General features: G+C 49.8%; 1 protein-coding gene across 1 annotated transcript; it reads left to right on the top strand.

The window, feature by feature from the left end:
• The first annotated feature begins 13,797 nt into the window (after window positions 1–13,797).
• Window positions 13,798–51,392, top strand: SYT3 (synaptotagmin 3). Its single transcript, XM_015414676.1, has 9 exons — window positions 13,798–14,243; window positions 15,997–16,137; window positions 17,581–17,962; window positions 21,931–22,483; window positions 44,187–44,307; window positions 45,128–45,299; window positions 47,198–47,327; window positions 48,458–48,579; window positions 51,258–51,392. The coding sequence occupies exons 2-8, from the start codon at window positions 16,002–16,004 to the stop codon at window positions 48,542–48,544; spliced, it is 1,581 nt and encodes a 526-aa protein (XP_015270162.1). The 5' UTR covers window positions 13,798–14,243; window positions 15,997–16,001; the 3' UTR covers window positions 48,545–48,579; window positions 51,258–51,392.
• The last annotated feature ends 19,286 nt before the right edge of the window (window positions 51,393–70,678 follow it).

Here is a 70,678-nt window from a genome sequence, read left to right as displayed (position 1 = left end):
TTTCGAGCCTTCGGGGAGGGCGGGATATAAATCCAAATAAATAAATAAAATATCTATACCTCAACTTTCTCCCCAGTGGAGACCCCAAAGTGGTTTACATCATTCTGCTCTCCCACATTTTATCCTCACAACAACCCTATGAGGTAGGTCAGACCGCGAGTGTGTGAGTGGCCCACACACTCTTGGGTCACCCAGAGTGAGAATCTGAACCTGGGTCTCCCAGATCCTGGCCCGACATTTCATTCACTACAGCATGCACAGGGTTCTGTCCAGGAGTTTAGTCTGAAGGGTTGCTACCCAGCCATCTGTGGGGGTAGTGATAGAGCTGGGGAAAAGGGGAGGGGGGAATCACCAGATATAAAATCAGATTCAAGGTTATGGTATTAACTTTTAAGGCCCTGTGTTGTCTGCAGGACTGTCTCTCCCAGTATGTCCCCTGAAGAGCCTTATGCTTGTAAGAACAACATCTTCTGGTATTCCCGGGCCCAAAAGACATCTGCTTAGAGCCTTTTCAGCTCCACCTCTGGCCTGTTGGAACACTCTCCCAAGTGAGATCGGGGCTGTGCAGGAGGTACTACCATTCCACAGGGCCTGCAAAACAGAGTTGTTCCCCAGGCCTTTGGCTGAGGCTGCGGATATCCAATTTCTTCAGCCTCCCCTGCTCCAATCCACCCCTGTGTTATGCAATATATCAACCTGTGCCACCCATGGTGGCTTCCACCCACTTGGCTCAATACTCTGGTCCTTTTTTGGGTACACACAGAGCGATCACCTGGGAGCTTTGTTAAACTACCTGTTCGTCATCGAGTGCTGTCTTAATTGGGTTCCATAGCTTTTTAACTGTAAGTATGTGGAATTGTTTTTAACTGTTTTTATTTGTCTGTTGTAACTTGCTCTAAGCCTGCTTGCGGGGGGGGGGGAGGGTGGGATAGAAATGTAATAAATACATAAAACAAGACTTGAGGCTCTTGTGCCTGGGAAATTTGGGGTGGAAGACGGGGACTTTGGCGGGTGCTGCTGTGGTCACCCCTGGCATGGAGAGTCACCCTTGGCCCAAATTCCATCTGTTGCTCAGGCATCTGTCCTTTGCAAGTGGCCTTCCCAGAGAGAGAAGGAGAAAGGTATTTGGAAATGCATTAGGGTCGGGGCTCCCATATTGCATGCATATTGGGGAGGGGCTGTGGCTCAGGGGTGGAGCACCTGCGTGGCATGCAGTAGGTCCCAGGTTCAGTCCCCGGCATCTCCAGTTTAAAAAAGGAACACGCAGTATTCATTCATTCATTTATTTATTTTTGGATTTATATCCCGCCCTCCCCGAAGGCTCAGGGCGGCTAACGACGAGGCACGAGTGCCGGAATTAAAACAGATAAAACAGTCTAAAACCATAAAACGATACAGTACAACAACAAAGTGTCAGTGCAAGATGGGGTAGAACTTCCTCAAATGGTATTGGTCCCACAACTTGTCAGCACCCTCTCCTTCCATGGTCACCTCGCACCCAGTAGGCGATAAGAACCTGAGACACTGGAGAGCGGCTGCCTGCTTGAGTAGGCAATACTAACTTTGATGGACCGGTGGTCTGATTCAGTATAAGGCAGCTTCACGTCTTCATATGTCCATGTGATGTTAAAGATGGGCCCTGGAGTCTGCTGCCCAATGGGTCGTGTTCTAGTGAGTCAGAAGAAGCTAGAATTCCTCGATGGGGAGAAAGGTGAGGCTGGAGTGAAGGAGCGAGGAAGAACCCATAGATTTTTTTTTTGGGGGGGTGCAACCTCCCCATCTTGCCTGCATGCCTGCCGTAACCCCTTTTGCCTGAGCAGATGGTAGGGCAGGTCCCACCAGCTGTGCACCCCTGCCTGTTGTTCTTTATTGGCCCTGTGGTTTTTTTGATACCACGAAGGTGTCTCCTTTAATCCTCTCCTCCCCCCCCCCACAGGAAGAGGCCTAGGGGGAGTCCCTTGTCTAGCCTCAATGAGTCATCATACCTTCTTTGTGCTGAGCATGGGCTGTGGGCTTGCCAGGGAGGAGGTGCCTTTCCAGTCGATTGTGCCTGAATTGCAAGGCCTCTGGGGCAGAGATTCCAGCCGTTTTATGTTCCCTGCCACTGGCGCAGGCTCGGCAGTTGATCTATGGCGTCGGCTCCTTCCCTCCCTATCCTTTCTCCCCTCCTTTGCTGCGCTGGGGGAAAAACTGTTCTTACATTTTCATGGATTCAAATGAAAGCGATTGCGATTGATTTCAGCTTCCACCGGTCCCCCTCTTCCCTTCCTCCCCCAACCTTGGAGAGCCCTGGGAGGGGGGGGGTGTCTTTCTCTTTTGTGTTTTGCTTTCCTCACAGCATGGAGGTGGCCCTCAAAGGATAGATCCACCTTCCTGGAGGTTCCCTTGAAAATCCCCCCCCCTTCCCCCCCTTGTTCCTCCTCCTCCTCTCCCTCACTGCGCAGTGACTCATTGTGTGCGGGGGTGGGGAATGGCAAGTGATTGAAGTGGTGTGTTGGCTTGATGCGGGGAGCCAAGGAGCTGAAATTCTGGTGTCTTCCCCCATGCGTGTATGCACACACCCCCTCTCCGCTCGGTTTTCTTCCTTCTGTCTCCTGTCCAACTGGCGAGCTGGGCAAGAAGCTGGGAAGAAGGTACGGGCATGAGGAGCATGCCACAGGTGTGGGTCCAGAGCATGCCCGTCTTGAGCATCTGCAACTTGGCACGTTGGATTAGCGTGTGAAATCTTTGCAGCGACCGGCCTTTTGGTGTATGTGAGCAAGCTGCCCTTGTGGAGTGTTATGTGCAACGGGTGTGCAGGCTGACAAAGAGAGGCTGATACCGAAGGTATAGGTGTGAAGCGCTGGTGGCAGGTTGTCTGTGCATGTGCACAGGTTTGGGGGGGGGTGACTGCACAAAGAATGCTGTGAAATGCTGGGAGGTGGGACTGGATGATGGGCATGTGTCTCCCAGTTTGTTGGACACTGAACTGTAAAGGCGCCTGTGTGTTTCAAGGATGTGTCCACCTGGGATGCGATGTGTAACAGGTTGGCAAATGTACGAGGTGAACAGCTTCAGTGTACCGAATGCTTAGGGGCACGCAGCAGGGGTTTGGCCGATGCCTTCATGCTCTGCTTGTGGCTTTGCAGAGGCAATTGCCCAGCTGCTGTTGAAAGCATAATATTTCGCTACGTGGATCTTGCTGTGATCTGACACAATGATTATTACATTTGGGGGGGAGGGGTGCAGAATATACACCTAGAAGATGGGTACTGGAACTCAGTAGGTGTTTGTATGCTGTCGTGCATGCGTGCACCCAGAGAAACATTACCTTGCACATTAATGGTGTGCTTCTATGTCTGCGGTGGCTCAAGTGGTTAAGACGCTGAATTGCAGGCTGTGGAAGGTCAGTAGTTCAGCGGTTCAAGACCCGGGTGCCGCAAGACAGGGTGAGCTCCCGTCTCTAGTTCCAGCTCCTGCCAACCTAGCAGTTCGAAACCAAGGAATTGCAAGTAGATAAATAGGTACCACTTCGGTGGGAAGGTAGCAGCGTTCCGTGCGCCTTGGTGTTTAGTCATGCTGGTCACATGACCACGGAAACGTCTTCGGACAGCGCTGGCTCTTTGGCTTTGAAACGGAGATGAGCACTGCAACCCTAGAGTCGGAGTCGACTGGCTTTCGAGCAAGGGAACCTTTACCTTTCTTTTCTATGTCTTTAATTAAGCCCCATGGGAAATTTCTAAATTTCTACATGGAGTATGGCCGTGTATTCAGTAGCACATGGGCAGGGTTTTGGAATACAGAGTTTAAGGGAATAGGAATGTAGAGTTTAAGGAACAGACATGCATTGTTCCTTAAGTATCTGTGTTTATACCTCTTAGTGATTCTGCAAATAGATGTTGGAGCTCTGTGACAAAGCAGTCAAAAGATATGTGTGATACTGTGTGTATGTCGTGGTAATAGCTTCTCCAGAGTTTGGAGTGTGCTCATATATGTGTTTGTAATGTGGCACAAAGGCCCCATGTCTGCCATCAGGTTGATAAATAGCTTTGTTTGTGGAATAAGTACTGTAGACAGGTGTGCAGAGGGGTCCCCAGGTCTCTGCAGCATGTATGTGTTTTGGTGAGTGGTTGAAACAGTCCCAGGGCAGTGTTTGGAGAAACCCACATGTTTTATGGGATATGGATGGGTTTCCCTAACAGACCTCCTTGGGATTCTTTTGGGCTGGGAAAAAGGTGCAGGCAGAAGGCTGAAAACCCTTCTATATGTATAGCATGGTCCTGATCCACAGCACGTGCAGGAATTGAGGCGAACCCGCACCATATGTGAGTGTGTTATGTACGACACAAGGTGGGGACCCCAGACCTGGCCTATGTAGTTGATAATGTGTGAAGAGGCAACTGTACAAATCAGTCAGGCTAAAATTCTGGGTTGCTTTGGGCAAGAGACATCATTCCAGCCTCCGTTCTTTCTCTCTGAAATCAGAACATTGGTGACCTTTGTCGGGGGTTATTGCGTGACTGCGTGAGACAGATAACCTTTTGCATGCTCAATGTGCTTTCTGAATTAATAATTATAATTAGGGCTGTTATCTGATTAAAGGCCTCCTTAGTCAATTCATTGTATTCGTTTGAGTTGAGCGATTAAATTTGCATACATCTGCATATGCATGCAGTTGTTCTAAACCAAAGAGCATACATGTTCCTTGATAGGGTTTCCATGCATCGAAGCAGGGATTGTCTAAAGATATAATTTCCTTTATCATTAATAGATTATCATTAACCTTAGTTTTTGTCTATTCTTTAAAGAAAGAATCTATCCCAAATTTTGTTATTCTGTAATATTCAAGTTTTATGTTTGCTTTTATGTTGGAAATATGTAGTACATTTAGTAATATATCTGATTTTACTTGTTGAATCTATATTTCTCCTCTACCCATTTTTTTCCTTTTGTATCCCACCCTTTTAAGGGAAAATAATAAAAATTCATTTATGAAGCAGGGATTGTCATGGAAGAGGCGTTCCCTCTTTTCTTGCATGCCTGATGGAACGGCATGCCTCCCCTCCAAGAAATGAAAGAACCTGCCTCGCTACCTGCGGTTCTTATAATTCGCATTCAAAAAGAGCACCGTTTTAAAAGCTCTGCAGTCTAATTAATTGGAGGCACGTTTGGAGGAGGCCACGTGCCCCTAAATGATTAATACAGCCAATTAAACCGTGCAGTTCTCCGAACTGTAAAAAGAAAAGAAATCCAAATACCACAATTTAAAAAATGGGGAAATTAGCCAGTGCACAGATAGTACCCATTGTTCTCTCTGCTGCCGTTGGAATAGTACCCAAATCTCTGAAGAATATTTCCACAGAAGTATGGGGGGGGGAGAAGCCATGTGAGGCTGCTGCAGCAAAAACAGCCGAGAGATTTGTGGCCTGTCTGAGGTTAATAAAATAACTGGGGCAGAAATTTTCATGGGCCCATCAGATGAACCTTGCATGGAAGGCCTGACATACCCCAGTCACTGTGTTCATCTTTAAGGGGTCACAGGTCTTAATCTTGGCTCCGATACGAAGAAGAAGGGCAGCAACCTTTCTCCTGCCTTATTAGGAAATTTCCTGAAAACCTGGAGTGGCCAGAAACATTAATTTGGCTTGAGAAATGTATCTCTGCCCTATCTGATCAATGTCTAGCTAATCCTGAGAAAAGGGGATGATTACGGCGATCGCATCTTCACGATAGCCAACTCTCAACAGCACAAAGTGCTTTGCGGCAGGGCAAAGCACCCTCCCATCCAGACCAGTTTCGGATTTGGGTGACCGTTGGCAAGGTGCCCTCTGCTGGCTCAGCCACACACCCCCAGTAGAGTTCCTGGGTTATCTGCCTGTGTGAATGAGTAGCCACTTCTGCTAGGAACAGCTGCTGTTTATTGCTCCCCTCAGGGCTTTTTTTGTAGAAAAAGCCCAGCAGGAACTCGTTAGCATAATAGGCCACACCCAACAACAGAAACTCATTAGCATATCCAGCCACACCCATGAGAGCATAGCTCATTAGCATATTAGGCTGCACCTCCATGTTACCAGAAGTGTCGACATCCAGCCACACCCACCTTTTGCTTCTTATTCTGTTTACCTTGTTTGTTGTCAAAACCTAGGGCTTTTTTTGTAGCAGGAACTCCTTTGCATGTTAGGCCACACCCCTAATGTAGCCAATCCTAATGAGTCTGCTGTTGGGTGTGGCCTATTATGCTAATGAGTTCCTGCTGGGCGTGGCCAACTTGGGAGCCAGCTGGAATTCCATTCCTGTGCGTTCCTGCCCAAAAATAGCCCTGGCTCCCCTGTCTTTCCTTTCCCCTGGATTGGCAGCCACTTGCATTATTTGTCTGAGCAAACAGCCATATTGGCTAAGTCAGGGTTCCCCGACGTGGTGCCCATGAGGACTGTGGTGCCCGGCCCGCCAGCACCTTTCCTGGTGCCCACTAAGTGTTATTAGGAAGTGGGTGGGTCCAGGTAGGGCTTTTACAGGGCTTCTGATGGGCTGCCGGAGATCTATTTGGCTGGGCAGATTAAAATTTCGTCGTGCCAGTCGTAGCCACCACCACAGTGCCGGTTTTATTCTTTCCCACTCCTCTTTCCCAGTGTATTTTTTAAAAAAATATTCCCGGTTCTCCCCTGTGATTCAGCTTCCTCTGTGTGTGTGACCCCGCCTCCTGCAGCAGCCGTTTTGGGGTTTTGCCCACCACCCTGTGTCAGAATTCCAAAGATGCCTGCAGGATCAAAAAATTAGGGAATCCCTGAGCTAAGTGGACAGTGTCTGGGTGCCCTCTGACTATCTGGCAGAGGAGGAACCAGGGTTGCCACCTCTGAGGGTGGTGTGCATGCCGAAGGAGAGGAAGTGAGCAGGCCCAAGCCGTCCAGGCAGAGGGAGGAGTCAGGCTGCGGTCATTGCTGTTGAACAGTGGCAGGCCAGTTTGGTGTAGTGGTTAAGAATATAGACTCTAATCTGGGAGAACTGGGTTTGATTCCCCACTTCTCCACATGCAGCTGCTGCTGTGACCTTGGGTCAGTCACAAGTTCTCTCAGAGTTGTTCTCTCAAGAGCTCTCTCATCCCCTCCTACCTCACAGGGTGTCTGTTGTGGGGAGGGGAAGGGAAAGGAGATTGTAAGCCGTGAAGGGTGGGGTATAAATCCAATCTCTTCTTCTTCTATACCCAGGTCTTGGGGAACAATGCCTTTATGCCCTACCTTCTCCCCAGTGGGGACCCAAAGTGGCTTATATTGTTTTCCTTGCCTGCGTTTTATCCTCACAACAATCTTGTGAGGTAGACTACATTGAGAGTGTGTGACTGTCCCACGATTACCCAGCAGTCCTCCATGAGAAAGTGGGTCATGGCTACTAGCCATGGAGATTAAAGGGAACCTCCACATTCAGAGCCAGTAAACCTCTGAATCCCCGTGCCAGGAGACAACATCAGGGGGACGTTGTTGGCTGTCCAGAGTAACTGGCTGGCAACTGTGAGGCAGGATGCTGGACTAGATGGACCACTTGCCTTATCCTGCAGGGCTCTTCTTAAGTTCTTTTGGGGCTTTGAACAGGCCTGTAGCTACCGTGGGGCTTTTGGGGACTCCGCCCCCTTTCTTAGAGGCACAGCCCCACAAGATTTTCTCCTGTAAATGCTCTTTTCAATCATTTTAAAACATTTTTAAAAGGTGTGTGCTCCTTTAAGCAGAGAGGGGTGCTGTAGTTGACCAATTCCCACACTGAGCAAGGGGGTTGGAGTAGGTGACCTCTAGGATCCTTTTTAGCTCTGTGTCAAGAAACTGGTCTCCTTTAAGAAAGTTTTTCTGCCTAAGTGTTAGCTTTCTTGACTGTAGAAGCCATCACTTCCATCTGCCCGCTTGTTATCAGAATTATTGCTTAGGCTGGTAGAAGTGATTAACTTGCAGCAGCTGAGAACTGTCATCTAAAGTGGTTGACAGCTTGCAGTTTAGAGATCTATCATGGTAACAGCTTTCTGTTGGCTAAATGGCTTTTCCTTCTGCACTGAGAACTTCAGCCCCACCAGAAAAAACATTTGCCCCACAAGCCACAAAATCCTGACTACGGGCCCAGCTTTGAACCTGGGTGTCCCAGCTCCTCAGCCGACACTTGAAACACTACCCCGTGCACCCCGTGCTGGTGGTGTTACAGTGGTGTTCGGGGCTCTTGCAAGACCTTACGATCTCCATTTGGCAGCCAGCCAGATTTTCAGAAGATGTTGAGCCCTGTTAGAAAGAGGCCAGAAAGGTCAGAGTAATCTTGATAAGAGAAGCATCAGACAACAGCAACAAGGCAAGAATGGCTGTACTTATTGAGCTCCATCCCAAACCCCCATAACTAAACCTGAGCCTGGTGGGGTTTTTGGTTACAGACTGGGGCCTATGCAAACGTACAAAGCCACTGTAGAGGTCAGGGCCGGCTCAAGGTGTTTCTGCACCCTAGGCGAGGCTGCCTTGTGGCGCAGATGCCAACCTCCCGGTGGGGCGTGGAGACCTCTGGAGCCAGCCACCCTTTTGCTACCGCCGCCACCGCCTCCCCCCCCCCGCAGCTGTCAGACCCAGTGAGCACGCCCCACGTGTTCCTGCAGGGCCCTCCAAAATGTTAGAGAGATTTCTCTCGTGCTCCGCTTCCGAAGGCAGTTTGGGAGGGAGGTGGGGAGAGCCTGTCTCCAGGCGGGGGATGCTCACTGGATGCCTCTCCCCAATTAGCGAAGTGCTGACACTTGGAGAGCTGCTTGTGGGCTTTTGGCGGGGGGGGGGGAGGCACAGCTCGGTGCCCCATCCAGGGCCCAGCACTCTAGGCGAATGCCTAGTTCGCCTAGTGGGTGAGCCGGCCCTGGTAAAGGTAGTCGGGCCACTGGTCCGGCCAGCTCAGTCTGCAGTCTCTCCTTCGATCAGCCGCAGCTCTCCAGGATCTCATGTATGTAGAGAAAGGACTTTCTTCATGAAATCCTTTCACTGGAAATGTTAGGGGCTGAACCTCTGAAGCCTGGGCGCTGCTCCCTAGCATCGTCCCCTGTCACATGAGAAACAAATTGAGCTTGCCGTGGGTCTCTGCTGGGGGTGGGGCAGGAAAGAGAAGACTTGTGGGTTGGATCTTTGACCCTCGTGCTGGGTTTCAGGGAACACCCCACTGAATAGAACTGTGATTGGAATTGCTTGTATGCATTCAAGAGCAGCGTTTATTCTGAAGACACATGGGCAAGATGGAAGCACATTCAATGAAGCCCACTGAATAATGGTTAGCGTTTTGCAGGGCTGCCAGCTCCAGGTTGGGAAATACTTGGAGATTTTGGGGGTGCAGCCTGAGGAAGGCAGGTCTTCAATGGGGTATGATGCTATCTAGTCTCGCCCCCAAAGCAGCCATTTTCTCCAGGAGAACTGATCTCTGTTGCCTGGGGATCAGTTGCAGTCCCAGGAGATCTCCAGCCACCACCTGGGAATTGGCAATCCGATTTATATGACATGTTTAGAACATTCAAAGAACTTTGTTTGCATTATTGATAATCTTCATAATCGCCCTGTAAGGTAGGCGAGTATGATCAACCTCTAGGGTTGCCATCTGGAGATCTCCCGCTATTACAGTTATCTCCAGACGACCAAGATCAGTTTCCCTGGAGAAAATGGCTGCTTTGGAGGGTGGAGTCTGTGGTATTATAACCCGATGAGGTCCCTCCTCTGCCTAAACCCTGCCCTCCTCAGACTCTGCCCCCCAAATCTCCAGGTATTTCCTGACACAGAGCTGGTAACCCTACCAACCTTGCATTGTAGGTGGGGGAAACTGAGTCCGGCTTGACTGAGGCCACATTCTGAGTTTCTGACTGAGGAGAGATTTTAATTATATTTATGTTTTCAGTCAATAAATATATAAACAGTGTTTGAGGAAGTGCGCTCCTCAGGTCACTCTGTTAGCCTTTGACGATAACGTGGCTTTGCTACTTCCACAATGGAACATTACAGGACCAGGCGGCAGTGTTTTTCTTGAGCTAGGCCTCATTCTAGCCAGGCCATATGAATTACTTTAAATGTCACTGGCTGGCTCTAGAAAATGTGTCACTCACATAGGGATTGTTGTCACCACATTGGCAGGCTGGCGGGAGGAGGGGGGGGGACACCCTGCTTCTGATTCTATCCAGAGTACCATTGCCACAACCTGCCATCATGTGTGTGGACATCTGAGACAGGGAACATCGTGAGCAGAGAAAATTGACCTTGTGCCCTCTGTTTCCAAAATTAAGCCTTTCTGCCTGTGTAGGCATGTTGACGTTCATTTCTGTCTATGTAGATGGTGTTGTGCAAATGAGGTGACACAAGCGTCCTTTGGTGTTCTCCCAGCTCGCAGCTGGCTTGGGTGACAACCCAATCAAGCATCTCTGGTCATGCGCTTTTGCACTCCAGTGCTTAGGAGTCAGTGGACACTCTATTGGCAAGGGGGGGGGTATGTGTTTTCGCTAGACATTCCGGACAGGCGAGCATGTCCATTAGCGCACATGTTTGGAACATAAGCGTGCATGTTTTGCATCAAATTTTTGTTTGCACCATCTGTGCATGTATGGGTGCCTGCTCTGGAAGTGTGTGTGTGTGTATTTGTCAGTTGTGTGTGTTTGTGGGTTGTAGTGTATCTCTGCTAGCTTTGGAGACAGCTGGCATGCTAGCACACATTTTTTGCGCAGGGCTCCATAACACAATGTGGCAGCGAGCATCTGGATGCCTGGCACTGACATGCCAGTTTGACCCAGGCCATGCGGGAGAGGATTTTCCAGAGCGGTAACCAGGCCAGGCTGCGAGTTACTTCAGAGACCCCTTCAGCTTCCTACATCTCCCTCATTTACAGCACTGCTGGAGGTTTCAAGGAGGCCTCTGGGTGAGGCGGCCTGTGAAGAGCTCGGCATTGTGGGATATTGTATACAGAAGAGATATCCTGGCCCACAGACTTGCCTTTCATTCCAGAGGCTTGTGGGATATTCTCTCAGGTCTCCTTCTCCCGATAGCTGAGCACAGCCATTCCCTATGAGTCTGCTGATGAGTGACATGCGAAAAGGGAGTGTACACTGTGGACATTCACCGGGGATGGTTGAGGGTAGAAAGAAAAAGGTGGTTTTATTATTATGAAAACCTTTAAAAAGCTAGGTGTTGTACAAAAGATTAGCTGCGGCCAAGGGGGAACGTTCTAGCTAGAGGAAGGGGAAGTTGTGTATGGGGAGGGGGAAGGATAGGGTTGCCAAATCTAGGTTGGGAAATACCTGGAGATTTGGGGGATGGAGCCTGAGGAGGGCGGGGTTGGGAAAGGGAGGGACTTCAGTGGGGTGCAGTGCCACAGAGTCCCATCTTCCAAAGCGGCCATTTTCTCCAGGTGAACTGATCTGTGTTGCCTGGAGATCAGTTGTAATCCCAGGAGGTCTCCAGCCACCACCTGGAGCATGGCAACCCTAGGGGAAGAAACAGCAGAATGGGGAGGTTGATATTTGAAGGGATGATAGTAAGGGGGGGACACTAGCAAGTGTAATCTAGTCATTAGAGTGTTGAATTAGGATCCGGGAGACTTTGGGGAATATCTCTCTCTCTCTCTCTCTCTCTCTCTCTCTCTCTCTCTCTCTTCTCTCTCTCTCTCTCTCTCTCTCTCTCTCTCTCTCTCTCTCTCTCTCACACACACACACACACACACACACACACACACACTATCTAGCCCTACTTTACAGGATTTTTGAGAGGATTAAAACCCTACTTCACAGGGCTGTTGCATGGATGAAATGGGGAAGGGAAAACACTGTACAGCGCCCTGAGTTCCTAGGAAAGAGGGCAAGAATAAATATTTACCACAGAGAGAGAGAACCTAGTAATTCAATGCAACCCTTGAAAGCTCATTTCTGGAAAGGGGTGTGTGTGTGTGAACTTGACAAAAACACGGGCAGGTGTGGGCGGACTTTTCCTTTCCCTCCTTTCAAAATGCTGTCATAGTTCCCTGCCTAATCGAAAATACCCTCGTTCGTTGGGGTAGAGGCAGAAAGAGGCCGTGTTGGGTTTGGAAGAGGAGAGTTTCTGCCTCTGAGACTGGCAAGGATGGTTTTTGCCCAGAGAAAGAGATGATTTGGGGGGGGGCGGGGGAGAAGGCAGTGTGCTACCATCTAGCCCTGGTACTTGTTATTCTGGGCAGGAACTAACGCTGGCGACTCCAGCAGGGATGCAGCGATGGCAGCAGCAGAGGCTGCAGAAGCTTTTGGGGGCGAGGCTGGGAGAATCAGCCTCCTCTCCCCACTGCCTCTGCGGCTTGTTCCTCTCTTGGGGAGCAGAACAGGCTCGCTCTCCCCTGACAGCTCCTTTCTCACAAAAAGGGGAGAGCCGGAGAAAGGGGGGGGGGAATCGTGGGTTTGCCTCTCTTACAAAGCCCACGCTTCCAGGCCTTTACCTTGCACTTCCTACTTGCCCAGCCTAAGAGCTTTGGCAAGAAGGGACTTTCCGTGATGGCTGTTTGGCCCTAGAGAGACCACCACATAATGGGCAAGCACAGGCGGTTAACCTCATGACCTCTGGATCGACAAGGGCTGGGTCATGGCTCAGTGGTAGGTCGTCTGCTTGGCATGCAGAAGGACCCGGGTTCCAGTCCTGGCATCTCCGGTGGAAAGGATCAGGTAGCAAACGATGAGAAAGATCTCCGCTTGAGACCCTGGAGGGCCGCTGCCGATCAGAGTAAACGGTACTGAACTCGGTAGACCTGGGGTCTGACTCGGTAGAAAGCAGCTTCGTTATCCGAGGCCCCGGAAAGGCTTCAAGTCACAAACCGTGATTTGCCTTATTCCCTATTCAAAGAAGTCAAAAATGTCCTCACTTCTCTGTTCCAGCCCAAAATATCGCTTACCTCTGGGAGCCAATGTGGTATAGCGGCCGGCTATGGCTGAGAGACTCAGCTTCAAATCCCACCCTGCCCCAAAGCTCACTGGCTGTCCTTGGGTCAGTCATACGGACTCAACTGAGCCTACCCCACAGGGTTATGTGATGATAGAAGATAGAGAGGAAGCCATGTGTGCTGCCCAGAGCTCCTTGAATCTAATTTTAAAATCTAATAAATAACATAAAATAAATCGCACACCTGTCTGAAAGAACGCAGGGTTCATGGCTCTTAGCAGGTGCTCTCATTTCACTATTCTGCATCTCTAAATAATATTTCTCTCCCAAGAATCTAAATTCTATGTTCATTTTCCCCCTACAGAGAATCCAGGGTTTCTGCCGCTCCCTCCCAGCCCCACAACACCCCTTCCAGTTTGGTATAGTGGTTAGGAGCACGGACTCTAGTCTGGGAGAACCGGGTTTGATTCCCCACTCCTCCACATGCAGCTGCTGGTGCGACCTTGGGTCAGTTACAAGTTCTTTCAGAGCTGTTCTCGAAAGAGCTCTCTCAGCCCTACCTGTGTGTCTGTTGTTGGGAAGGGGTAAGCCGCTCCGAGACTCCTTTGGGTTGTGAAGGACAGAGTATAAATCCAATCTCCTCCTTCCTCTTCCCCCCTTTCCCAAGGAACCCAGATGTCCTGGAGCCCATGACTTCCCTTGGCAGTCCTCAAGGGTGATGAATTTTAGGGAGGATAAGCACCTGATTACTTTTTAAAAGGCAAGATATAACAGTCTTTAAGTACCCCCTCCCTAGGCTCTTTAGTGTTCTTTTAGATCAGGGATGACCACTGTGTGTGCGTGGTGTGCTCTATTCCCTCAGGTAATGATGAAAGCCCATAGAAAGCAAGTATGGGCCCAGATCTCACGGGCTTTTCTCTCCACTGCAGCCGTCCACGTAACTCTGGAGGGTAGCAGGAGGAGGATCCTCTGGCCAGCAGTTTCCTTGAAGATTTTGCAGACTACTTCCTGCTGCCATGAAGGAGCCCCCCAAGGTCAGCCGTGGCTCTGGCCTCCCCCCACGGTCTCACAAAGCCACCCAGAGCCACTGATTCCGCTTTGACGGCCCCACCTGCAGGTCAATCCCTCAAGCATCCCTGGCAGAGGGTGCTGTCAACCCCACCCTGCACTCCCCACTTTGCAACACATGGACCCAGCAGTGCCCCGGATGGCAGATTGCGTGTCCTGCTCCCAGCCGGCTGCTGCTCACCCGCGGACTCGGATCACCGGGGCTTTGGCGTTGGCTTTCCGCTACCCTCCTGCTCTTTGGCACTGACTTGGACCAGTTGGCATCCTGGATTCAGCAATACAGAAGCAACCTGACAGCCATACCCTGAACCAGTTGCTAACCAGGTGAGAGGGCTTTGGAGGGGGCTCTGTTGCTCTGGAATAGAGGAAAGTTACCCAGCTCCTCACCTGGAGAGTGTACTTGTATCAGCCGCTGTGTTCCTTATTCTCCTTTCCTTCCTGGTGATGGGACTGGTTCTCTTGAGCATCTGCTGGGCCTACAGTCCTTTATCCCTTTCAATTCCACGGTTGCCAGTTTGGTGTACTGGTTAAATGTATGGACTCTAATCTGGGAGAACCGGGTTTGATTCCCTACTCCTCCTCATGCAGCTGCTGGTGTGACCTTCAGTCAGTCACAAGTTCTCTCAGAGCTGTTCTCTCAAAAGCAGTCCTCGAAAGAGCTCTCTCAGCCCCACCCACCTCACAGGGTGTCTGTTGCGGGGAGGGGAAGGGAAAGGAGTTTGTAAGCCGCTCTGAGACTCCAGGTGAAGGGTGGGGTATAAATCCAATCCTTCTTCTTCTCATCCAGAGACAGTGACGCTACCTTGGTGCGCCAAGGCTCTGAGCCAGGAAACAGCTGCTGTTGCCCCTTGTCCAGTTTCCTTCACTAACCCTTTCCCTTTCTTTTCTCCCACAACCCTTGTGGCCAATGGGGTTCTAATCCCTCCCCCCCATTGCTGTGAGGATGAAAGAAATAAGGAGGGTGGGGATCAGTTTTCCCTCTAAGCTGAGTTAGTGTGAGCTGGCTCACAGTTTTTTAGCCTCTAGCTCACACATTTTTGTCTTAGCTCAGGAAGGATGGTTCCAGAGCAAACTAATTTATGCAGTAGCCAAGTCGCTTGCTCACAACTTTAATGCTGGTAGCTCACAAAGTAGAATTTTCGCTCACAAGACTCCAAAGCTTAGAGGGAACATTGGTGGAGATCTATGTTTCTCCTGGAGGCAAATACTGACGATTGGAGAAACCAGTCATTTCCAGAGGCAACCCAGTTGCCCCCCCCCCAGCAATGCATCTCCCGTGTAGCTCAGTTTAAATGCTGTTTTAATTATTTATTATCGATTATTTTTAAGAAGTGTGTTAATTCTCACTGTGAAATGTTTTGACTTTTGTTGTCATCTGCTCTGAGCCCATTAGTGGGGAGGGCGGAATATAAGACGAAATATACAAAAGAACCTCCTCAGGAAAGCTCCTCCATTAGCATGTTCACAGCCCGGGGAACTCCTACAAGATAATGACTCAGCCCTACCCCACCTTCCTGAGTAGATATAAATTACCTGCCTACCGTTTTTCGTCTCACCTTGGCACAGAGAGTACTCCCATCTTTCTGTGTTATACCTCTGAGGATGCCAGTCACAGCTACTGGTGAAACGTCAGGTCCTAGAATTCCAAGACCATGGCCATACAACCCGGGAAATCTACAGCAGCTAAATAAGTAAATAAATAAAATAGATTAGGATGCTCTTCCAGTCCAATGAGCTGCCAGCCAACCACAGACAAGCCATTGAAGACAATAAGAATGTCGTGGCCCACCAAAGACATAAGGACTGTGGCTCAGCGGTACAGCCTCTGCTTCACATGCAGAAGGTTCCAGGTTCAATCCCTGGCATAGCCATTTAAAAGGACGATGCAGTAGATGATGGGAAAGACCTCTATCTGAGACCCCGGAGAGCTGCTGACAGTCTGAGTAGACAATACTGACCTTGATGGACCGAGGATCCGATTCAGTGTAAGGCATGTGTTCAAGAGCAGCAGATTAAACTTCAGTGCAGGTGTAACCTTGGCCTTTCTGGTGTCCCTTTATTCTGCCTTCCCTTGTAGGCATCATGTCGGGAGATTACGACGAAGAGAGGCACCGCAAGGCGATGGAGCTTCTTCAGGTGCTGTGCTCCAACACATGTGCTGCCCAGGAACGGGAGAAGTGTCAGGAACTGACGGGCCATGTGGGTCCCATCAACTCAGGTGAGGAGCCTGGAGGTAGTTAATGGTAGGATGTGGCCCATATTTAGAAGGAGGATCTCAGGCAGAAGAGAACAGAAGATCGTAAGAGAAGCTATGTTGGATCAGGCCAGTGGCCCATCCAGTCCAACACTCTGGGTCACACAGTAGACAAAACCCAGGTGCCATCAGGAGGTCCACCAGCGGGGCCAGACTCCAGAAGCCCTCCCACTGTTGCCTCCCAAGCACTAAGAATACAGTCCATCACTGCCCCAGACATAATGCCCCATCTATATCTTACAGCTAATAGCCACTGATGGACCTCTGAGGAACGATGTCTTGCTCCCGGGCGTTGGTAACGTACTGGCTCAGCAGTTAAGCCATTTGCTTTGCATGCAGAAGGCCCCAGGTTCAATCCCTGGCCTCTCTGTAAGGATTGGGGAGCAGGCGATGGGGAAGTCTAAAGACCCTGGAGAGCTTCAGAGTCGACAGTGCTGACCTGAATAGACCAGTGGTTTGACTCAGTATAAAGCTGCTTCGTGTGTTGAGATTGAACCTTGGCTCAGTGGTGGAGCACCAGCTTTGCGTGCAGAAGGTCCCAGGTTCAATCCCCGGCCTCTCCAGTTAAAAGGATCAGGTAGCAGGTGATGTGAAAGACCTCCGCTTGAGACCTTGGAGAGCAGCTGCCTGTCTGAGTAGACAATCCTTACTTTAATGGACCAATGATCTGATTCAGTAGGAGGCCTCGTGTGTGTTAATGTGAGTCCCTCAAGGCAAGAAAAACTGAAATCCTGTACTATCCCAAATCTATGCTGGTCTGCAGGGAAGGAGTGCATGAATGGCATCATGGCTCCAGTTGCCCCATAAACTATGGGAAAAGGTCTTATCCTACAGGATCCTGCCAGTCTGAATTTTTATGGTATTCTAGCAAGGGAGAAGTTTCTAGTCAACACCAGTGTTCCCTCTAAGCTGAGTTATTGTGAGGTAGCTCATAGTTTTTTAGCCTCCGGCTCACACATTTTTGCCTTAGCTCAGGAAGGATGGCGCCAGAGCAAACTAATTTATGCAGTGCCAAACTGCTCGCTCACAACTTTTTTGCCAGTGGCTCACAAAGTAAAATCTTTGCTCACAAGACTCCACAGCTTAGAGGGAACACTGGTCAACACCGTTGGGGGGGGACTAAATGCCTGGGGGGGGGGACGACTAAATGCCTGGGTATCTTTGGTAAACGTTTTGAATCTACAACTAAAATATATATACCAGTGCTTGCATTCAAGGTGGTCAAAGTCCGACCATAATTCTGAAAAAGGAGAATTTACAAGGTACCAGCTTTTTGCTTGACATGAACGCATGTCTGTGGGGCTCAGCAGGATTCAGAAGGAGTGGGAGGGGAGATCCGCCATGTCTCAGCCATGAAGGCTGGATACCGGAGTCACGGGTGCCTGCCTTTCTGCTTGTCCCATCTAGAAATCTTGGTCAGTCTCCTGTCGGTGATCGTGACCTTCTGTGGGATCGTACTGCTGGGTGTCTCCCTCTTTGTCTCGTGGAAGCTCTGCTGGATCCCTTGGCGGGATAAAGGCTCCTCTTCGCAGACACAGCGCAAGGAGCACCCCCTGCACGCTCACCTCCACCACTCACCTTTTGGGGACCTCCTGGCGGAGCGGGTGGAGCTGGGGCCGGAGATGCCCGAGAGGTCCTACCTCGATATGGATTCCTACCCCGAGGCCAACCTCAAAGTCAGCCAGACCTCCCCCGACCTCCCTGTGGAAGGCCAGACTACCACCAAGGAGGGCAATATGCCCAATGCCCATTCCCACCAGCAGGTTGCAAGCTTGGCACCCACACCCAGGTGAGTGAGATGATGGGGAAAGATTGGCGGGTCTAGATAGGAAGGCTCAGTTGTATGTGAAAAGCAGGAGGCTGTTGTGTGGTGGTCCTAACCTGGATGGCCTAGGCTAGGCCAGTCTTTCTAGATCTTGGAAGCTAAGCAGGGTCAACGCTGGGTAGCATTTGGATGGGAGACCACCAAGGAAGTCCAGGGTCGCTATGCAGAGGCAGGCAAATGGCAAAGCACCTCTGTTAGTCTCTTGCCTCGAAACCCCTATGGGGTCACAGCTGTGACTGAATGGTATTTTCCACCACCACATTGTGCTGGGACAAACAGACTGGAGAGAGAAAGAGATTTCAGTATGGAGGGTTATGTGTGGAATGGTGGAAGACGTGGAGATCCTTACAGTTGGACAGTTGCATTATCAAAACTTTTTTTTAACTCAGTGGCAGGGGGCTTTTTTTGGTAGAAAAAGCCCAGCAGGAACTCATTAGCATAATAGGCCACACCCAAAAGCAAAAACCCATTAGCATATTAGGCCACACCCCTGACAGTGCAGCTCAATGGCATATTAGGCCACGCACCCCGTGTTACCAGAAGTGTGCTCATCCAGCCACACCCACCTTTTGCTTCTTATTCTGTTTACCTTGTTTGTTGTCCAAACCCAGGGCTTTTTTGTAGCAGGAACTCCTTTGCATGTTAGGCCACACACCCCTAATTGTAGCCAGTCCTAATGAGTTTCTGCTGTTGGGTGTGGCCTATTATGCTAATACGTTCCTGCTGGGTGTGGCCAACTTGGGAGCCAGCCGGAACTCCGTTCCTGTGCGTTCCTGCCCAAAAATAGCCCTGCTCAGTGGAGATGCACAGAAAGAAATAATAATAATAATAATTGTATGGCATTGTGTGTAGAATAGCTAGGAGATCCTAAGATTGTATGGCAGCTGGAGGTTCTAGCTCTTTAGCGTTATGCACCACTAGGCGGCGAGCTAGTCTTGTTTTGAAGGCAGGAGACGTTTCAGAGGTGGTTTGCCATTGCCTGCCTCTGCATCAGGACCTTGATATTCCTTGGAGGTCGCCCTTCCAAATACTAGCCAAGGCCGAGCCTGCTTAGCTTTCGAGATCCGACAAAATCAGGCTAGCCTGGGCTATCCAGGTCAGGCAGAAAGTAAGGTATGGGGATGCAGAGTGGAGGAATGACTCTGTGATCTGTTGGACAGAGTAGGACTTAAAGCTTGCAGGGCATCAGTTCAGGTCCTACCCCTGCAGCAGACTCACTGGCAAGTCGCTAGCCTTTAGCAACCTATCTCTAACCAGGGAAATAACTGGGACAACTCGGGGCTGTTGTGTGAGAATGAAAATGAATAGGGTTGCTGGTTGCTGGAGATTAACAGCTCCAGTGCAACAAGACAGTACGTAGCATCTCCCTCCCCTCTCTCTCCTGTCTTTCCCTGCCTGCTGTGGGGTAACAGCGAGGTCCCGCTTGCAGATATATCGGCAGAAGTGCCGGCTGAGGATCAGTGCAGGAGATCCAGTTGCAGCACCCTCCCCTGCTGATTTACAGCTTATAAATGGCAGGTGTGATCTCTGGGTCAGCATCCGGCAAGCCAGGGAAAAATTAATATGATTATTTATATATATATTTGTTTATTTTTTATTTATACCCCGCCTTTCTGCCCATTGGGGATCATTCTCCTCTCCTCCATTTGGTCTTCACAACAACCCTGTGAGGTAGGTAAGGCTGAGAGTGTGTGACTGGCCCCAGGTCACCCAGCAAGCTTCCTGGCATAGTGGGAATTCGAACCTGGGTCTCCCAGAACCTACTCTGACACTCTGCCCAGCATGGCTCTTGTAGCATATCAAAAGTGCAGTGTTTTGACATGCGACTCTAGCTTTGTTTGTTTGGGGGGATTTCTACCCTGCCTTTTAATAAATGGCACTGAACGTGGTTTACAAATGATAGACGAATCATCACAAACGGAATGCAAATAGTTAAAATGGCATTAAGGTGACCTTTTTAGAAGTATGTGCAACTGAGCACAGTCAAAACCTGTCTCCTGGAAAGCGCTTCACCAAGAAAACTCAGATTCCGTTTCAGAATATATTAATGGCTTGTTTTACCGGGTACACTTCCTTCTGCTTCCCAGGTTTTGGTTTTTGCAAAGGATTATGGGGCTTCAGGAAAGTGGGAGTGGAATGGCAGGAGTGGTGGAGCGATGGGCGTTGTCTGGCAAAAATAGATGCCAAGAGGGAAGGCTAGAAATTCTGGAAGGTACAAACTCCCTGACCATTGGAAGCCTGACCTTCCTCTGGTTTGTGCATCTACATATGCTAAATCTCTCAGTTCTCGCTTATACCCAGAATTGAACTTTGTTGGTCTTGAAGGTGCCCCTGAACTCAAACTTCATTCTCACATCTGTTTGCTAATTCTTGCATTTGCATCCTCATTTACTGCCATTCACGGATCTTAACAACCCCCTTAACCTTAATCCAATCTCAGCTATAATCACCCAGTTACTTATGCTTGATTCTCACTAGCCCTTCCTGGCAACTAATCCCCCCTTCCTATATGTAATGGCTGAGGAAATTCTGTTCCACTGTATCTGAGGAAGTGTGCTTGCACACAAAAGCTTCTGCCTTGAATAAAACTTTGTTGGTCTTAAAGGTGCCCCTGGACTCAAACTTTGTTCTTCCCCTGGTTTGTGAGCCTTAGCAGCAGTTGACCGCCAAAGCTTCTATCCATGGCCATAAGAGCGGAAAAGGAAAGCTCATGACTCATGCGCCAGGGGGGTGTAGCGGCTATAGCGTTGGACTCAGACCAGGGAGATCTGGGTTCAGTGAAAGGACTTTCAGTCAATAGTGTTTTGTGACTCCCTCTGGGTACTCAGTTCCTAGGCAGATGAGGTTGTAATTTGGATAAGGACCAATGTTCCCTCTAAGCTGTGGAGTCTTCTGAGCGAAAATTCTACTTCGTGAGCTACTGGCAATAAAGTTGTGAGCGGGCGATTTGGCTACTGCATGAATTAGTTTGCTCTGGAGCTGTCCTTTCTGAGCGAAGGCAAAAATGTGTGAGCCGGAGGCTAACAAACTGTGAGCTAGCTCACACTAACTCAGCCTAGAGGGAACACTGATCAGGACTGTGGCACACAGGGAAAGGATCCTTATGCCTCTCGGATCCTTATACCTCTCACTCCCGTGCCATTTTCCTGACCTGAAAAGACCCCAGGGGAATCTGTTTGCCCCACTGGGGAAAACTGCATGGACCCCATCAGGGCATGTGGAGCCCCTAGTGGGCCATTTGAGGTCACGAAAACAGTACACGGGTGAGAAAGTCTGAGCCCACTGTCCTCATGCACTGGGGGCCCTGCTCTAAGGAGGAGGAGGAGGAGGAGGAGATTGGATTTATACCCTGCCCTTCACTACCCAAAGGAGTCTCAGAGCGGCTTACAATCCCTTTTCCTTCCCCTCCCCGTCACAGACACCCTGTGAGGTAGGTGGGGCTGAGAGAGCTCTCCCGAGAACTGTCCTTGAGAGAACAGCTCTGAAAGAACTTATGACTGACTCAAGTTCACACCAGTAGCTGCATGTGGAGGAGTGGGGAATCAAACCTGGTTCTCCCAGATTAGAGTCCACGTTTTAACCATTACGCCAAACTGGCTCTCATGAACTGGCCCATGCACCTGGGAAGCATGGAACTTCCAGAACATGCCTATCAGCCTGAATCTTGGACGTCCCTGGGAAAAGGATATCCTGCAGTTAGATCCTTAGCCATAAAGCTCAGGCCGCTGATCATCTCTTGGCCGCACAGATTTGCAGCGATGGTAAAAGGGGAGCCCCACATACGCTGCCTGGACCTCGTAAGAGGGAGGGCCGGATTAAAAGCAAATAAATAAAGCCCCGTTTCGATCTGGATGCAGGATTCCTCACCTGCGTGGCTAGATAGAGGGAGATGATTGCGCAAGAGACTGGTTTGATTTCTGTCCTCTCCGCAGGTACAACACACTGCCACGCCCCTTGACCCAGCAGTTGAGCAGCCCGGACACCGGAGTCCACGGAGGGGAGGAGAAGGTGGAGCAAGTGACCAGCATCGGGCAGATCAAGCCGGAGTTATACAAGCAGCGTTCTGGGGAGTCGGACTCCAAGAAAGGGGAGGCCGCGAGCTGCGGGCGGCTGAGTTTTGCCCTGCGCTATGCTTACGGCACGGAGCAGCTGGTGGTGAGGATTCTCCGGGGTGTGGACCTGCCCGCCAAAGACGCCAATGGCTTCTCAGACCCCTATGTGAAAATGTACCTGCTGCCCGACCGCAAGAAGAAATTCCAGACTAAGGTGCACCGCAAGACGCTCAACCCCATCTTCAACGAGACTTTTAATTTCAACGTCCCCTTTGCCGAACTGCCCTCTCGGAAGCTGCACTTCAGTGTCTACGATTTTGACCGCTTCTCCCGTCACGACCTCATTGGCCAAGTGGTGCTGGACAACCTGCTGGAACTGGCCGAGCGGGACAGTGATTCACCCCTCTGGCGGGACATCATGGAAGCCAGTTCGGTGAGTGGGGGTTATACCGGGGGGGGGGGGAACGGGTCCGTCTCTGGAGCAGTCACATCAAAGGCCCAGCGTCGTGGCCGTCCAACCCCATCGGTCAGCCAAGCAATTAAACCTTTCCTAATTTGACAACCCAGCTCTGTAGACTTGACATTTAAATCCAGTGCAGTCAGCCGGGTCTGTCAATTAAACGGGCCCATGAAGCCGTTCAGCCTGACAATCAAGACTAACACGGCGATTCTGCAGCTAAGGGCTGAGTCAAAATAGGAAAGTGCTTATTGCATACGCTTTCATACGCTCATGGAAAGAGTCCCCTTTCTATCAATATATGGGGGGGGGGGTGAGGTCAGAAGTACCCACAGCACAGCCACGCTGTGTGAACAACGTGTGTGCTGTGGCGACCGCATTTTCCTCCCTAGTGTCATTCAGAAAATGCCACCTCGCCTATGAGCAATGCTCCCTCTAAGCTGTGGAGTCTTGTGAGCAAAAATTCTACTTTGTGAGCTACTGGCATTAAATCTGTGAGCGAGCTATTTGGCTACTGCATAAATTAGTTCGCTCTTTAGCCATCCTTCCTGAGCGAAGACTAAAATGTGTGAGCCAGAGGCTCAAAAACTGTGAACTAGCTCACACTAACTCAGCTTAGAGGGAACACTGCCTATGCCACTGCTCAGAGGCAAAGCATTTGCTTTCCATGCGGAAGGTCCCGGGTTCAATCCCCAGCATGTCCAGTTAAGAGGATAAAGTAGCAGATGATGTGAAAGACCTCAGCCCGAGTCCCTGAAGAGTTCCTGCCGGCCAGAGTAGATAACATTGACCTTCACCCTCCAAGGGGTCTGGCTCAGGAGAAGGCAGCTTCATGTGTGTGTCCATTCAGGGGGAGGCAATACGATGGAGGAATCATTGCCCTCCCTCTCTCTTGGCTTTGTTTGCCCTCAAGGGTCTTGCCCAAGCTACGCTGCATGGTGTCAGAAGCGGGTTACTTTCTGGAAAGATCACACAGTAGGATTCACAATGCACTTAAAGGAATTCCAGGTGACCGGGATGGGCTTTTTGATACAACTCAGTGCTCTAAGAACCATGATCGAAAAAGGGCTTACCAGTGTATAAAGTGTATGGTAGCAGCGCTCTTCAGCAACTGTTTTACAGAGCAATGGAGATCTGAAGAGAAAATGGACTTGGGCAGTAGAATGGCTTGTAAATGACCTTGAGCGCCGGCCGTACACTGGCATTCCATAGTATAGGTATAATGACTCATCACCACCAGTCCGGAGTAATGAAACATCATTGTCACACAGCAAGATCTGATTGGTTATGTGCCAAGGTCACTTATTCCTGGGAAGAAGGATCCTGATTGTTAAAATCAAAGCATAAGTAGGGTTACCAACCTCCAGGTGCCACCTGGAGACCTGCTATTACAGTTGATCTCCATACAGCAGAGGTTAGTCCCCCCGGAGAAAATGGCAGCTTTGGAGGGTGGACTCTACGGCATTGCACCTTGCTGAGGTCCCTCCCCAAGCCCCACCCTCCCCAGGCTCCGCCCCCGAGATCTCCAGGTGTTTCCCGACCCAGAGCTGGCAGCCCTAACTAATGCGAGGGTATTGAAGCGACAGCACTGGGGGGGGAAGGTCAGCACATATCTGTCGCCCTAGCAAGCCCCCTTTGCATGCCAAAAGCCCCCTCGTGCGTCTATTCTTCAGGGCATTATTATAGCAAATTATTTAACGTTATAACTGAGCAGCCCAATGAATTTTACTCAGCCCAGCACAACGACTCATCTCACTGAAGCATGGAGAGTCACAGTGCACCCGAACAGTCAGCCCAAGTTACTGAATTGTCCTCGATGATAATGAGGCTTAGGCTGAAAGGCCTCCTTACAACCTCAGTTTCCATTTCTCCTTTTATTTCCTGAGGCGCATCTCATAGTGAGCATGAATTGCCGCGAGTCGGAACATTCATCCATCGATCTGTCTGGTACATTTTTATTGCACCCTCCCTCTAAAAGGTTCAGGGCGATGTACATGGTTCTTCCTTCCCCATTTTATCCTCGCAACAACCTGGTGAGGTAGCGTAGGCCAAGAGGGTGCATCTGGGCTAGGGCTGCCAAGTGGGGGCGGGTGGCGGGTAAACCCTCGCTTTGGAGGCCTGATTTCCGCCGCTGCGGAATCAGGCCCCGGGGGGAACTCGGCCCCCCGAAGCTCAGCGTCACAGGAAGTGACGTGCACGTCGACCACGTTGGGGGCGTGGCCCGGATCGGGGAGGGGAAACTCTATGGTTTTCCCTCCCACGATTGTGGCCACGCCCTCAACGTGGTCGACGTTGCACGTCACTTCCTGTGACGTGCTGGCTCCCGGAGCCGGCCAAGGCTCCCCCCCCCCCCCCCCGGTGAGTATTTTGGACTTGGGAACCCTAATCTGGGCCAAGGCTACCCAGGGAGATTCGTGGCAGTGTGTGGGGATTTGAACCCTGTGGCTGTCTCACTAGCCATACTGTCTAGGAAAGGCATTCCATAGACACGATGCCACCACTACCAAGGCCCCGTCTCCAGTGGCCACCTGCCTAATCTGTGAGAGCAGATGCCCTTGAAGAAGGGTCTATGTAGGAGATCTTAGAACTTGGGCTGCTTCGTATAGGAGAAGGCAGTCTCCAAGAATGGGACCCTGTGTCTCACGGTTTGGGAGTCTTTCCATTTTCTGGGAAGTTGTAGCATTAGAGGAAGCCTCCAGCGCTAACTTGTTCAGCAAGACAGCTGAAGGCGCCCTCTGTCTCTTTTGACCTCAGCATGTAGAATCAGACTTGAATGGATGGCTTGCCCCAGAAGGTGGTTTTTGTGAGTGAATAAGGGCTTCAGTCCGGGGTCCCCAGGGCTGTTGAGCCTGGGGGCATGTCTGAGGTTTTGAGAAAGGGTAGTAGTGGGCCCCACCTCAACAGGGTTGCCCTGGGGCCAATCACCAAATGTCGGGAGGTTCCAAGGCAAGCCTTGACCTATGATGGAGGCAGCTGCTTCTCAACGGGGGCTCCTAGCAGATGCAAAGGTGATGTCTCCTATTGCACTGAGGAGGTGGAGGAAAGGCAGGAGTGTCTCTTTGCTTTGGGGAAGCATCGCTGTTTCATTCCAGCTCCCAAAGAAAGGGGAATGTTTGCTCCCCGTGTGCCCACAGAGAGGGCTTTCCCAGCCCAGAGGCATCAGGAAGTCCACATCTATGGCCAAGATGAGGGCACATAGTTGTGGCATAACTGCCTGGGAGGAACCCAGTGCTTTAGAAGAAGAAGAAGAAGAGACTGGATTTATACCCCGCCCTTCACTTGGAGTCTCAGAGCGGCTTACAAACTCCTTTCCCTTCCCCTCCCCACAACAGACACCCTGTGAGGTGGGTGGGGCTGAGAGAACTCTGGCACTTCAGTAATCCATAAACTGCTGGAGGGCGACCTGAAGCTTCTTGGGTATTGTTTGTCCTGTTCCCTTCAACTCCCTTTGAGTTTATTGTTGAGACTTCAGAAGCAAGCAGGGCCCTAAGAAAGACCTTGGCAGGCACCCTGGTGCCCATGGGCACCACGTTGGGGATCGCTAGCATAAAGAGACAGCTTAACAGCTGCCTGGGCCCTAGTCGGATTATTGGTCTCTCTAGCAGCTGGTGTCCTGTGTCTTAGGAAGAGTAAGCCCGTCTTGCAGCACCTGCTTTCCTGAGAGCCAGTTTGGTGTTAGGAGCATGAACTCTAATCTGGAAAACCAGGTTTGATTCCCCACTCCTCCACATGCAGCTGCCGGTGTGACCTGACAGTCACAGTTATTTCAGAGCTGTTCTCTCAAGAGCAGTCCTTGAAAGAGCTCTCTCAGCCCCACCTACCTCGCAAGGTGTCTGTTGTGGGGAGGGGAAGGAAAGGAGATTGTAAGCTGCTCTGGACTCCTTCGGGTAGTGAGGGGCAGGGTATAAATTCCGTCTCCTCCTCCTCTTCTTCCTCTGGAGATATTAGAGACTGAACCCTGGGACCTTGCGCATGCAGGGCATGCACGCTTTACTCCCAAGCCACAGCACATCCCCAAAGCTGTTGCACGCTCAACAACACTATGGAAGTAATGTGCCTGTGAAAGCCTGATGTCGAGGTGGTGTATAATGTTTGGAGGCTGTGAAGAAGAGCTGGTGGGCGAAGCTATTGAGGAAGATGTGTGCGGGGTGGAGATGCTTCTGGCACTGGGGAGGGCGCAGAGAAGGAATCGATAATTCCAGGGAGCCGCGGAGAGCTCCTTTTCCTTTTGCTCATCCACCCACCTGCGTACCTGTCGGCTGCTCACATCCCCCCCCCCAAACGGCCAACCCCTCTTTTCTTTTTTGGGAGCTCAAAGAGAGTGTCGGCACAAATAGACTTGTTTCCCCCCCCCCCCCAATGAATATTTTTAGCCGGGTTTGTTATTCAGGAACCGGAGACTAATCAGGGCAGTCAGGTGTGAGGCAGCCGCTTCCCCTCCCCTCCCCGGCACCTTGCCAGATCACCCCCTTCTTCTCCACTTTGCGCTTCCTCCCCTGGTTGTGCCAGCCGTTCTGATGACCCATGCTCCCTCTAAGCTGTGGAGTCTTCTGAGCAAAAAATTCTACTTTGTGAGGAGGAGGAGGAGGAGGAGGAGGAGGAGGAGATTGTATTTATACCCCGCCCTTCACTCAGAGCGGCTTACGAACGCCTTTCCCTTCCCTTCCCCACAACAGACACCCTGTGAGGTAGGTGGGGCTGAGAGAGCTCGTTCAAGGACTGCTCTTGAGAGAACAGCTCTGAGAGAACTGTGACTGACCCAAGGTCACACCAGCAGCTGCATGTGGAGGAGTGGGGAATCAGACCCGGTTCTCCCAGATTAGAGTCTGCGCACTTAACCACTACACCAAACTGGCTACTGGCATTAAAGTTGTGAGTGAACAATTTGGCTACTGCATAAATTAGTTTGCTCTGGAGCCCTCCTTCCTGAGCGAAGACAAAAATGTGTAAGCCAGGGGCTAAAAAACTGTGAGCTAGCTCACATGAACTCAGCTCAGAGGGAGCACTGTTGCTGACTCCCCCCCACACACACCGATCTAAACCTGTAGCCTCCTCCTCTCCCCCCCCCATCTTGCTGCTGCCCATCAAAGCCCTAAACTGAATGCAATTGTCATTGATCATGATCTTATTACTGAGCTCCAGGAAATCAGCTGGTTTTCAGTTTGTGAGCTGTCGAACTGAGGAGAAAGGTAGGGAACAAGACTGTAGATGTTCACACTGGAAGTTTGGTTAGTAGCATGGCTGGAATGGGGTGGGGGGTCTGATCCACAGCCCAAATAAGGCTAGAGTGGCATGAGCCACTGTAGTATAGTGGTTAGAGCAGAGGTGTCAAACTCATTCGTTCCAAGGGCCGGATCTGACATAAATGTCACTTTGTCAGACCGGGCTAAGCGTGCCATAAAGCGTAATGCCAGGTACTGGAGATATAAACTGTAAAGGACAGCAGCTGGTAAGCTCCAAGTTGGTGTATCCTCACTGCAAGGCCCCATGGGCTGGGAGGGGGGTGGAAAAGAAAACCCACATGGGCAGACTGGAGAGCCAGCAGTGCAGCTCTGGGCAGATGCTCCCACGCTGCTGCAGGCAAGATTGTCCTGCCATGCTGAAGCCACAACTGGAGTGGTTCCACCCACGCCCCTCCCCAAGCAGTCGTCCCTCCCTTTGCACCAGTTGCTTGCGGGCTGCGTAAGAGCACTGGAAGGGCAGTTTTGGCCCCCAGGCCTTATGTTTGACACCCCAGGGTTAGAACGTCAGTCTAGGGATCTAGGGACCAATGTTCCCTCCAAGCTGTGGAGTCTTGTGAGCAAAAATTCCACTTTGTGAGCTACTGGCATTAAAGTTGTGAGCAAGTGATTTGGCTACTGCATGAATTAGTTTCCTCTGGAGCCATCCTTTCTGAGCTAAGACATAAATGTATGAGCCGGAGGCTAAAAAACTGTGAGCTAGCTCACACAAACTCAGCTTAGAGGGAACTCTGCTAGGGACCTGGGTTCAGATATCCACTCTGTCATGGAAGCTCACTGAGTGACCTTGGCCAGGTCTCTATCTCTCTCTCTCCCTTTCTCTCTCTCTCTCTCTCTCTCTCTCTCTCTCTCTCTCTCTCTGCCTAACCTACCTCACTGGGTTGTTGTACAGATTAAATGGAGGAAAGGGAGTATAATGTCAGCTCCTTTGGGTTGGGAGAAAAGCAAGGTGCAAGTCTCTAAATGAATAAATAATGGGAAATGTTGAATCTTAACAGGGCATCAGGTTGTGCCTGCTCTGAAGCTGTGAGGTTGTGTCTATCCAAGTTCAGCTCAGGCTTGTAAGCAGTCTTTTGCTTGGTCACCAGTGGTGAGTAAGAATCTCCCCCAGGGGATCAGACAAGGCAGCTTCTGCAAACTGGAGGAGAATGACCTGACTATCACAGACCTGTGTGGGCAAGAAGGATGTGAAATATGTTTTGTGGGGTAGCCAGTTTTCGAGGATGTGATGTGCAAAGCTGAAGAAGTGTGCATGCGCACGAAAGCTTATACCCAGAATTAAACTTTGTTGGTCTTAAAGGTGCCACTGGACTCAAACTTTGTTCTGTTGCTTCAGTCCAGCATGGCTACCCTACCTGATTTATTTTGAGTAGCTTTTGGAACTGGTTTTCTAGCATCTCCTTCTGAGACTCCATTTGAAGGGACAAGGTTGGTCCCATGAATGGGTGTGTCTGAGCATACCACTCACGAGCGCATATAGTTCCTGATAGGGAATGGGTTGGTCAAATACGCAAGACGTAAATGTGTGTTTTAATTTAATATTTTAAAAGGAAGGGCTGAATCCAGCTGAAGATTTGAGTGCTTTTATGCCACATTGACTTTAGGAGTAAAATACAGCTTGCACAGTACTCCCCTGTGCTAAATCCAGTTGGATAAAAAAGAGAAGAGGAGGAGGAGGAGGTGGCGGGGATTTATACCTCGCCCTTCACTGGGAGTCTCAGAGCAGCTTACAGACTCCTTTCCCTTCCCCTCCTCACAACAGACGCCCCGTGAGGTAGGTGGGGCTGAGAGAGCTCTTTCGAGAACTGCTCTTTCAAGGACAGCTCTTGTCAGAACTATGGCTTGCCCAAGGTCATCCAGCAGCTGCGAGTGGAGGGATCAAACCCGGTTCTCCCAGAGTCCGTGCACTTAACTACTACACCAAACCGGCCCAATGTGGTTAGCGTGCTGTATTAAGTTCCAGGGGACCCGGGATCAAACCATTACTCTTCTGTGGAAGCTTGATGGGTGACCATGTGCTAGTCACCGAATAAAACGGATGAGCAGAGAATGTTGTAAGCCGTTTTGCTTCCCCATTGGGGAGAAATGTGTGTGTATGGGGGTGTAAGGTAAAGGTAAAGGTTCCCTTGCTCGAAAGCCAGTCGAGTCCGACTCTAGGGTTGCGGTGCTCATCTCTGTTTCAAAGCCGAAGAGCCAGCGCTGTCCGAAGACGTTTCCGTGGTCATGTGGCCGGCATGACTAAACACCGAGGCGCACGGAACGCTGTTACCTTCCCACCGAAGTGGTACCTATTTATCTACTTGCAATTTCTTGCTTTCGAACTGCTAGGTTGGCAGGAACTGGAACTAGAGACAGGAGCTCACCCCGTCTTTACCAAGTGGTGTGTGTGTGGGGTACAAATATATAAATAAATAAAATGATGGACTTTGGTTAGACTGTGCCCCGGGTTCCTAGCCCTCATGGTGTGCCCTTGAAAGAAGGGCGGGGGCGGGGGGGGAATGCCAGCATTGCTAACTACGGTTTCCACCCGGCAGGGTTTCAGTGCCCAGCGCAGCTCTGTGACTTGCAAAAGCAGGATAAAAATAGAAATGAAGGATTAACGGTGCTAAATATGGAACGTTTATGCCAGTTTCCCTCATTTAAATATTTTGATGTGTCGCGGAACGTGGGCTACCTTAACACAGCCATTTGCTGCTTTATTCGTTTAGTGGAGAGCCTGCACAGAGCTTTGGTGGTGTCTCTCCCTCTGGTGATCAGACAGGCCTGGGGTGAGGAGTGGAGGGGGTTTTCATGAACCAGCAGGAAAGGGAAAACGGTGGGCCTTGCTCTTTAGAAGCGTCTGTGTTGCCGTCTCCTTGCTTCAGTTCCTCTCTCTGAGGAAGGCCGGAATGATGTTGCCACAATACTTGCAAGGTGCCCCCCCAAAATCAGTCAATCCTAAAAGAAATCAACCCTGACTGTTCCCTGGAAGGCCAGAATGAAACTGAATCTCAAATACTTTGGCCACCAAATGAGAAGGGAGCACTCACTGGAGAAGACCCTGATGCTGGGAAAGATTGAAGGTCAAAGAAGACGGGGACGGCAAAGGATGAGATGGTTAGACAGTGTCATAGATTCAATAAACATGAAGTTGAGCAAACTTCAGAGGACGGCGGAAGACCGGAAGGCCTGGTGTGATCTGGTCCATGGGGTCGCGAAGAGTCGGACTCGACTGTGCGACTGAACAACAACAAAAATGCAGCACTGTCGGGGTTAAATGCTCGTTGGAGGCCTCCACAGGCTAGTGGAACCATCTGTCCTGGTTACCAACTGCCAGGAGGGAAAAAAGTCCTGTCCCTGTAAATGGGTGCCATTTACCAAGTGGTGTTAACTACCTCCCTGCCATGAAGAGCTTCCAATTTCCCCATGTTAAAAGGGACAGGACATTTCCCCCCCAGGCTTGCTGGCAATTTGAACCCAGACAGAGAACTGGGGGGGGGGGGGAATCAGTGGTGAAGCTCATGGTTTACATAGAGAAAGTCCAGGGTTCAGTCCCCGGCAGGTCCAGTTAAGAGGATCGGGTAGTAGTAGGTAATGGGGAATGCTCTGCTCTCTGCCAGTCCAAGTAGAGAATACTGACCTTGATCGGCCAAGGGACTGGCTCAGTCTAAGACAGCTTCACATGCTGAAGTGGGACTGTGGCACAGTGGCAGAGCTCACCCTTTGCATGCAGGAGGTGCCAGGTTCAATCCCTGGCATGCGTAGTTAATGGGTAGAAGTTGGTGAGATATAGCCCTTGCTTTTCCTGGGATTTCTCTGACCAGCCAGAATGGACAACGTTGAGCTGGGTGGACCAGTGGTCTGATTTGATATAAGCGGCTTCACTAAATTAAAATGAGGAGGGGTCAGGAATACATCTTCCTCTTTAAAGAGCAAGCATATGTTTCATTTTGGGTATCCGGCAAGGCGGGATACAAATGGAAAGCAATAAATAATAAATAGAAGAAGAAGAGGAAGAAGAGGAGGAGGAGGAGATGATGATGATGATGATGATGATGATGATGATTGGATTTATACCCCGCCCTTCACTTGGAGTCTCAGAGCGGCTTACAAACTCCTTTCCCTTCCCCTCCCCACAACAGACACCCTGTGAGGTGGGTGGGGCTGAGAGAACTCTGACACAAACAGCTCTTTTTCGAGGACAGCTGTGCCACAGCTTGTGACTGACCCAAGGTCACATCAGCAGGTGCAAGTGGAGGAGTGGGGAATCAAACCCGGTTCTCCGAGATTAGAGTCCGTGCACTTAACCACTACACCAAACTGGCTCTCATAATAAATAATAAATAAGCTTTCCCGTGCATGCGCACTTCTTCAGATACGTCGACACAGTTTTCCTCAGGCCTTACATATAGGGGGGTGGGTTAGTTGCCAGGAAAGGCTAGTTAGAGTCAAGATGCATAAGTAACTGGGCAATAAGTATAGCCGAGATTGGATTAAAGCAGTTAGTAGAGCTTATGCCCAGAATTAAACGTTGTCGGTCTTCAAGGTGCCCCTGGACTCCAACTTCATTCTGTTGCTTGAGACCGACAGGGCTACCCACCCGAACATGTTTCATGTTACGGATAGCTCCTAAAACCACGGGTTGTGTTCAGAATCCTGACTCACTGCGGAAGCAGGAGGAAAGCGTCTCAGTTTTTAAAGTCTAGGGACCCTCTAGATTCCCAAAGCTAGACAGTGGAGCATAGGCAAAATCCTTGCCAGCCGTGCGTCACATCACAAGTTCAATAGCTGCCAGGATCTTTAAGGTACAGGTTTTCTTCCCTATCAAAACAAAAAGCAGTACGGTGAAGGGTGAGGCATTTCCAAGTAGGGAAACAGCACAAAGCCCACCTCCCTCGGCATCAGGGGAGTGATCCAATCAGATTTTCCTCTGGCGAAAAAGAAAGGTGTGGTCCCCTCTGAGCACCAAAAGGGGTATGCTGGGGATGATGGGACCTGCACGGACAAAAGGAGCACGGTGTGTGGGCCATAGTAAGGAATTGGGTGTGTGACTGAATGAAACAGCTAGTTGAATCCAGACCCACGGTCCCAATTCATACAACCTCAGTGGCTACTTTTTATGGGCCACCCTAAAACTTCCAGCCCTAACCTGGATCACATAGGCTAGCCCAGTCTCATCAGATCTCAGAAGTTAAACAGGGTCGACCCCCGGTCAGTATTTGGAAGGGAGACCACCAAGGAATACTAGGATCATGACGTGGAGGCCAGCAATGGCCTCGAAAACCCCATGGGGTCGCCAATAAAACTCTAAAGTCACGTGTAACTGGCATATTGGCATATAGCTGAATGTCAGGACCCTCAGCAACAATCGAAGCACACACTTGCAAAGAAGGTTTTACTTTATTGAAGCTGAAGATGCATGGACAGGAACACTGTTAGGAATGAGGGTTGGAATAGGCATGACATAGTTATAGTACATTCGTATGTTCATTACCCAATTACTACGGTTCCCGCGCACGCCATGAGGCTTGGGAACCAAACTGCTACCAAAAGCAAAACAGGTACGGCTTCCCACGGGTCAGCCCTGCTAAAGCCAAAGCAATGATCTAAGCACTCCTCCAGTGGCCTTGAAAGATACGTGGTGCAGCTTGCAAGAAAGAACAGCATTTAAGCACAGGGAAAAGGTATGTGCATCTGTGTAGAAGAAGGTATGCGCATGTGCGAAGGAAAAACCATTTTGGCAGCTTGCTGACACTGAACATCATTTCCAGGGCTGCCACTTTTTACGTTCAGCGGGTGACGGTTCTTCCGCACGGTGCCGTGCAAAAGGAGGGAAGCTTTACCCATTCAATTTCTGCCTGTCACACAACTGTTCAAGGCCAGGTCTTCTGTCATAACAGAGAGAGGAAAAATATTCCAGTAGCTGCTATAATGATTCCCTGGATCCATTGTTTTCAGTATGTACTTTGTTTTTTAAAAAAATCTCCTACTATGGTGACAGTGATCCCAGAAGGTATATTAGCCCAACAACAAATGACTTTGCGGCCAGCCAGTCAGCTTCTCTCCGCAGCAGAGGCTGCACTCTGCCCTGGCCAGCCAGCTCTCCGGACTCTGCACTTTACCGGCACCGGCGAAAGGAAAGATTGTGGGCAGGAACACAGCCAATGAGTCAGGCTGGCTAGAACGCAAGCTCCTTCGTGCATTTTCCGCCCATTCATAAATCACATACTCGATTTAGAGGAAGAAACAAAAAGCCAGCCATCCCTGAAGCAACATCAAATTTCATAGCTGCAGGAACCCAGTAATGACCACCAGCAGTTCCAAAGCAAATCTCTAGTGCTTGCAGAGTTCCATATATGCACACTGTCTCCATACTCCCTACGACAGCCCTGCAAAGCGGGACCAGGTTGCTTCTGTGAGAAATGGCAGAGAGGGCCTTGCTCACCCAGTGGAAATGGCTGGCAGCAGACCGATGAACAAATGGAAGCTCTGCCGCACGCCACTGGTAGCTGACCTGTGGAATCCATTGCCAGAGGATGTGGTGCTGGCCACAGGCTTGGGAGGATTTCAGAGAGGGCTGAATGTAGGCTTCTGGCTGGCCATGAACTGAAAGAGGCCTCCGGGTTCGGAGCCTTTTCTGACTGCTTGTCTGGCTGACAGATGCTGGGGAGCATCTGATGGACAGATGCTGTCGCCGGCAGGCCCTGCTTGTGGCCTTTCCTGTCTGGCCACTCTTGGAGACAGGATGCAGGGCCAGATGGACTTTTGGCCTAATCCGGCAGGACTGCCACTCTTTTGTTCCCAGGTCCAGGGATATTCTGATGCACAAACAGCACTCTTCTTTCTCTGCATTTTCCCCCTTTCTACCATGACTGACTTGGGAGATAAAGCAGCTCTCTCTGTCCCCCAGCCTGCATCCCTTTTCCCTTGCTGATCCTTCACCATCAATGTCCGACTCCTTTCCCTAAGGGCGTGCCACGGCTCATGGGAGAACATCATCTTTGCACGCCGAAGGTCCCAGGCTGAATCCCGCACATCTCCAGTCAGGTAGCAGGAGACAGGGAAGACCTCTCTGCCCGAGACTCTGGAGCGCTACTGGCAGTCAGAGTAGACAGTGCTGACCTGGACAGGCCAAAGGTCTCACTCAGTCGAAGACAGCTCCACGTGTTCCTGTAGATCTGTCAGAACAGTCGTCAGATGTCCCTTGGAAGGTTTCTATGCTTGGCATTTCCAGGTGAAAGGACCCAGCAGTCGGTGACGGGGAAGACCTCTGCCTGACAACCTGGAGAGCGGCTGCCAGTCAGAGTAGACGAGACCGACCTTGATTGACTTAGCAGAAGGCAGTTGTCAAGCGTTCCTGTGTCATTTCACTCAAGCAGGTTTTTTACAGTGCATCTATTGGGCTTTTCCCAACGGATCTTCCTCTCCTTTTGTAATGTTCCCCCCTCCCCAAACACCTTGTCTAACTTTAGGCTGCGAGTTCTGCCTGCTTTATTTTTAATCCCTCAGGAATATATACCCTTTACCGAAAAGGTAGAACTTCACAATGGCTTCTTAAAAAAAACACACCTTTCCAGTTTCACCTGTGCCTCGGGGGAATCTGGTCAGTTTCACTGTTGCCCTTTTATAGCCTTTGTTATAGATAAGACAGATGTATAGATAAACCAGATGGGTAAGAGAGCAAGAGACTTCTGTGACAGGAAGTAAATACAGCCACTGATGGGTACTTCCCTAATAACATTCGCTGCTGCTGTTCTTGCTCCTGCAAGCAGCCCTTTGGCTTGATGTTAGGGCGTGTGCTAAAACCCAGTGTTGTGTCATGTTTAGATTTTCACGATTGGGGATCTGGGAGATCAAGGTTCAGATCCCTACTCTGCAAGACCACAATACATTCTGTAAATTAAACGAACTTGTGCATGTGGAAAACAGGCCTCATTTATTCTGATGAGCGCCAGCGTGGTGTAGTTGGCAGAGTGCTGGGCTGGGATCTGGGAGACCCAGATTTCGGATTCCCGCTGTGCCGTGGAAGCTCGCTGGGTGTCTTGGAGCCAGTCACTCTCAGCCTAAGCTACCCCACTGGGTTGTTGTGAGGATAAAATGGAGGAGAGGAGAGCATGATGTAAGCTGCTTTGGGACCTTCCGGGGGAGAGAAGTGGGGTATAAAATAAGTACATAAAACGAATAGCGTATGCTCCCCAGTGACCCTGCCCACATCCCTTTGGGTGCCAGCTTGTAAGGCAAACCCTTCCTCCCTTCCTCCTTCGATGAGTCCGTGTGCCATCCAACCCCACTCTTTCTTGTGTTCTCTTGGCCTTGGGCTCTGGGGGGGATTCAGCCCGGCCAGCATCCAGCAAAGCCCTTGCCTGCCCCATGAGGAGCGAGTTGGCAGAGCAGACCAAAAGGCTTGGGGGAAGGAGGGGGGGGAGCGGCATTAATATTGATGAGGCTGCAAATGGGATCGAGCTGGTAAAAGGGCATGAAATATTAACGCCCGAAACAACTTGCCGCCTGGTAACGCGGGGAGGTTTGGCACCCTCTTCTTCCCCCTGGCCAACAGCTGGGAATTCCTGGCTTCTCCCCCACCCCACCCCATCCTTTTGATGCAATCGTTTATTTGTTTAGGTATCTCTAGCCCGGCTTCTCTCCCCAAGCGGGGAACCGAAGCAGCTTACATTCTGTCCTCACAAAACTAACCCCCCCCCCCGGCCCCTGTGAGGTATGTGAGGCTGAGAGAGAGTGACTGGCCCATGGTCACCCAGCAGGCTTCCAGGTCAAAGTGGGGATTTGAAGCGGGGTCCCCCAGATCTTAGTACGACAGTCTGACCACTACACCATGCTGTCTCGGTGCCACGCCTCCTCGGGAGATGTTCGGGACTCCCTTTTCCTGGATCCACAAGAGCACACAGGGAAGTTCTTAAGCAGAATGTCAGTGGTGTTTGTAAGAGCATCCCCAACCAATGACCCCTCTTGAAGTGTCCCTCACCTTCCCCCCTCCCAATTCTGTGCTTTGAATAACCTGCAGCAGGCGGAAATGCCCCAGAGGCAGCTTCTCCATGGCGAGAGGTCATCTGTTCCTTTTCCAACCTGTAATGCAAAAACCAGGGAAGATAAAATAGCCATGGTATCTGCCACATTCCCTGTCCAGAGAAATCTGTTTCACAGCCTTTTTTCTATGGCTTAGTTCTCCTAGAGATGAGTGAAGTCAGCATTTAGGCTGTATGCCTTCAAACTGCAGGTGCAGGCTCACATAACCCCTTCATTTTTATTTTTATTTTTTAAAAGCTTCTCATTTGAGGGGGGGGGAGTCCTTCCACATAGATTAGTAGAAATCAGATGCTGCATCCACATGGCTTGGATTCTCTGATTTGCATTCATCATCGCTGCGAAGGCAGAGGCATGTGCATCAGCAATGGAGCATCCACGTCGGAATTTTCTGCCTGCTTTTCTCCATCAGCTGCCTTTTCCCCCTGCACCACACCACCGGAGTGCTTTTTGAGGTTTCCATTTCCTTTTAATTGGTAATTGCTGAACTGCTAGGAGTTTATACTGCCGCAGCAATGACTGGTTTCTTTCAAAGCCCTCAAGAAGCCAGTGCTGCAGCAGGGGAAATGGGGGGCTGTGTGGGGAAGGGGGAAGGCACCAGTTTCGGCAGGACCGCTGAAAATGGGAACCTTCCCATCCGGCCAGCACAATAGTGTCCTTGGACTCATCTCTTCCCGACAAGGTGATGGCAAAGCGGGTTTGAGAAAGTGTTCAGTGAGGGCAGGGGAAGGACCAGTGCATGATGTTGTATGGAGCCCCCCCCCCCTGCTCAAAAAAGGCACTCCAGTTTGGGAGCCAAAGTGTTGGGGGCGGAACCCTCTGCATGGAAGCAGTCAGAGAAAAGAGTCTTTGGCTAGCCTTTTCCTATATATTTTGGATTTCTACTCGCAGGGATTTATTTCCATACTGGAGGAGCATTCGAGCCATGTGAGTGCCCACCAATAATCAGATGAGACCGAGCCCAGAGACTGGTTTATGTGTTCAGTGAGGCCTAAGGCCTAAAGGCTGCTGTGGAAGGAAGAGGTTTCCTTTCCATAAAACAGTGGCCATGGGGGGGAGGGACCAAAAACCTGATCATGGGGGCTGTATAATATATATCTGCTGCCCACTCAGAAATCCTCCAGTTACTACTGATTGTATGCTATTTAACCTCTGTGTCAAGGCAGCAAAGAGCAGGCATGAACCCAACGAATTTTCTCCCCGTTTTTGCAACAGAGTCATAGCAGTGGTCAAAACGGCAAGTGTTTTGAAATGGAGAGGTTTCCTGCCCACTTCCTCAGCAAGTCAGGAAAACCACTGCAAGAGGTTAAACTTCACAGTGGTTTTAAAAACCCTTGTCAGTTTCACCTCTGCCAGAGAGGAAAGATGGTCAGGTTCACCAGGGCTGTTTATAACCTTTGCATGCAAACGTGCAGGGTTGCAAATCTGAAAGATTTCATCTAATACTCCCTGAATAAAGCGTACAAAAGTCCCTACGATTACCAGTATTGGGATTTAAATCTTGCAAATTATTGCAGCACCCCCCAAAATACAGCATATTAATGCCAAAGTACTAGTAATCTGGCTTTTCTCCTTCAGAGCAAATGAATTGGGAAGTATACCCGGTCTTGGGAAAAACTGAAAGCCTACTTGTTGAGATCTGTATTCAGTGTTAGTAAACATTGTTCCCATTTATTTAGAAGACTTATATCCTACCCTTCTATCCTACCCTTTGTAAACGGCAGTTTACAAAGAAAATGAAATAATAAAATAAAGAAAAATAACAATGAAATAAAGTAACAAAAATAAGTGCTTATGCTTCTGTGTTTGTAATGTCTAGGCTTAATGGGTGTTTATTTTAATGATTTTTTTTTTTTTAAGTTTATTTTATGAGCTTGTCCTGAGCAGGTCTCTGAAGAGGGAGCATATAAATGTTTTTAAATGTTTAAAACCAACAACAGTGAGACAGCAGCTGTTAAAAGCCCTCCCGCAGCCCATGCGCTTCCTGCTTTAAAACCATGCAACTCTTGCAAGCAACTATAATAACAACAATAATAAAACCAATAAAAACAGCCGTGTCAATTAAAAGAACAGAAGCATAGCTTTTTTAAAAAGTTCACCTTTGGGAGATGGTTCATTTCGCCTACTGCCAAGATCCTCCAGAAATGAATTGTCTTAACCTGTCTCCAGAAGGCCATCAAAAGGGGGTCATTTGACTTTCTAAGGGGAGGGAGTTCCAGAAATCAGAGTCAACTATGGAGAATTCTTATCTCTGATGTTTTCACCTGCCTTCCTTCCTGCAAGGTGAGCTTGCAGAGCAGACCGGCTCCAGAAGATCTCAAGGCACAGACACTGGCCCAGGTGGCCCTATGGGTACCCAAATCTTAAGGCCCATTTAGGATTTTCCACGTCTGGTACCAGTACTTTGCCCTGGCCTGGATGACCCAGGCTAGTCTCATCAGATCTTGGAAGCTAAGCAGGGTCGGCCCTGGCTGGTATTTCAATAGGAGACCTCCAAGGAGTACCATTGTTGTGATGCGGAGGCAGGCCATGGCAAGCCACCTCTGAATGCCTCTTGCCTTGAAAACCCTAAGAGGTCGGCTGTGACCGGATGGCACTTTCCTCCACCACCACCAGCACTCTGCCCTGACCTGGATGGCCGAGGCTAACCTGATTTTGTCAGCTCTCAGAGGCTTGGTGGGATCAGCCCTGGCTCGTCCTTGGATGGGAGGGAGGGTCACAACACGATGGCAAACCCCCTCTGGACGTCATCTGTGACTGGATGGCACTTTCCACTGCCACATCGGCACTTCGCATCAGGCCCAGAAACAGACTGGACACGGGAGAGGTGGTCCCCCTACAGTCCATCCCTGTCAACTCCCTGGCTGTGGCATTTTGTCACAGTTGCAGTTTCTTGAACCATTTTGAAAGGTGCAGCCCGGCATGACTCGTGTCACGATAGTCCGGTCTCAAGAGTGACCAGGGCCTGCGTCACCAAGGCTAGTTCCGTCTTATGCAAATAACGCTGAATGACTTTGATCAAAAGTAAGTGTAATGTTTTTCGTGGTGTGATATTCATGTTATGGCGGTCAGTCTGCATCTCCATGAACCCCAAGGTGGCACAGATCCGTAGGCACAAAGTGAAAGCTGGGGGGTCTGCTGCATAGATGTTGGTTCCTCCAACAGATAAGATTCCCAAGGTTTGTCCAGGATAATTTGGCAGAGGCAAGCAAGATTCTTAAGAGTCTTTAAAACAAATCAAAGGAGATTATTTTGTTTGTGGATGGGCTGAACAAATTCCTGGACAGGTTGCTGCCGGCAGTGATGGTGGTTAAAAGGTTCCTATTTTGATTGGGCGGTGGGAAAATGGGCTACACTGCCTTTTAAAACCAACAATTCCCCCCCTCATGGAGCAGCTGTCTACATGCCAAGGTGTGTGGCTCTACAGCAGGGCACCTGTACACATGAAGCTGCTTTATACTGAACTAGGAAAAAGGCCCGTTGTGGGAATAAATACAACGGCCTCTAGAAAGAGGCTCTGGGCGGGTGTCCCGGCCTTGGACACTCAGTGTCAATTTGCTGTGGTGACCTCAGCAGGGTATAATGACACTGAGTCCACCATTTTCTCCAGAGGAACTGATCTCTGCTACCTAAAGAACAGTTGTAATTTTGAGTGATCTCCAGGCCTCACCTGGAGATTGGCAATGATGGTTCCCCAGAAGGGAATGGTTGGTTTGGAGGGTGGAGTCTATGGCTTTGTACCTGTCCGAGGTCCCACGTCTCCTGAAACCTCACCCTCTCCAGGCTCCACCCCTCACATCTCCAGGAATTCCCCACCTGGAGTTGGCAACCCTATCTTCTTCCCAGCCAATCATCAACCTACCTTTATTTCTCCCTCATTCTTCAACTTTCCACCCCCCACACACCTGCAGCCTCTCCCATGCTCTGAAGCCCTGACTGCTGCGTCACATTGGCTGTCATACGGGGGCCACCTCAGCAGCATATAAGGATACGGAGCCCACCATTTTCTCCAGGGGAACTGATCTCTACCATCTGGAAAGCAGTTGTAATTCTAAGTGATTTCCAGCCCTCACCTGGAGATTGGACACATTTTACCTCAGAACAGAAAACTGTTTAGAATGTTAGAGGCAAAAAAGCCAATTAAGTTGCATATGCAAACGACCTCTGTGTTCCGAGGCAAAGGCTAGTGAGGCTGCATATGCAAATAACCTCTGTGTTCTGACTGGCTATGGGGGGGGGAGGAACAGCAAACTGCTTAGAATGTTGGAGGCGAGACTCAAGCAATGCAGCCAGTGGATAGGGACAGATTCTGAGTGACACAGCAGGCGCCAACCAATTCCGGAGCGTGTGGAATGTTCTAGAGACGTGCCACCACCATTCGGCTTTTATATATAAGGGAGATTAGACCCTTGGTCCATCAGTGTCAGTATTGTCTACTCAGACTGGCAGCAGCTCTCCAGGGTCTCAGGCAGAGGTCCTTCACATCACCTACAGCATGGTCCTTTTAACTGGAGATGCCGGGGATTGAACCTGGGACCTTCTGCATGCCAAGCAGATCTCTAGCACTGAGCCACAGCCCCTCCCAGTTTTGCATGCAAGAGGTCCCGGGTTCAGTCCCCAGCATCTCCAGTTAAAGAATATGTGATGGCTGGCTTTGGGAGAGATCTTTGCCTGCCTGAGATTGCAAAGGATCATTGGTCATCAGAGAAGACAGTACTGAACTAGCTAAAACCATGGTCTAATAATGATTATCATCGTATGGCATTGTGTGTAGTATAGCCAGGAGGTCCTAAGATTGTCTGGCAGCCTAAAGTTCTAGCTTTTTTAGAGTTATGCATGACTAGGTGGTGAGCTAGACTTATTGGGGCACTGAGAGAGCTCTGACAGAGCTGTGACTGCCCCAAGGTCACCCAGCCGGCTTCAAGTGGAGGAGTGTGGAATCGAACCTGGTCCTCCAGATTAGAGTCTGCCGCTCTTAACCACTACACCACACCGGCTCTGAACCGTGGTCTGATTTGATACAAGGCAGCTTCATATGTTGATAGTCAAAAATCCTCTTGCATTTTGCATTCCTGCCCTGTGAGATTTGGTGACAATCCTTTGAAGAATAACAATATTCTGAAACGCGGCAGGTCCCTGGGGTTTCTCAGAGTTAAAAATGCGAGTGCAGGGATTTATTTTGCGTGTTACTGTCTAGAGGGAGAAGAGAGACATGGCAAGTTTCATCTTCTTAGGCAGAATTCATAGGCTGCCGAAAGCGCTTTCCAGCCCCTCCTCTGTTGTTGGGGTCTATGTGTGAAAAGCGAAAAGTCAGCTTCAAATGCACAAGTCAGGTTCCTGTGAAAAACAGGCCGCTGTGAAAGCATTGCTCCGGGGGATTTTTGAGTCCATAAATGGCCAAGCAAGAAGCCTGATTTACAGCCCCGTTTCAGCCTTACGTGCTTTACAGTGCATGTGTGATTTCAGGCTAGTTTTAGGGTGGAAGACAGAAGTGGCAAGGGTATCATCACAAGTAAGTGACAGGTGTACGTGTTTGGGTTTAAAAAATGTGACAGATTGATAGGGGTGCATGCACAGCCCTGATTCAACCTTTCAGTCTTGCTTGCTGTTCGAAATCCCTACCCTTCACTTTCAGCACTGTTTTCAAGGAAAGCAATCATGTTCTTTAAAAACCCATCTTTTCCCCTTGAGAATGCTGGCAACGTAGGAAGTCAGGTTCTGGTTAGCACAGCCAGGAAGGAGCTGAAGGATTACAGTGGGGGAGGCACCATGGCTCAGTGGTAGAGCATCGGCTTGTTATGGTGTAGTGTAGTGGTTAAGAGACTCTAATCTGGAGAACCGGGTTTGATTCCCCACTCCTCCACATGAAGCCAGCTGGGTAGCCTTGGATCAGTCACAGTTCTCTCAGAGCTCTCTCAGCCCCACCTACCCCACAAGGCACCTGCTGTGGGGAGAGAAAGGGAAGGTGATTTAAGCCACTTCGAGACACATGAGGCCTGCTGGGTGACTTTACGTCAGTCACAGTACTCTCACAGCCCCACCTACCTCATAGGGTGTCTGTTGTGGGGAGAGGAAGGGAAGGCGCTTGTAAGGCCTGCTGGGTGACCGTGGGCCAGTCACAGTTCTCTCAGAGCTCTCTCAGCCCCACCCACCTCACAGGCAGAGTTCCCTCTAAACTGAGTTAGAGTGAGCTAGCTCAGTTTTTTAGCCTCCGGCTCACACATTTTTGTCTTAGCGCAGGGAGGATGGCTCCAGAGCAAACTCATTGATGCAGCAGCCAAATCGCTCTCTCACAACTTTAATGCCAGGAGATCACCAAGTAGGATTTTTGCTCACAAGACTCCACGGCTTAGAGGGAGCATTGCTCACAGGGTGTCTCTTGTAGGGAGAGGAATGGAAGGTGATAGTAAGCCGCTCCAAGACGCCTTCGGGTAGTGGAAAGTGGGGTATAAAACCCAACTCCACATCAGCATCTCTCTGTTTGAAAGGATCTGGTAGGAGGCGATGTGAAAAACCTCTGCCTGAGACCTCAGAGAGCCACTGCCTTTCTGAGAAGACAGTACAGACCTTGATGGGCCCATGGTCTGATTCGGTACCAGGCGGCTCCATCTCCTTTCCGAGCCACCCAGATCCTAAATCAGAGCCATATGCATACACAGTTTACCTTTTACAGACTGAGAGAGAGCCAGGGTCTTCTGCATGTCTTTTCTTTAAATCCTGGATATCAGATGAAATCAGAACACTCGAGCCAGCTGAAAGCACCAAAAGAAAGCCATGTTAGAGGAGGAACTAATACTCTGAATAAACAGTAATAACTGGTTAATAATCCTGTGTTTATTAATGTTCTGAATGGATCTGGTGTTTAAGTATATTGAAATGGAATCCAAATTGGGAGACAGACATATTTTCCTGGTATTTGATGGACAATGTGCTAAAGATGTTGGGGGTTTCTCTTTGGGTTTTTCCTTGCCGTCAGTCTTGTTCTATTGTTGGATAATTATATATGTTTAAACTCTTGTTCTCTTCGTAATGGGGACACATTAACCCATCTGGATAGCAGAGGAGGGAGCTGGACAAAATGGCCAGGAAAGACATTATGCAGATATCACATAATGGGTATGCATTTTAACTGATGTGTTTTCTCAAGGTGGGGGTAAGCCTTGGAGGTAGGTCTACATTGCTTCACGTTGATCTTGGAAGGATGTGGCTCTCCCTAAAAAGTCATTGACGGGGAATATCCCATTTCCCACGCAGGGAGTAACAAAACCTCGCTGGATTCAACCTGCTGTGCTGACCGATGTGGCCGAATATGCCACCCACCATGTCTCTGGGGCTTTCTTCTCCCCTGAGTATCATTTCATTGTGGACATGTAAGCGCCCGGACCAAGCTCTTGTGCCCTTTTTTTTGTCTCTTATAGGAAAAAGCAGATTTAGGAGAGCTGAACTTCTCCCTCTGTTACTTGCCCACCGCTGGGCGTCTCACGGCCACTATCATCAAGGCCACCAACCTCAAAGCCATGGACCTGACGGGCTTCTCTGGTGAGCAGAGAGGGACGTGTGCCTGCGAGGAGGGTGGTGTGTTTTGGTGAGAGAGCTTAGCGCCTTAGGGTGAGCATCAAGCGGTGGGGCTCCAGAAGTGAGTTGGCCAAGGGATATCAGAGTGTGGTCATGCATCGGGCCTGGTGGGAGGCTGGGGAAGAGGTGGAGAAGATAGTGAGTGAAATAAAAGAGTGCTGGGAACCTGACCAGTGGGAGGGGGGGTAGGTTGAGTAGGTGGAACCCCCAATGAGCAGGGGAATGCTGTGGATTTGCGCTTGTTGTGGGCTGATCTGATGAGTGAGACAGGATTGGGATCTGTTAGTAAGAAGAACTTATCATGGGCTGGGCACAGAAGGAGACTGAGATGGTATAATAATGGACTTATACCACTTCAGGCTGCAGTTTGGCTTGAGGTTTCCATTTTTTTTTTAAATGTTCCCCATGTCAAAAGCTTCCTGGAAATAGAAGAACTGGCGAGTCCAGGGAGCAACACCGTATTCCATTTTAAAATTGATTAATGTTATTTACAACATTTATACCCCATCTTTCTGCCTGATCAGAGCCACCGGAAATGTGATTTCCCTCATCTGTGGCCCGGAATTGGTGACGGAGAAAGTAGGTTGCCTTTGCTAGGCAACCACAGGCAGTGCTCTCCAAAGGTCAAGGGTTCCTCTAGTTGCCTAGCAACCAAGAGGTCCACACATATCTTGGCTGAAACGGCTACCAGGGTGGTGATGTCCGGTGGTAGGGATGGCGAGAAGGGTAGATCCGGGCAAGCCGATGCTCTGTGATTCAGACCCTCTCTCCCCCTTCTCTTCAGATCCCTACGTTAAGGCATCCCTCATGTGTGAAGGCAGGAGGCTGAAGAAACGCAAGACGTCCATCAAGAAGAACACGCTCAACCCCACTTACAACGAGGCCCTCGTCTTCGACATCCCCCAGGACAGCATGGAGCACGTCAGCATCACGTTGGCGGTCATGGATTACGATTGGTGAGCCGCTCATGGGGGCCACGCTCTCTCCGTCAGCGATCACTGGTCAGGAGCAGTGTTCCCTCTAAGCTGAGTTAGTGTGAGCTAGCTCACAGTTTTTTAGCTTCTGGCTCACACTTTTTTGTCTTAGCTAAGAAGGATGGATCCAGAGCAAAGTAATGTATGCAGTGGCCAAATCGCTCGCTCACAACTTTAATGCCAGTAGCTCACAAAGTAGAATTTCTGCTCACAAGACTCCGCATCTTAGAGGGAACACAGGTCAGGAGTCCCCCATGTCTGGAATGCTGCATGACTATCTGGCCCCTCCACGTGGCTGAGAAGGCTTGGGTGATGGTTCCCAATAAATGTCCATGAAATACTGCCAATCCACATGGACCTTTGGATGCCGGCCTCCCAAGAGGCATGTCAGTGTCATCAAGGTTGAAGCGGAGAGATGCTGGGAGTTGGGGCCACGAAATCAGAATGGACTCCCGGGCTTTCTGCAGAGAGGAGGGTGTCTGGCGAATGCAGGGAGCCGAGTCGGGGGAGAGGGGGGCTCCTTTCCCAGCAAAGAGGGTGGGAGTCAAAGGCTGGAATGCCTCCTTTTTTCAGCGGGCCAAACTTCACGCTAGTTTTTTGGGAAGAGTTAGGTCTGGGTTTCCCTGCAACCGCTCAGCATCTGCAGGGAACGGCTTCTAAGAATGAACTCTGAACGCTGCCGTGGGGTGTGTGTGTGTGTGTGTGTGTGTGTGTGTGTGTGTGTGTGTGTGTGGAAGAGCTCCTGCCTTCCCCCCCAGCTCTTTTCCCACGTGGAAACAGTGCTGGGGGAGGAGCTATTTCCCCATTTTTGCTGCTGCCCGTGCACAGAATACTCCACATGGAGTAGCGGAAACAGGGAGTGAATTCCAGTCTGGGGGACCCAGGCCCAAGTCTTTGAAAATGCTAGCTCCTAGTTTGGCCTGAGAGAGGTTAGACTTCACTGAGCCAATGGAGGGAGTCTGGGAGCCACCGTATTCCTCTTGAAGGATGGGGCTTCGAACCCAGAGTTGGGATACTGGGAGCCAGGAAGAATGGGTAGAGTGGGAGCCATTTTAAGGGACTGTGCCTGTTCTTACGTGCTTCCCGCTTCCCTGATTGGTGAGATAGCAGTGCATCCCTTTCCGATGAGGGAGACGTGGGCACCTGGAATGTCTGACGTGATTTTTGAAGCATTTGCTAGCAGTCATGCAGAGCTGCCTCAATGGAGGCAAAGAAGGGAGGGTGGTGGGTCCAATGATGAGACCTCACACTGTCCAGGTCTCCCCAACTCCAAGCACAAGTCAGTGTGGGTAGCCGTTAGAGTGCTGGGCCAGGATTGCTTAAACCTGGATTCACATCCCTCCTTGACCATCAACGGCACCGAGTCATCTTGGGCCACACTCACACTCCCTCTCTCCCCCTCCCAGTCTGCCCTACCTGACAGGATTGTTGTGGGTATAAAAATGGCGAGGAAACGGGTGCATGCTGCCTCGAGCTCCTCGGGAGAAGGGCAGGAGCAAAATCAAATTTTGTAAATTACGTGTGCGGCTGTTGCCAAACGGGCCTGGTTTATTCTGATGAGAGCCAGCGTGGCGTCGTGGTAGAATGTCGGACTAGGATCTGGGAGACCCAGGTTCGAATCCCCACTCTGCCATGGAAGCTGGCTGGGCGAGTCCCACACTCCCAGCCTCACCTTCCTCACAGGGTTGTTGTGAGGAAAAATGGAGACGGGGAGAATCTTGTGAGCTATTTTAACTCCCACTGGGGAGAAAAGTGGGGTACAAATCAGGCGCATACATTTTCTAAAAGATGTGGAGTCAGTATTGAGGCTCCCCTCCCACCTGCTCTTCTCCTTCTTCTTTGTGGGAGATGGGTAGATAGAGTGATCTCTGTCTCCACAGCATTGGGCACAACGAAGTCATTGGGATGTGCCGAGTGGGCAGCGATGCCGATGCGCCAGGAAGGGACCACTGGGCCGAGATGCTGGCAAATCCACGGAAACCCATCGAACACTGGCACCAGCTGGTGGAGGTGAGAGGGCTGGGAGGGCAAGCTGGCTCCTACGTCAAGCGCTCTAAGTGGGGCAGCCAGCCAGAGTGGGTTTGGTGGGGTGCTACGACGACACTTCCCAACTGGCCAGGCCAAGAGACGTCCTTTTAATAGATTCCGGACGTGCAGAAACGGGCACTTGAAGACTTTCATGCCATGCAGGTAAATAACATCACCTGAGAATAGCTGCCGATTGAACTGATATTAAAAGGGACAACTGAAAGGACCAGCTTAAAAGCTGGTCACCCTAGGCGGGGCTTCTGCAGGAACTGTGCATCAGAAATATAGTCATAAAAGTGAGTAAAGTTCCACACCATTGTAGTCCTCAATGGCGTTTCTGGTCTAAAACAGCACTTCCGTTCTAACTTGCAGTGCAAAGCGTACAGGGTGTTCATCGTAGAGGTGCCAAGGCCAAGAATAGTGCCACTCTGGAGCCACCAAGAATCCTAACCAAAGGCAGCTTTCGGGTTTTTTGACTGCTAGTTCAGCCCATCTGCCACTCTGTTTCTATTTCTGTGGTTGGGATCCAGGAGCCCGGGATTCTTTGGCAAGAAAGTGGGGCCCTGTGGTTGGCAAGTAGTTGGCACTGGGGCTGCCCTTCCACAAAAGCCGTCCCTTAGGAGGCGAGGATGGTTTCCAGCCCAGTGAGTAACTCCCCTGCGGGCAAGTGGTGCTCTGATAATGAGACCAAACTCCTGTTGTTCACAATGAATAAATAAAAGTTGAGTTTAAATAATCGTTTTCCTTTTATTAACACAGTCAGTGGGAGGGATACTGCCGGATGTCGCATTTAGTCTTGCCCAATTCATTCCCCTCCTTATTAGAGTCCTCATCCCACACGGCAGGTCTTGAAATGCTCAGCATAACCTTTTTTTGGGGGGGGGGTCAAAGGGACTCCCTTCCTGTCTTTTTCATCAGCAGAAAAGCAGGTTGGATCCCACCCGATATGATTCACCTAGGAATTATTTTGTTTGCACTCCCTGAGCCTAGCAACCGTTTGCAGTTAGGGGGTTTTGGTTGCAGAGAAGGGTCGGAGGTAGACTGTGGGAGCGGAGGCTTTGGGTGTATTGTGGAGGGATTACATATAACTCTCTGCTCTCTTCCTGCTCCAGGAGAAGACTCTGAACATCTACATCAACAAGAACCCTCCAGCACGGGACAAGCCCAGCATCGTGGTCGAAAGTGTTCATTCGGACTAAGGCCGTCGTCTCCAGCCCTTCTCCACCCAGGGACTGTGAGTACTTCCGACAGTGTGGGAGCCATGTGCCCAAGCACAGCTGAAGTGTACAGCACAGCTCCTTAGAGAGTGTTACCCCATTTTGACCCACATCCCTTGGCTTTGGCAGGTTCAGGCGTCCTGAACGAACCAAAGTTGGTTTGTGATGAAAGCAAGATGGGTGCGCTCTCAGGCTCCCCCCCCCCCGCAAAAAAAAAGAATCTTTCTGAAGTGTGTTGAGCAGAATTCAAAAACTTCCTGATGTGAGCAGTCTTCGATCAAACCACACTTTGTTGTTAATGTCTGGACTTGGGCCGCTGTGACAGATTGGGTGTTGCTTGCCACAGGGCTCTTTTTGCAGCAGGAACTCCTTTGCATATTAGGTGACACACCCCTAATGTAGCCAGTCCTCCAAGAGCTTACAGTAGCCCCTATAAGAAGAGTTCTGTAAGCTCTTGGAGGATTGGCTACATTAGGGGTGTGTCGCCTAATATGCAAAGGAGTTCCTGCTGCAAAAAGAGCCCTGCGTTGTTTGCCTGAAAACTGGGGTTTAACTCATGGTTTGAATCCAGGCCCAAGAGGAGAAAAAGAAACCCCAAGGTTGTGCTCATCCTGAGCAAACTCTGGTTTGTTCATGACACCTGAATACCTACATGCTATCAAGCTGCAACCGACTTACGGTGACCCCAGCAAGGGGCTGTTCAAGGCGGGTGAGAAGCAGGAGTGGTTTGCCGTTGCCTTCCTCTGCAGAGTCTTCCTTGGTGGTCCCCCATCCAATTACCCACCCTGCTTAGCTTCCAAGATCTGACAAGATGGGGCCATGCCATGCCACATTCCCTCCCGACACCTGAATACAAAGTTATCAGCAGCTGGCCCTGGGCTGACTTGCAGTTCCCTCATCGAACACACGAGGGAGTCAGAGATAGCGGGAATTGTCTCATTTTTTTCTTTGGGCTCTCCAAAGGCAGCTCCGAGGGGACTGGTCTCGTTCTACACAGAAAGCAATTTAAGATGCTGGCTGGACACAGGAGCTGCATCGCTCAGCCTTTCCCCCCCTCTGATGCTGAGATCCTGCAGCCATTCCAGAGACGCCAAAGAATCCAGATGCCCCTTTTCTTTCCTTGAAGACAGCAGAGCCTCTAGTAGACAGGCTCAATTTCCAGAGACCTGCCTGAGTTCCTTTTCTGTTCTTGAAATGAGAGAACAGTAGGGTTGCCAGCCTCCAGATGGGGCCTGGAGATTCCCTGGAGTTATAACCAGTGTTCCCTCTAAGCTGAGTTAGTGTGAGCCTCTGGCTCACAGATTTTTGTCTTAGCTCAGGAAGGAGGGCTTCAGAGCAAACTAATTCATGCAGCAGCCAAATAGCTCGCTCACAACTTTAATGCCAGGAGCTCGCCAAGTAGAATTTTTGCTCACAGGACTCCACAGCTTAGAGGGAGCCTTGGTTATAACTGATTGCCAAACTACAGAGATCAGTTCCCCTGGAGAAAACGGGTGGTCTGTATGGCACTACATGCTGCAGGAATCCCTCCCCTCCATAGACCCCACCCTCCCCAGGTTCCACCCCAAAGGTCCAGGCCTTTCCTAACCAAGCGTTGGCAACCCAAGACAATGGGCTGTATCAAGTCTCATTGAGGCCCTTTTAAAAACCTTTCTGCAAGAAAGGCTGCTGTTTAAAGCCACTGTAGAGAAAAAACAAACAAGCCGCTGGCTGGCCAGTCCGCAAGGTCTTCTTTAAAAAGTTTTGGAACATCAGGTTGGGTCCTGCCAGATTTGCCACTGGTGGGAGAGGAATGGGACCGGGGTCTTCTTTGGCCACCATAGACAAAAGTCATGGGGGGGAGACCATTGTAAGTCCTTTGGGTCCTCTTTTTGGGAGGAAAGTGGGACATCAGTGAAGCAAATGCAGAGTCCCCCCAACCGCCTTGAGCCTTTGGGATTCTGACACAGCGTGTTGGGCGCAGCTACGATACAGCTGCCATGGGGGGTGGAGCTCCCCACAGCCAGTTTTGGTGTGGTGGTTAAGAGCGGCGGCCTCTGATCTGGAGAACCGGATTTGATTCCCCACTCCTCCGCATGGGACCTTGGGTCAGTCACAGTTCTCTCAGAGCTGTTCTCCCAAGAGCAGTTCTCCCAGAGCTCTCTCAGCCCCACCTACCTCACAGGGTAGATTTGTGGGGAGAGGGAGGGAAGGAGATTGTAAGCCACTTTGAGCGACATCGGGCCTGCCGGGTGACCTTGGGTCAGTCACAAGTTCTCTCAGAGCTGTTCTTCCAAGAGCAGTTCTCTCACAGCTCTCTCAGCCCCACCTACCTCACAGGGCACCTGTTGTGGGGAGAGGAAGGGAAAGGAGAACGTTAGCTGCTCTGAGACTCCCAAGTGAAGGGCGGGGTATAAATCCTTCTTCTTCTTAAAATGGCTGCTGTAGCTTCAGTCACACGGCAAAGATCCTTGTGCTGTGGTCGTGGCTGCTGCTCAAGCAGCCTTTCAAAAAAAAAAAACTGTACAGCCAATCAGAAGATTCGATGGGCAGAAGCCTCCCCTGGCCCCCCCCCTTTCTAAAACCACTTGTTGGGCACCAGGGAAGGTGTCGGGGCCACCATCGCGCCCATGGGCACCACTTTGGGGGGGGGCCCTGAAGTCAATGAATAAGACAATGGCTTTGAAGTAATGGTCTTTTCCTCCTTCTTTTCCAGGGGAACGGTGATGGCGCCCTCAGAATTTTCTGGACTGTTGTTTCCTCTGACCCACCCCTCAGGACCTGCCAGCGGGGGAGGGGGCTTGTCTGAGGGTGGGGAACGAGCCCTCCTTTCTCAATCTCCATCTCCCCCCCCCCCGGAAGTCGCTGCCTGATGCATTTTTCCCCCCCAAGCCATAAAGGCAGCTGGTTGAGGCGCATTTTGATGTGGGGAGGGGAAGAGTGTGGCTCAGCAAGGTCTCCAGTGGAAGGAGCGACCCCCCCCCTCCCCTCCTTTGTCCTTCTACATGAATTGGTTGTTCGCAGGGAGGGGGGGGGTTGAGCTTTCGTGACATGCATGCTTTGGAGTCTGTCGTGACAGAGGGGTTGGGGGTGGTCCTTGGGGGGAGGTGTCCCTTTTTCTTCTGACAGAGGTTTTGGGACTTCAGCAGCTGCATGACAGGTCGATTCAACACGGTCCCCTTCATGGGCAGGGGGCTGCATTGTCGGGTGTCTGTCAGGGAACTATCAGAAGCCGGGAGGGATCCTGTCCTAGGTGAGCAGAACTCCTGCCCACAGCAGCGTTCCAAGCTTCTAGCTGTAAATTTAGAACAGTGTGACTGTTCCAACTGTCACAGCTAACATGGGACTCTTCCTTTGAGGGGACGTTCTGGGCTCTCTTGTTCCGATCTCAATGGACTTTGGGGGGGGGCGGGGATTGGGGGGCCATTCCTCCTGCTTCCCAATCCGGTGGCGGGTCCTCCGTTCTGTGCCAGGATCCCTGCAGGGCCCTCTCGCCTCAGTCTGCATGAGCCTCCGAGCCGAGAGGAGGAAGGAGACAGGGAAACCATTGGACTTCCACTGCTCACCACCGTGCCCCCAAAGAGACAACCTTGGGCCTGCCGAGAGACAGCCTGGGTGTGGACTGGGCTGCTTCTGTGTGTTCGCCCCCAGATTTGGGAACAGCTGTGGCATTTCTTGAAAACCAATTTGGGGAGGGGCTATGGCCAAGAAGACCCGACGTGGACAGTGCCCTTTCCTCGTTAAAGCCGGATTTGGGCCTTCCTCAGATTTAGTGAGCTGACGCTGGACTATTTTGTGTGTATGTATGTGTGTGTGTGTGTTCAGTGTATGGGGTAACAGTGTGTTTCTTCTCTCGTCCCCTCTTCTTTCTAAACCTGGATAATTTTGTTCCATCTGTGGTTTGCATGGTTCCCCTCCACCCAGTTTGGGTGGTGGGTGGTGGATCCCAGCTTTTGGCTGGGAGAGTGCCTGTCCAAAGAACCCAGGTGTCTCACAAGTTCTGATAAAAATCCTGCCTGTGTGTATGTCTCTCCCCCCCCCCCCCAATTTCTTCTAATTTGGAATGTCCATTTTGTTTACCTCCCCCCTCCTGATCAAACGCACGTCCGTTTGTCATTCTGTCTTTTGTCTGTCCTGGTTTTTTGAGATTTTGTCCTGTTGATGGTTGGTTTGGGTTTTTTTTTAAATTAAACAAAAGGTGTGAGAAATGAAGACAAACAGGAAAAAAATAGCCCTGCTTCCTAAACCTCTGTCCCCCCTTTTTTTGGAAAAGCCATATACCTCCCCTCACCGCTTGGGGGAGTTACGACTCCCCAGCATTAGGGGCGAGGAAGAGGGGGCCGGACAGGGTTCTCTCTTTGCAATAGGTTTGGAACTTGAAGCTGCTGCTAAAAAAAAGTGACATCAATAAAACTGGACAAAAATACGACCGATTGGGCATCTGTGGGATTTGGGAGCATGTTGATGATCAAAGTGAGCCTTGATGGGGTGGAGTTGGCCTGAGGGTCCACATGAATCAGGACTTCCCACTCTCCAAAACGTCTGGGCTGTCATTTTCAGATACAAAGATAAACCCTTAAAGCAGAGAGAAGACACGATTCTTTCTCAGCCCGAGAAGATGGCATAAGTCGGCATCAGCTGGCTAAATCTCACTGAAATCGCTGCAGTTATCCAGTTGCCTGGTCAAGGAAGGGCTCGGGGGCTGACCCTGTGGCGCAAAAAAAACACGAATCCAGTGCAATGGATGCCTATGTGGAAATTGGGGGTCCACTCTGCCAATCCTGGGGGGTTTTTTACACTGGGCATGGCTTAGTGGAAAATAAACAAGTTAGTCTTTTGCAAGGCATGCCGCCAGCAACTTGCTGGAATACCAGAGGCTGAGGCATCCAGTGATGCTTATCTCTGCCAGGAGGGAGGACGGTTTTCCAAGACGGATCCATAAATAGCTGCACCTAAACTGGCTTACCTGCCCTTTACACAGGAATGCGGTCGCTGTACAGAAGCGAAGGCGAAAGCAGGATTCTGGCTCCAGTCGCAGGAGCAGAGGCAGAACTGTAGCTCAAAAGGGTGCTGAATTATGGGCACTAGGGTACTCCAGGGCTTTAGACAAGACTCCATGGAAATGAGCTTGAACAGGGCACAGGGGAGTCTAAGGCGTTCCAGAAATCTGGCTTCTGAAGCCCCATTATGATTTCTAATATAGAGAATCTTGTCCCCCCCCCACGCACCTGACTTTGACAATCAGACATCACAAGTGGGGAAACTCGTTTTCGAGTGCTTGGGTCCCAATTTGGACCAGGACCATAGGGCTGGGGAGAAGAGCCCCCACACTCCTGATGTCTGACTATCAGAGAGTCAGCTTGGGGGAATCCTGATCCTGTAAGTGGCAAATTGTAACGTGTAGTTTGGCCCTAAGAAAGACTGAAGCCTGAGTCTGTACAGTACAGACTGTTGCAGGGGTGCATATGATTGAAATACAAAAGAATTCCCTTCTCATAGAGAACTAGCAATGCAGGGAGCAGCATTCTGCCCCACCCGTCTCCCTGACCTGCTAGTTTTCTACAGGCAGGGTTGTTTTTAATCTGGACATTCTGTTTTGTGAGTCACCCCTTTCTTTCAAGTGCGGCAAGCTAAACAAAGCTTTACTGCTACCTCTTTAACAACTAACTAGGTTGGCATTCGTAAGTTAACCGTCAAGACAGGTACAGTGTGTCCAATTTCAATAGTTCAACTTCAATGGATCAAGAACAGGGTGCTACCTTTGTTCTTACTTTGTACAGATTTAGCTGTAAATACAAAAGCAGCATTCCAGGATGGAATTTGTCCTCATCGGTGTTGCAGGGTCCAGACTAGGGGTGTACATTTGGGTCTAACCGTACTGAAAATATAGCCAAAAAACACCTCATTGGTATTTTTGGGGTGTATTTCAGCATTCCAAATATATCCAGGATTTTTCAGGAGAACTGGAAAAAATCCCAGATATATTCAGGAATTACTGGCAAACCCAGAACAACAGCTGAGGGGCTGGGGCAGATTGCCCCTGCTGCTCAGCTGTTTTGCAAGCTCTGTTGGGCAGTCTGGTTGTCCCTATAAAGGGGGGGGGGGGTTTAAAGGGACTGCAGAAGACAGCCTGAAAAACAGCCGAGGGGGGCACTCTCCCCGCTGGCTCGACTGGGGCTCTTTTGGGCTGTTTAACCGAACTGCCAAAGAGACCCCCAGGTGAGCCCGCGGGGAGAGTTCTCCCCACAGGATCAGCTGCTTTGCAAGCTCTGTTGGGCAGTCTGGTTTAAAGTCGCCCCTCAGCTGGGTTTTTGCAGCTTTGCCACTGCTTCCCCCCCCCCCTCTGTATTTTTCGGTTCGTATTGGACCTGGGGGAAAAATCGGGATTTCTGAAAAATCCTGAATCTGAATACTTTACTGGTATTGGGATCCGTTTTTTTTCGGGAACCCGGAATTTTTTTTCAGGCCTCAAACAAAGAAAAATACAGAGAGAAAAAAATTGCACACACCTAGTCCTGGCCAGCGGGAGGAGGATGAGAGAGGGCATTACAGAGGACGCTGCAGGTTTTTCGTAGCTGTGAGCCGGTTCTACTGCTGAGATCTGGGAAGGAAAAAAACACCAAATCCACTTAATTAACAGGTAAGGAGACTAGGCCGTGACTCTGGGGATATTCAGGAACAGCATTAAGAGACAGACACACAAGCCAGAATTGTTATAGTTCAGAGACTTAAGACGGTCTGATCTCACCTTGTGCAAAGCATCAACATCACCTCTGGCCTAAATGCATAACAGGAGATTAGAACTCAAATAGATAACAGTTCAAAACCAGAGATCCTCTTCATCTTGCCTGAGATATGAGGTGACTGCCAGATAGTGAGCTGTCTCCCCACCCGCCCCCATCCAACCAGAGTGGTAGCCTGGAAGATGCAGAAGAGAGCAAACATGCTAACCAACTTCAGCTGCAGATGCTGCAGGCACAGCTGCTCGATCGCAGAGTCAGCGTGTTGAACGGCTCGACTTTCTTTTGGGAGGAAATATAATAAAATGAGGTTTCTAGGTCTTGTAGCCCACAAGAATAGATGAAAACCTGCGAGCAGCAGTAAATTATATAGTACTATCAGAAAATGCCCTAATTTCTGAGGATTGGGCTGGAATCTTGAGTTTTCAAGCGGCAAACAGCTCCTGCGGCAGTATAGCAAGTAGGTTTACTCCCTGCTCAACTTCACAAGGCCTTTTGCTTTTTAATTTCTACAGATGAACACCCCCCCCCAACTCAAACAGAGTTGCAGCCCATTTTTTCCATTTATGCCACCAATGTCTCACCTACCCTGGACTTTTGACTCCTGCCAAGGCCAAGTTGGTCAGTTCAGTTGACCTTTATTGTCATAAAGACCAAGTTGGTCGCACAACTTGCTCCTTCCCAGGAGTCCTGGCTCTTTGCCCAACAGTTAGATTCTCCTCTCTGGGAGCAGAACTACTCCTGGCTTTGTTTCCCAGCCAAATGTGTTGTAGAATCTTTCAGCACCCGGTTCCTGAGTTCTGTTCCTTGGTGGCTGCTGTGGACATAGAAGTTCCAGAGAATTCTAGTGAACCAAGATGGGCAAAACCAGAAAAGATAGCTTCCCACCCCCCCTTTGGGAAGACACCACAACTCTGGGAGACCCACATAGCCAAGCTCTGAGTTGCAACAGGTTAGGTAGTCCCCATCTTCTGGAGATTGTGTCCTTGTCACAATAACTGAGGGAAATGCTCCCCGCCCCCCGGGGCTGCCTTGCCTACACACCCCATCTTTTCAATAACAGGATGTGGATGGCATCTCTTGCTGTCATTGATACAACCCCTAACTTCAAGCAGCTACACAACATGGTAAGACGTATCGCACAGGTGGTGTTCCCTGGGATCCTCCCGATTTGCTGCGTTTATATGGTTACAGTGGGTAGCCCCAAAGGAATGATGGGAGAGATTTAAGAGCTTAGTTGTGTTATCCCATTGAGCGTGGCAAGTTCTCTCATCTCAGCTGGGGAAGTTGGGAAGGGGCCTGTCCCCTGAGTAACATGTACAGTAGCCAGCATGAACTTTTAAAGTCTGTGGGCACATTTGGAATTTTGAGGGGGGGCAGAACACCACACCAAAATGGCTTCCACAGAATGTGAAGCTAAACCTCACATGGCTTCCACAGGAGGCGGAGCCAAATGGAATCCCTCCCTCCTCACGCCACCTGGGAAGAAGGAAAGCCTGATCTGGGAATGGAACCACACACTGACTAAGGAAAGCCCAGTTGCTTACTAGTTCTCCTGACTCTCCAGTGAAAAACCCTTTATTTTGAATAAGGGCAGCTGAGAACAAGACCTGCCTTGCAATGGCTCCACCTACTTTCTGAAAAGCCTGGCGGGTGCCAAGGGAAGTACAGGCGGACAGCTTGGAAGCCGTGAGCACCATGTTGGGGAACCCTGATCTAGAGGATTCCTGAAAGGAGCAATCCGCCAGCGGCTCCTTTCTAAAGACTGGCTGGGAGGAGCTGAAGAAGAGATGAAACAGGTTGCCAATCGGTACAGCCAGTCGGTGCCAATCGGTACGGCCTACCCCTATGGGTGCAGGTAATAGTAAAGGGATGCCCCCTACCACAGCTGCTGCCTCACCCCCACTCTAAAAAACAAGGCAACCAGCACCATTTTCTGCCTGCAACAAACAGCATCTAAGAATCACTCTTGACCACAGCGGTAAGGAGAGACACCCCATCTTCTGCCTGCACAGACTGAACATTTGAGTAGTGCAGAGCTCAGCTCTACAAATTCCCTTATCAAGAGGAGAATGGGTGAATAGGGTCCAGGGGAGGTAGGGAGCCCTCTCGACTGCAGCATCCTTTCATACCCTTCGTCCCCCAGTTATTGACACGGCGCATGCCTCTGTTTTCACAGTATCAAGAAAGGCAGCTTCTTATTCACAGAACAAATACAGCTCTGTCAGGACCCTCTCCTCGCCACCTCCCCACTGGTGTTGTTGCCAACATCCAGGTGGTGGCTGGAGAGTTCCCCACTTATGACTGATCTCCACGCGACACAGTTCACCTGAGCCAGTTTTTACCGGCAAGGTGGGGTATAAATTGGAAATAAATAAATAAAACCTGAGAAAATGGCAGATTCAGAAGGTGGACTCTGGCATTACACCACGTTGAAGCCCCTCCCCAAACCCCACCCTCCTCAAGCGCCACCCCCCAAATCTCCAGGTGTCCCCAACCCAGAGCTGGCAACCCCACCACCACCCAAGCACCCAACATTTCCCTAAGCTTAAAGGCTGTCACCTTTCCCAGGCGCACTTTCTTAGCTATTAGAGGGAAATTTAAAACACATGCCTTCTTAAAAAGTATTGGGGGGGGGGTTGTTTCTATTTTTTGTTAAGGAGCAAGTTACTGATCCTCATGCTTGTCAGAGCCGAAACACCCTATTTGTACTTTGCTTAGTCACTGTTCCCAGAATTTGTGTTGCTTTGGTGCACACACCTTGGAAACAGCAGGGGCAGCTCTAGTGTGTCAACAATTCCTGGAATGTGAATATTCCCTGGGGGTCTAGAACATGGTTAGATCCTCCCTCATTCTGGCTTACCAATTTAAAAAAAGCCTCCCTCGTTCTCAATAGTGACCGAATAAAATGTTCCTACCTATAGTAAAGGTAAAGGTTCCCTTGCTCGAAATCCAGTCAAATCCGACTCTAGGGTTGCGGTGCTCATCTCCGTTTCAAAGCTGAAAAGCCAGCACTGTCCGAAGACATTTCCGTGGTCATGTGGCCGGCATGACTAAACACCAAGGCGCACGGAACACTGTTACCTTCCCACCGAAGTGGTCCCTATTTATCTACTTGCAATGTCTTGCTTTCGAACTGCTAGGTTGGAACCAGAGACGGGAGCTCACTCCATCATGCGGCACACTCAGGTCTCGAACTGCTGAACTACCGACCTTCCACAGCCTGCAGTTCAGCATCTTAACCACTTGAGCCACCGCAGCTCCTTCCTACATATATGCCTCACAGATAACTCCATGTGCACAAGTCTGAAAGCAGGCGAAGGACCACCTTCCTCCAGTAATAATTTACTGACCCTGCTCCTCCTTCCAGCATGGGAAAGAAAACAAAGGCCCCCTCACCGCCCCCTCCTGCAGCACTGCCTGCCTCCACTGCCCCCCCCCCATCCACCTGCACTAGGTGCTCCGGACATCATCAGGAAAAGGACGATGGGAATAATGTACATCCTACGGGAGGGCAGGAGTTAATTACATAAAGAAAGAGGCTCCCTTCTATGCCAGATTGTGCCCCTCTAGCCCCCTTCTAGCTGCGGTGACTCAAGTGGTTAAGATGCCGAACTGCAGGCTGTGGAAGGTCGGTAGTTCAGCAGTTGAAGACCTGAGTGTGCCGCATGACGGAGTGAGCTGAGCTCTCGTCTCTAGTTCCAGCTCCTGCCAACCTAGCAGTTCGAAAGCAAGAAATTGCAAGTAGATAAATAGGTACCACTTTAGTGGGAAGGTAACAGCGTTCCATGCACCTTGGTGTTTAGTCATGCAATACTCTCTCTAGACCCATTCCCATACACTCATCCCTTGATCTCTGGGGAAGGGTGTGTGTGTGTGTGTGTGTGTGTAAAGAACGGTCAAGCTGCTGACTGACTTATGGCGACCCCTAACCGTGGTTTTCAAGGCAAGGGGCTTCAGAGGTGGTTTGCCATTGCCTGCCTCTGCATCCCGACCCTGGACTTCCTTGGTGGTCTCCCAACCAAATAGTGACCAGGGCTGACCCTGCTCAGCTTCCGAGAGCCGAGGAGATCAGGCAAGCCTGGGCCATCCAGAGAAGGTTACCTGAAACCAAATCCACACTGTGTACCACCAGCAGCCAGCCAGCCAGCCAGCCTCTCTCCTTTCCCACAGCACACAAATCAGTTCCTTCTTCAGACCTCAATCACGTTTCCTGTCACCAGGGACTGCACCCAATTTTGCCCCAGTGACTGTTATTAGGGGAGGGCTGCATCCATGAAGAGAAGACCTGTCACCAAGAAAGGGGGTTCTGCTTCTACCATGCCGGAGGTGAGGGGAGAGAAGCAAGGAAAGTGCCTGGCAGGATAAAACTAAGAACAGGAGGAGGTGTGCCGGGCCCAACTGGCACAAAATGTGCCTTGCTTTCTCTAGGGAGCTCAGAACCCCCAAAACTTGAAGCATTTTGGGGAGTTGGGCTGCTCCCAGAATGCACTGCGCTTCCAAATAGCCCACTGTGTTGAAAGGTAAAGGTTCCCTTGCTCGAAAGCCAGTCGAATCCGACTCCAGGATTGCGGTGCTCAGCTCCGTTTCAAAGCCGAAGAGCCAGCGCTGTCTGAAGACATTTCTGTGGTCATGTGGCCGGCATGACTCAACACCAAGGCGCACGGAACACTGTTCCCTTCCCACCGAAGTGGTACCTATTTATGTACTTGCAATGTCTTGCTTTCGAACTGCTAGGTTGGCAGGAGCTGGAACTAGAGACGGGAGCTCACTCCGTCATGCGGCGCACTCGGGTCTCGAACTGCTGAACTACCGACCTTCCACAGCCTGCAGTTCAGCGTCTTAACCACTTGAGCCACCGTCTCTATATGTTTGTGTGTAAAACCATCACTCCTCTTGTTTGTATGCACCAGGGCAGGCGATGCCTCCTCACCAAAGGCAGAATGAATGAGTGAAACCTTTTAAGGCTAGTTAAAGACCATTACAAGGTTGTTTGAAAGATAAACAAAACTTTATTAAACCTATCAAATATCAGCGCTCTCCAGGCAACACGCCAGCTATGCGCTTCACCAGAATTTTAAACAATACAAGTCTTATTTCCTAAAGAGATAATAAGCAAACAAATAAACTAACAAAGGTTTCTCCTACAAAACATGCACACAGGAGCTCCTGGACTGACCCTTGTTCTCCAGGAGAGAGGAAAAGGCTGAATTCCAAAAGCCAGTGCCGAACTGCCCCAAAGGACTCCAATTCATACAGAATTGATCAAAGATTCTTTTTGCACGGGCTGTTACAAATGTTGATGACCAGGTGTTTTTGAAAACCGTGAGACCATTTCACACAGGAGATCTCCTCACATTCCAGGATTTATATTTTATTCTCAAAATAACACAAGACAGCACTTCCAATTCTAAACGACAACCATGAAATCATAATGTTCTTTTGTGTTCGCAGTGTGAGACAAGAGACATGACGCAGTCTGCTGAAGCCAAAGTGGGGGTGTGAAATTACTGTAGAGTTTTAAACTATGGGGAAAGAATGTGGGTTCGTGACAGGGGGGAAAGTACCTTTTAAAACAAAGAGACAGGCGTTGCATTTTGGGAGTCTTGCCCTGTGTGCTGCAAGCTGCTTGCTAGTACAGACGCAGAGAGCTATATTGAATATATATATAAATGCTGTGGTTTTCATTTTAAACCTAAACCAACTATGAATCTAAATTTTCTCACTACATCAAGCTCAGGGCTATTTTTGGGCAGGAACGCACAGGAACGGAGTTCCGGCTGGCTCCTGAGTTGGCCATGCCCAGCAGGAACTCATTAGCATAATAGGGCACACCCAACAGCAGAAACTCATTAGGATTGGCTACATTAGGGGTGTGGCCTAACATGCAAAGGAGTTCCTGCTACAAAAAAAGCCCTGGGTTTTGACCACAAACAAGGTCAACAGAATAAGGAGCAAAAGGTGGGTGTGGCTGGGTGACCACACTTCTGGTAACATGGGGTTGTGGCCCAATATGCTAATGAGCTGTGCTGTCAGGGTTGTGGCCTAATATGCTAATGAGTTTCTGCTGTTGGGTGTGACCTATTATGCTAATGAGTTCCTGCTGGGCTTTTTCTACACCAAAGGGCCCCATCAAGCTTATTCAGAAGTGTGTAGAAGAGATGGAAGCAAGGTGAGGCAGGAGTGGCATTACTGTTGTGGAGCTGGGCGCTATTAGGGATGCCAGCCTCCAAGTGCGAAGCAGAGCTTATGCCATCATTTGCGCTTTCAGTATTCACACGGACACCGATAACCTAACCCGTTGAAATAAAGTCTGCTGACCTCTTCTCCCACAGCACAATCGTTCTTCCTTTACTCTTTTGAAACCCTGACTTGTGCTTGTACATATTGGCTGCTGTGACAGAGGTGTTTTTTATAAAACCATTTTGAGAGCAGGAAAATGGGAAGCCAGGTTAAGTTTCCTTGGAAAGCAGGCACAAGGTTGCTGTATTCTGATTGGTGAGCGCCACCCGGGCGCTGTCAGGAGTTTGACAGTTGGAGAGTCAGTTTGGACAGCTGAGAGCAGGCTGTGAGGGAGAGGAGGAGGGAATCGGATGTAGTGTCTGAGTAAAATTTATGCTGAAATGAGGGATGGTGATACCGCAGACCATCAGTTATTGAAAGAGAGCGTTAGGATGCGTTTTGGCCTGACAGCAGAGCAAAGTAGAGCAAAGCAGAAAAGCCTTCAGACAAATTAAGAGAAAACCAGGAGAGAGATATTCTCAACTAGGCTGTCGTTTGGGCAGTGCCTGAAATAGATGGGTTGAGGGAAGCAAGGTCAAAACCTCTGAAGAACTAAAACAGTTGATCCTACCTCCTATGAGAGAAAAGCGTCATTGTGCCCGGATGTGATGGGGACTCACGCAATAAGCTCCTCTCTAGGGACCAGTGTGGGTTCAGGACTCAGGGAAAGCAGGAAGCCTGCATATTCAAAGGAAATGTCCACAAGATGGCATACCAGTTCTGAGCACGACATGCCAACGTCCCTGGGTTTTCCCCTTTAAACCAAAATAAAATAACCCAACTAGTGTTCCCTCTAAGCTGAGTTAGTGTGAGCTAGCTCAGTTTTTTAGCCTCTGGTTCACACATTTTTGTCTTAGCTCAGGAAGGATGGCTCCAGAGCAAGGTAATTTATGCAGTAGCCAAATCACTCACTCACAACTTTAATGCCAGTAGCTCACAGAGTAGAATTTTTGCTCACAAGACTCCACAGCTTTAGAGGGAGCATTGAAGCCAACCTGTCTTCTGTCTGGTTCAAAGGGAGAAATGTGGGGTGGCTGTGGGTGGAACATCTTGTAAAGTACTGGGTTCACTGCATGGAGGACTCAGACAACGAAATGAGTTTACACATGTTTATTGTACTTTCTGGTACTAGCTGCAATTCAATGCCGATAATCTCTGTTATTAACTGCTTAATACCCTTCCAAAATGTATAGATCTTTTCACACCGCCACCACATATGGAAAAAGGTACCAACGTTATTTTGACACCTCCAACAGTTTCCTGACACCTCTTTATAGCATTTAGCCATTTTATCCGGTGACTCTAGACCCATTCCCATACACTCATCCCTTGATCTCTGGGGAAGGGTGTGTGTAAAGAACACACAAGCTGCAGTTGACATATGGCGACCCCTAATGGGGTTTTCAAGACAAGAGACTTCAGAGGTGGTTTGCCATTGCCTGCCTCTGCATCATGACCCTGGACTTCCTTGGTCCAGCGGTCATTTCGGGGGGGAACGCGGGGGAACACAGTTCCCCCGGGTGAGGTGCGGGGGCGGGGCACATGACGAAGCCCCGCCCCCCGCTTCCGGCCGCCCCGCTTCCAGCCCTCATTCAGCCAGGAGGAGGCAGGAGAAGAGGGAGGGTAAGTTGCTTCCTCCCCGCCTCTCCCCACCCCTGCCTGCCTGGGGCCAGGGAGGGCCTTGGCGGGGCTTCCTCGCACTCCCGCTGGCCTTGCAGGTCCACCGCCGGGCCCCTGATGTCAGGGGGTGTGGCATATGCTAATGAGTTATGCTAATGAGTTCCCCTAGCTCTTTTTCTACGAAATGACCCCTGCCTTGGTCCAAATAGTAAGCAGGGCCAGCCCTGCTCAGCTTCTGAGAGCCGAGGAGATCAGGCTAGCCTGGGCCATCCAGGTCAGCTGGAGAAGGTTCCTTGAAACAAAATCCACACTGTGTACCACCAACAGCCAGCCAGCCTCTCTCCTTTCCTACTGCACAAAAATTGGTCTCTTCTTCAGACCCCAATCACAAGAGCCCTGCACCCGATTTTGCCCCAGTGATAGTTATTAGGGGAGGGCTGCATCCCTGAAGAGAAGACCCATCACCGGGAAAGGGAGTTCTGCTTCTACCATGCTGGGGTGGGGGGAGAGAGGCAAGGAAAGTGCCTGGCAGGATAAAACTAAGCACAGGAGCAGGTATGCCAGGCCCAAGTGGCACAAAATGTGCCTTGCTTTCTCTAGGGAACTTGGGACCAGTGTTCCCTGTAAGGTGTGCTATGGTGTGCTAGTGCACAGACCTTGGGAGGTCAGTGCAGGGATTTTCATCCCCAGCACACGGGTCAAAGGAGTGGGTGGCCCTGTCCTCTCATTCATCAACTTGCCTGGCTCACTGACTGGTCAACTGATTCTGAGGGAGGTTTGGCACCTGGCTGTGGGCCCTATAAAGGGAGGCACTTGCGGGGGCCCTGCCCTTCTTTTCTTGTTCCTACCAGTACTACAGGAAGAGCCCTCTTTGCACCGGTAGTGCAAGCTGGGATTTACTGGAGCTGCCACTGCCCAGAAAGATCTGCTGCCCTGCCCCATGTTGCATCCTGTGAGTCTCCCTTTCATCTCTCTCTGCCCAGGAGGGAGGTTGGGAGGGTCCCCAGCCAGGCAGCATGAGGCTCTTCATGGGCCTCTCGTTGCCGGCACCAGGAGGGGGGACTGTGGGGATCCCCTCTGCCTGGGAGGTAGGTCAGGAAACCCCCAACCAGACTGCGCATTTCTCTCCCCCTCAATGAGCTTTAAAATTAAATGCGCCGCCGCCAGGAGGCTCTTCAGAGGGATGGGGAAGAGCCAGGATCCAAATGCTAGCTGGTGAGTAGGTGGCTTTTGCTTCATTGCAGGGTGGTTTGGTGCTTCGCAGAGCCAGCAGGGCAAAGGGCCCCTTGAAGTTAGTTGGAGAAGGTGGGGGGGGGGGAGCCGGCGTTACCATTGTAGGACAAGGGGAAAAGAATGGGCTGAGGATCCTGAGTACTCCGTTCCAGTAGACACAGCTCTTGATGGTGGCAATGAGCCTTAGGGTGGCGATTTCACCAAGAGGGGCGATTGTAGGATAAGCGAAAAAGAATGTGATTTCTGAATGTGATTTCTGACACTTTCTCCTTGATATACATCTATATGCTGACAGCTGTCACTGTGCCTTCAAAATCACAATAGATCCAGATCTTGGTATGTAACTTAGAAACTTCTGATTAGAGAAACTTATAGTAGAACATATATATTTGCATTTATGTATGAGAAGCCATATTAAGCAAAAGTATTATTAGAAGCCTTTGTAGACGGAACTAGGATGCCATAGAATGGAATGTTATTTAGAAGTTGCAAGGACGCCGAGAGCGAAGTTTAATGTGAACCACAGTCCTTATCAGCTAGCTCTCTAGAAGCGAGGCCAGAAAGGGTCCCAGTGTTCTCTAATGTTCCCAGTGTTCTGAAGACCAGATAAACAAGTGTCATTACTGACACCAATGAGAGATGCACTGAGTCAAATGATACTTCCACGATGTTAACTGCTTGGTACCAATTAGAGATTCTTTAATGTGTAAATTATATGTGATGTCACGGGGTATAAGACCTTCTGCCCTTCCTGGTTATGGTAGAATACGGCTTGGAAACTGCTGAAGTGCTAAGGTACTCGGCCCCTGTATTCCCTGTTTTTCATTGCAATAAAACTGATTCATCTAACTCGTTGGACTCTGGCTGTGTGTTTCTGATTTGGCCTCAGGAGCACACGGGCACAGATTTGTGCATCACCATCGTACTGGGGGCAAGTGGGTGGCTGTTGCCTCATTGCAGCGTGGCTTGTTCTTTCCCAGAGCCGGCAGGTAAAAGGCCCCTTGAAGTTAGTTGGAGGTGGTGTGGGGGGGAGCCGAGCTCAGCGTCATTGCAAGGTGGTTTGGTGCTTCCCAGAGCCAGCAGGGCAAAAGGCCCCCTGAGGCTCATTGGAGGGGAGGTTGTAAGGGGAAAGCTGGGAGAATGGAGGTCCTGGGGGGGGCGGGGTTAGTAGCAGTATATAAAATGGGCCATCCAGTCCAACAGTCTGTGTCACACACAGAGGCCAAAACACAGGTGCCATCAGAGGTGGCAGAACTCCAGGAGCCCCTCCCCTTCTTGTGGTCTCCCTTGTTTAAAGGCCAACAAGATTTTTAGGGTATGAGCTTTGTGACTCTTGTAAGCTTATACCCTGAAAATCTGAAAATATTTTTTAAAGTCAATCAGGCAGTCCACGTTGTGGAACAAAAATAATACTGGTCTTCCTCACAGGGCTGCTGTAGGGGTCACTGAAAATGTAAGTGAAGGACTTAAATGAGCTGCATAAAGGCTAAGTTTTAATTTACAGTATCAGCATTATGGGGCTGCAGTGGCTCAGAGGTTAAGACACTGAGCTGTATACCGGAAGGTCTGTAGTTCAGCAGTTCGAGACCCTAGCGCTGCATGATGGAGTGAGCTCCCGTTTCTGGCCCCAGCTCCTGCCAACCTAGCAGTTTGTATGCAAGAAATTGCAAGTAGATAAATAGGCACCGCTTCGGTGGGAAGGAAACAGTGTTCCGTGTGCCTCGGCATTTAGTCATGCCGGCCACATGACCACAGAGAAGTCTTTGGACAGCGCTGGCTCTTCAGCTTGAAAACGGAAATGAGCACCGTGCCCTAGAGTCGGATTCTACTGGCTTTCGAGCACGGGAAACCTTTACTATCAGTATTAACAAAAGTGACTTTACTGATATTTTCAGGGCATTTGTGTGTGTTGGTCTGCAGTAGAACCCTGGTCTGATCATCCCTTGTCTCATCAAAGAATTCAATGGTTTTTTTTTTAGACAAACAACCTTTCTCATCCTCAACTACCCAGATTTTAAGTCAGGCAGTGGATGTGTGGTTTTTGACTTTATGCTTGTGGTGGGAGAGGGAAGGTGTGTGTACCCTAGATGGGTTTTAAGGTGTTCCCCCCCCCTTCAAGTGCTGTGGGAGCTTGAGAATATTGCTTGCCAAAATATTTCACTTTCAAGAAAATTTCAGGAAATAAATAAGATGTGCCAGCAGCTCAGGCGGCTTTTATTTTTGCCTGGTTCTCTCTGTCTCACGCACTCACTCACTCTGTATGTGTAAGAAGAAGAGGAAGAGATTGGATTTATATCCTGTCCTTCACTACCCAAAGGTGTCTCAGAGCGGCTCACAAACTCCTTTCCCTTCCCCTCCCCACTACAGACACCCTGTGAGGTGGGTGGGGCCGAGAGAGTTCTGACAGAAACTGCTCTTTTTCCAGAACAGCTGTTATCAGAACTATGGCTTGCCCAAGGCCATCCAGCAGGTGCAAGTGGAGGAGTGGGGAATCAAACCCGGTTCTCCCAGATGAGAGTCCGCGCATTTAACCACTACATCAAACTGTCTTATGCAAGCACACTTCTTCAGATATACCTTGCATTAAACATTATCAGTCTTAGAGGTGCCAGTGGACTCAAACTTTGTTCTACTGTTTCAGACCAACATGGCTACCCAAAATACACTTTTAAAAATTCATTCTGAGATTCTCTCAAGGTTATGGTTATATTTTATGTTTGTTATGTCTTGTATGTTAGTCAACTGAAATTTTAAAAAAAATGTCAGCTGACTCACAACTTTTATGGGTTGGCTCACGAAGAAAATTTTTTGCACACAGAGCTTCAGAACATAGAGGGAACATTGCTCAGGACCCTCCAAACTTGAATGCACTGCACTTCAAAATAGCCCACTGAGCTACATCGACATGGCAGGTGGCTGAAAAGGGAAAATGCAGCTGCCTCTGTTGCCTCCCACCCCACCACGGAGACCGTGTGCATGAATGACAGGGAAAGCTCCCTTTCAGGGGCAGGGTGTAGAAGAGATGTGTAGAAGAGATGGAAGCTAAACTGAAAAGCCCCCAAGTCTCCAGCCTTTCCTCTAGGAAAGGTGCTCCAACCCCCTAATCATCTTGGTTGCCTTCCTCTGTACAGTTTCCAACTCTGTGATGATGTCCTTTCTGAGATACGGTGACCAGAACTGTAACACAGCTCTTCCCTTTCTGAAGCTAAAAAGGACCATCGTCTTACACCATCGTCTTACAACATTACAGCTTTTTCTTAAGACTGACCATTAGCATCCTCTACAGTTTCCCACTAGCATGGAAAGTTGTAAAGAGGGGTCCTGTTGTATTGCTTCTCTGACAATGGGACTGGGGTAAGTGTCGGAATGCAGGGATATTTTCTGTGCTCCTTTCCGTTTCATTAAGGTGCTGCGTTTGTAAAAAAAAGAATGGTTGTGTGAAAATGCAGCAGACTGCTTTTTTTAAAAAAAAAAAATCAGGCCACACCTCTGAGGGTTCATTGAGCTTGATATAGTGTGTTTCTCTAGGGTTGCCAACCTCCAGGTGGTAGCTGGAGATTTCCCTGGGATCTCCATGCAACAGAGATCAGTTCACCTGGATAAAACAGCTGCTTTGGAAGAAGGGCTCTTTGACATTATACCTCCCCTCGCCAATCCCTGTCTTCTCTCAGACTCCACCCCCAAAACCTTCATATGGAAAGAACCTGGCCTCAATGGCCCTCTTTGGAAGCTTCGTCTGTGTGCCAGCAGCTTGGATGCATATTACCCCCTCCCTGGTGAGATGTGGTGGAAAAAGAGCCTGGACTCAATGGCCCTCTTCCGAGACTTCCCCTGTGTGCCAGCAGCCTGGATGAAGGCATATTCCCCCCTCCTGGTGAAGTGTGATGGAAAAAGAGCCTGGATGCTCTTTGGAGGGTCACCTATGTGCCAGCAGCCTGGATGAAGGCATCTTTCCCCCTCTCTGATGAGGTCTGGTAGACAAAGCCTCAAAATAACTGGCTCTTTTCATGGGCTTTGGTTGTGCGCCTTGAAGTCACAACTCCGCCGATGTCAAAGCAGAATCAACATCAAGGCACTTCTGCTTAGTCATTCCCTAAGGGGTCTATGGCCTCTATGCCTTCGACGTTGACCTAGAAGCCCTCCCCTCGCCCCTCCCTTCTCTCAGTGCTGAGAGAGAGAGAAAGAAGCTGGCAGGGAGAGAGAGAGAGAGAGAGAGACGGAGAGGAGAGAGAGAGAGAGAGAAGCGGGGAGGGAGAGAGAGAGAGAGAGAGAGAGAGAGAGAGAGAGAGAGAGAAGCTGGCAGGGGCTGCTTGACTGAAGAATCCCCTGGCCCCTCTCTTCGTTTCGAGTGAAGAGGCTTGGAGGCAACCTACTACTTGTTGGATCTGGAGATGTCAGCACTCTCATTGATTCCGTTGTATGGACCAGAGACTCCTATTTGTAAGGATTTCTTTCTTTGTTTATGGTTTCAGAGGGTGGCTGCGTTGGTCTGCAGAGGAACAGCTAGATTTGAGTCCAGTAGCACCTTAGAGACCAACAGAATTGTTGGGCTATGAACGTTGTGTCCAAGGGCTGCCAGCCCCTAGACTGGGCTTAGAGACCTCCAGGAATGACAACTGATCCCCAGTGGGGTTGCCAACCTCCAGGTGGTATATCAAAAGGAGAGCTCACGGGAGGAGGTCGTATCAGTATGAATAAAGTCCACCAGTCCTTTTATCCAGAGTTTTTCCTTTGTATTAAGGACTTTTTGATCCCAGCGCTTTGAGAATATATAACAGTGTTTGTTAAATTTGATAAGAATTTGAAACTGAAGTTGATTTATACAATATAATCTCTCTGCTTGTATTCGTAATTCATTCACGGAGTGTTTTCATACTGACACAACCTCCAGGTGGTGGCTGGAGATCTCCTCCATTACAACTGATCTCCAGGCAACAGAGATCAGCTCACCTGGAGAAAAATGGCTGCTTTGGAAGGCGAACTCGGTGGCATTATGCCTCCACTGAAGTCATAAGAACATAAGAGATGCCAATGTTGGATCAGGCCAAAGGCCCATCCAGTCCAACACTCTGTATCACACAGTGGCCAGAAATACCAGGTGCCATCAGGAGGTCCACCAGTGGGGCCAGGACATTAGAAGCCCTCCCACTGTTTTTTTTTTTTTTTAACAATTTTTTTTTATTTTCATTCATTGAGAATTCATATAGCTAACACATTTAATAGTTTCCATTACATTTCATTCACCCTATTCCCAATACCTCCCCCCCCCCTCGGCTTCCCACAATGCTTTCCCCTTTTTATCTCTTTTTTCAGTATAACATTAAATATTCTCATTTTTCTTAACATTTAAATCTTTAGATAACAATCAGTTGGTTTAATATTGTTCTAAGTACAGTAAACTTTGCTTCACATCCCAGTTCTTTTCCAGATATGTTTTATTTAAAGTCCTTCCATTCTTCCAAAAACTCTTCATCTTCTCTGTTGTTTAATTTTCTTGTAATTTTATCCATCTCTGCCATGAACAGAACTTTTTGTATCCAGTCTTCTATCTCTGGTACTTTGTCTATTTTCCAATATTGTGCATAAATCATTCTTGCTGTTGTTATTAAGTACCAGAGTAGAGTCTTTTTTGTTACATTAACTTCTTCCATTTTAAGTCCCAAAAGCAGAATTTCTGGAGTCTTTTTAAAAGAGCATTTCAATATTTTTTGTATTTCATTGTGGATTTTCGTCCAAAAATCCACCGCTTTTTCGTATGTCCACCACATATGGTAAAATGAGCCCTCATGTTTCTTACATTTCCAACATTTACTAGACAAATTCTGGTTCATATTTGCTATTTTTTTTGGCGTCATGTACCATCTATACATCATTTTATAACAGTTCTCTCTAACATTGGTACAGGTCAAAATCTTAATCGAGTTTTTCCACAAATACTCCCATACATCAATAGTCACTTCTTTGTTCATATTAATTGCCCATTTTATCATTTGCTCTTTAACCATCTCATCTTCAGTATACCATTTTAACAATATTTTATACATATTTGAAAGCCCTCCCACTGTTGACCCCCCCCCCAAGCAAGTCCCTCACCTCCTCAAACCCCGTCCTCCTCAGGCTCCACCCCAAAAATATCCAGGTATTTCCCTACGTGGGGCTGGCAACTAGGATCTCAAAAATGGCAGCTTTGGAGGGTGGACTGGGGTTACCAAGCCCCCTGCTGTAGGTGGGGAATCTCCTGCCCAGTGTTCCCTCTAAGCTG

This window comes from Gekko japonicus, unplaced genomic scaffold (assembly GCF_001447785.1).
Source record: "Gekko japonicus isolate JY-2015 unplaced genomic scaffold, Gekko_japonicus_V1.1 scaffold1068, whole genome shotgun sequence".
Lineage (NCBI taxonomy): Eukaryota > Metazoa > Chordata > Lepidosauria > Squamata > Gekkonidae > Gekko > Gekko japonicus.
Note: the sequence above shows the minus strand (reverse complement) of the source record. Positions and strands in the feature narration are given on the sequence as shown.

What these genes read in the sequence shown, in the direction of transcription:
- SYT3 (XM_015414676.1), top strand. Translation starts at nt 16,002, where the DNA reads ATGTCGGGAGATTACGACGAAGAGAGGCACCGCAAGGCGATGGAGCTT. An exon ending in AGCTTGGCACCCACACCCAG is followed by an intron (nt 17,963 to 21,930) that starts GTGAGTGAGATG and finishes TCCTCTCCGCAG; the next exon opens with GTACAACACACTGCCACGCC. An exon ending in GCGGTCATGGATTACGATTG is followed by an intron (nt 45,300 to 47,197) that starts GTGAGCCGCTCA and finishes CTGTCTCCACAG; the next exon opens with CATTGGGCACAACGAAGTCA.